At 46.4% G+C, this 72,089-nt stretch overlaps 1 long non-coding RNA gene across 1 annotated transcript; it reads left to right on the top strand.

Annotated features, from left to right (window-relative positions):
* The first annotated feature begins 30,562 nt into the window (after positions 1 to 30,562).
* LOC310837138 lies at positions 30,563 to 55,071 on the top strand. The gene is made up of 3 exons (XR_014560437.1): positions 30,563 to 30,920; positions 53,172 to 53,242; positions 54,738 to 55,071. It is a non-coding gene; the product is annotated as an uncharacterized lncRNA (long non-coding RNA).
* The last annotated feature ends 17,018 nt before the right edge of the window (positions 55,072 to 72,089 follow it).

A 72,089-nucleotide genomic window follows, 5' to 3' on the forward strand; every position in this document is an offset into this window, starting at 1 on the left:
TACGGGTTGTACCATTGTATTGCACAAGTGTGGCAACATCCATGGAGTGTGCACGTGGCATCACTTGCAGACTCAGCACGCATGGCATTCCGTATGGACTGTGCACGCTCACCATTTCATAAGGACTGTGGACGTGCGGACTCCTGTGCGGATTGTGCATACGCAGCATCCTGTATGGACTGTGCAGGAGCGGCATACTGTCCAACTGCGCACACGCGTTATACCATGTAATTGCACAAGCACAGCATTGTCTATGGAATGTGCACACGTGGCATCACTTTGGGACTCAGCACGCGTGGCAAACCGTACAGACTGCACTCGCTCGCCATTTCATAAAGACTGTGTACGTGCGGAATCCTGTGCGGACTGCACACACACGTTATACCATCGAATTGCACAAGTGCGGCATCGTCCATGAGGTGTACACACTGGCATCACTTGCGGACTCAGCACGCTTGGCATACCGTATGGACTGCGCAGGCTTGCCATTTCATAAGGACTGTGTACGTGCGGAATCCTGTACAAACTGTGCGCACACCGCATCCCGTATAGAATGTGCAGGCGCAGCATACTCTCCAACTGGGCACACGCGATATATCGTGGAACTGCACGAGAGGAGACTGTGTACGTGCGGAATCTGGTACGGACTGCGCATACGGTTATACCATTGTATTGCACAAGCGTGGCAGCATCCATGGAGTGTGCACACATGGCATCATTTTAGGACTCAGCACTTTAGGACTGTGCACACGCAGCATCCCGTACGGACTGCGCAGGAGCGGCATACCGCCCAACTGCGCACAGGCGTTATACTGTGGAATTGCACCAGCACGGCCTCGTCCATGGAGTGTGCACACGTGGCATCACTTGCGGACTCAGAACGTGTGGCATACCGTACGGACTGTGCACGCTCGCCATTTCACAAGGACTGTGAACGTGCGGAATCCTCTGCGGACTATGCACATGCTTTATACCATCGAATTACACAAGCGCGGCATCCTCTATGGAGTGTGCACACATGGCATCACTTTAGGACTCAGCACGCATTGCATACCGTACGGACTGTGCACGCTCACCATTTCACAAGGACTGAACGTGCAGAATCCTGTATGGACTGCGTACACACGTTATACTGTGGAATTGCACAAGCGTGACATCGTCCATGGTGTGTACACACGTGGCATCAATTGCAGACTCAGAACGCATTGCATACCGAACGGACTGTGCACGCTCGCCATTTCATAAGGACTGTGAACATGCAAAATCCTGTGCGGACTGTGCTCGCGCGTTATACCATCGAATTGCAAAAGCGCAACATCGTCCATGAAGTGTACACACATGGCATCACTTGCGGACACGTGGCATACCGTACGGACTGCGCAGGCTCGCCATTTCATAAAGACTGTGTACGTGTGGAATCCTGTGCGGACTGTGCACACCCAGCATCCCGTGCTGACTGCGCAGGAGCGGCATATTGGCCAACTGTGCACACGCATTATACCGTGGAATTCCACAAGCGCAACATCATCCATGGAGTATGCATGTGGCATGACTTGCATACTCCACACGCGTGGCATTCTGTACGGACTGCGCACGCTCGCCATTTTATAAGGACTGTGTACGTGCAGAATCCTGTACGGACTGTGCACATGCAGCATCCTGTACGGACTGTACACTGGAGTGTGCACACGTGGCATCACTTTTGGACTCAGCATGTGTGGCATACCATACGGACTGCGCACACTCGCCATTTCATAAGGACTGTGAACATGCGGACTCCTATGCGGACTGTGAACGCGCGTTATACCATCGTATTGCACAAGCGCGACATCGTCCATGGAGTGTACACACGTGGCGTCACTTGCGGACTCAGCACACGTGGCATACTGTGTGGACTGTGCAGGCTCGCCATTTCATAAGGACTGTTTACGTGCGGAATCCTGTGCGGACTGTGCACACGCAGCATCCCGTGCTGACTGCACAGGGGCGGCATACTGTCCAACTGCACACAGGTATTATACCGTGGAATTGCACAAGCGTGGCATCGTCCATGGAGTGTGCATGTGGCATCACTTGCATACTCCGCACGTGTGGCATACTGTACCGATTGTGCACACTCGCCATTTTATAAGGACTGTGTATGTGCAGAATCCTGTACGGACTGTGCACATGCAGCATCCCGTATGGACTGTACACTGGAGTGTGCACATGTGCATCCAGTACGGACTGTACACATCCCGTATGGACAGTACACTAGAGTGTGCACACGTGGCATCACTTTTGGACAAAGCACGCATGGCATACCGTATGGATTGCGCACGCTCGCCATTTCATAAGGAATGTGAACGTGCAGAATCCTGTACGGACTGTGCACATGCAGCATCCCGTACGGACTGTACACTGGAGTTTGCACACGTGCATCCAGTATGGACTGTACACATCCAGTACAGACTGTACACTGGACCGTATGGACTGCGCACGCTTGCCATTTCATAAGGAATGTGAACGTGCGGAATCCTGTGCGGACTGTGCACGCGCATTATCGACTTGCACATGCACGACATCGTCCATGAAGTGTACACATGTGGCATCACTTTCGGACTCAGCACTTTTGGACTCAGCACGCATGGCATACTATATGGACTGCGCACACAAGTTATACCTTGTAATTGTACAAGTGCGACATGGTGGTGTACATGGAGTGTACACACGTGGCATGAGTTGCGGACTCAGCATGCATGAAATACTGTACCGACTGTGCACGCTTGCCATTTTATAAGGACTGTGTAAGTGCAGAATCCTGTACGGACTGTGCACGTGCTCCACCCCGTACGGACTGTACACTGGAGTGTGCACACGTGCATCCAGTACGGACTGTACACATCCCATACGGACTGTACACGTGGCATCACTTGCGGACTCAGCACGCATGGCATACAGTATGGACCGCGCACGCTCGCCATTTCATAAGGACTGTGAACGTGCGGACTCCTGTGCGGACAGTGCGCACGCAGCATCCCGTACGGACTGTGCAGGAGCGGCATACTGTCCAACTGTGCACACGCGTTATACCGTGTAATTGCGCAAGCGCGGCATCGTCCATGGAGTGTGCACACGAGGCATCACTTTCGGTCTCAGCACACATGGCATACTGTACGGACTGCACACGCTCCCCATTTCATAAAAATGTGTAAATGTGGAATCCTGTATGGACTGCGTACACGTGTTATTCTGTGGAATTGCACAAGCGCGACATTGTCCATGCTGTGTACACACGTGGCATCACTTGTGGACTCAGCACGCGTGGCATACCGCGCAGACTGCACACGCTCGCCATTTCATAAGCATTGTCCATTACACGACTGTACACTGGAGTGTGCACACATGTATCCAGTACGGACTGTACACATCCCATACGGACTGTACACTGGAGTGCGCACATGTGGCATCACTTTGGGACTCAGCATGCGTGGCACACCATACGGACTGCGCACGCCCACCATTTCATAGCGACTGTGTACGTGCGGAATCCTATACGGACCGCGCACGCGCGTTATACCATCGAATTGCACAAGGGCGGCAACGTCCATGGAGTGTGCACACGTGGCATCACTTTGGGATCCAGCATGCATGGCATACCGTATGGACTGCGCACACTCGCCATTTCATAAGGACTGTGAATGTGCGGACTGTGCACACGCAGCGTCCGGTACAGACTGCACAGGTACGGCATACTATCCAACTGCGCACACGCGTTATACCGTGGAATTCCACAAGCACAACATCATCCATGGAGTGTGCATGTGGCATGATTTGCATACTCTGCACGAGTGGCATTCCGTACGGACTGTGCATGCTAACCATTTCATAAGGACTCTGTACGTGCAGAATCCTGTGCGGACTGTGCACACAAGTTATACCTTGTAATTGTACAAGCGCGACATCGTTCATGGAGTGTACACACGTGGCATCAATTGCGGACTCAGCACGCGTGGCATACTGTACTGACTGCGTGCAGAATACTGTACAGACTGTGCACATGAAGCATCCCGTACGGACTGTACACTGGAGTGTGCACACGTGCATCCAGTACGGACTGTACCCATCCAGTACGGACTGTACACTGGAGTGTGCACACATGGCATCACTTTCGGACTCAGCATGCGTGGCATACCATACGGACTGCGCATGCTCAGCATTTCATTGTGACTGTGTACGTGCGGAATCTTGTACGGACTGCGCAGGCGCGGCATACTGTCCAACTGTGCACAGGTGTTATACCGTGGAATTCCACAAATGCGGCATCGTCCATGGAGTGTGTATGTGGCATGACTTGTGTACTCAGCACGCCTGGCATTCCGTACAGAGTGTGCACGCTCACCATTTCATATGGACTGTGTACGTGCGGAATCCTGTGCGGACTGTGCACACACAGCATCCGGTAAGGACTGCACAGGGGCGGCATACTGTCCAACTGCACACAGGTATTATACCGTGGAATTGCACAAGCGTGGCATTGTCCATGGAGTGTGCATGTGGCATCACTTGCATACTCCGCACGCGTGGCATTCCGTACGGACTGCCCACGCTCACCATTTCATAAGGACTCTGTACGTGCAGAATCCTGTGCGGACTGTGCACACAAGTTATACCTTGTAATTGTACAAGCGCAACATCGTTCATGGAGTGTACACACGTGGCATCAATTGCGGACTCAGCACGCATGGCATACCGTATGGACTGCGCAGGCTCGCCATTTCATAAGGACTGTGTACGTGGACTCAGCACGCGTGGCATACTGTACTGACTGCGCATGCTCGCCATTTTATAAGGACTCTGTACGTGCAGAATCCTGTACGGACTGTGCACATGAAGCATCCCGTACGGACTGTACACTGGACTGTGCTCACGTGCATCCATTACGGACTGTACCCATCCAGTACGGACTGTACACTGGAGTGTGCACACATGGCATCACTTTCGGACTCAGCATGCGTGGCATACCATACGGACTGCGCATGCTCAGCATTTCATTGTGACTGTTTACGTGCGGAATCTTGTACGGACTGCGCAGGCGCGGCATACTGTCCAACTGTGCACAGGTGTTATACCGTGGAATTCCACAAATGCGGCATCGTCCATGGAGTGTGTATGTGGCATGACTTGTGTACTCAGCACGCCTGGCATTCCGTACAGAGTGTGCACGCTCACCATTTCATATGGACTGTGTACGTGCGGAATCCTGTGCGGACTGTGCACACACAGCATCCGGTAAGGACTGCACAGGGGCGGCATACTGTCCAACTGCACACAGGTATTATACCGTGGAATTGCACAAGCGTGGCATTGTCCATGGAGTGTGCATGTGGCATCACTTGCATACTCCGCACGCGTGGCATTCCGTACGGACTGCCCACGCTCACCATTTCATAAGGACTCTGTACGTGCAGAATCCTGTGCGGACTGTGCACACAAGTTATACCTTGTAATTGTACAAGCGCAACATCGTTCATGGAGTGTACACACGTGGCATCAATTGCGGACTCAGCACGCGTGGCATACTGTACCGACTGCGCACGCTCGCCATTTTATAAGGACTGTGCACATGCAGCATGCCGTACGGACTGTACACTGGAGTGTACACATGCATCCAGTATGGACTGTACACATCCCGTACGGACTGTACACTGGAGTGTGCACACGTGGAATCACTTTCAGACTCAGCATGCATGGCATACCATACGGACTGCGCACACTCGCCATTTTATAAGGACTGTGAATGTGCGGACTCCTGTGCGCACTGTGCACACGCAGCATCCCGGACTGCGCAGGAGCGGCATACTGCCCAACTATGCACACGTGGTATACCGTATAATTGCACAAGCGCGGCATGGATTGTGCACACGTGGCATCACTTTGGGACACGCCTGGCATACCGTACGGACTGTGCACGCTCGCCATTTCATAAGGACTGTGAACATGCGGAATCCTGTACGGACTGCGTACATGCGTTATACCTTGGAATTGCAAAAGCGCAAAACAGTCCATGGAGTGTACACACGTGGCATCACTTGCGGACTCAGCACTCATGGCATACCGTACCGAATGCGCACGCTCGCCATTACATAAGGACTGTGAACGTGCGGAATCCTGTGCGGACTGTGCACATGCAGCATCCCGTACGGACTGTGCAGGAGCAGCATACTGTCCAACTGTGCACACGCATTATACCGTGTAATTGCACAAGCGCGGCATCGTCCATGGAGTGTGCACACGTGGCATCACTTTCGGTCTCAGCACACATGGCATATTGTACGGACTGTGCACGCTCTCCATTTCATAAAAACTGTGTAGATGTGGAATCCTGTATGGACTGCGTACACGCGTTATTCTGTGGAATTGCACAAGCGCGACATTGTCCATGCTGTGTACACACGTGGCATCACTTGTGGACTCAGCACGTGTGGCATACTGCGCAGACTGCACACGCTCGCCATTTCATAAGGACTGTGTACGTGCGGAATCCTGTACGGACTGTGCACATGCAGCATCCCGTACGGACTGTACACTGGAGTGTGCACACATGCATCCAGTACGGACTGTACACATCCCGTACGGACTGTAGACTGGAGTGTGCACACGTGGCATCACTTTCGGACTCAGCATTTGTGGCATACCATACGGACTGCGCACGCTTTATACCATCGAATTGCATAAGCGCGACACCGTCCATGAAGTGTATACATGTGGCATCCCTTACGGATGGCATGGCATACCGTACGGACTGTGCAATCTCACCATTTCATAAGGACTGTGAGCGTGCGGAATCCTGTACGGACTGCACACACGCGTTATACCATCGAATTGCACAAGCGCGACATTGTCCATGAAGTGTATACATGTGGCATCCCTTGCGGACTCAGCACGCATGGCATACCGTATGGACTGCGCAGGCTCGCCATTTCATAAGAAATCCTGTGTGGACTGCGGACTCGCAGCATCCCGTACGGACTGCGCAGGCGCGGCATATTGTCCAACTGTGCACACGCGTTATACCGTGTAATTGCACAAGCATGGCATCGTCCATGGAGCGTGCACACGTGGACTTGCAGCATCCCGTACGGACTGCGCAGGTGTGGCATATTGTCCAATTGTTCACACCCGTTATACCATGTAATTGCACAAACGTGGCATTTTCCATGGAGTGTGCACACGTGGCATCACTTTGGCATACTCTACAGCCTGCGCACGCTCACCATTTCATAAGGACTGTTACGCGCGGAATCCTGTACGGACTGCGCACACGCAGCATCCCGTGGGGACTGCGCAGGCGCAGCGTACTCTCCAACAGCGCACACACGATATACCGTGGAACTGCACCGGAGGGGACTGTGTACGTGCAGTATCCGGTACGGACTGCGCATACGGGTTATACCATTGTATTGCACAAGCGCAGCATTGTCTATGGAGTGTACACACGTGGCATGACTTTCGGACTCAGCACACGTGGCATACCATAGGGACTGCACATGCTCACCGTTTTGTAGGGACAGTGTACGTGCGGAATCCTGTACGGACCTGACACACGCATTATAACTTGGAATTGCAGAAGCGCGGCATCGTCCATGGAGTGTGCACACATGGCATCACTTTCGGACTCAGTACGTATGGTATATCGTACTGACAGCGCACGTTCGCCATTTCATAAGGACTGTGTATGAGCGGAATCATGTGCAGACTGTGCATACGGAGCATCGCGTACAGACAGCCCAGGCGCAGCGTACTGTCCAACTGCGCACATGCGATAAACCGTGGAAATGCGCTAGAGCGGCATAGTGCATGGACTGTGCACACGCTGCATCACTTTGGGACTCAGCACGCATAGCATTCCGTATGGACTGTGCACACTCACCATTTCATAAGGACTGTGTACGTGTGGAATCCTCTGCGGACTGTTCACACGCAGCATCCTGTACGGACTGTGCAGGAACGGCACACTGTCCAACTGCGCACACGCGTTATACCCATGTAATTGCACAAGCACAGCATTGTCTATGGAGTGTGCACACGTGGCATCACTTTGGGAATCAGCACGCGTGGCAAACCGTACAGACTGCACACGTTCGCCATTTCATAAAGACTGTGTACGTTCGGAATCCTGATCGGACTGCGCACACGCGTTATACCTTCGAATTGCACAAGTTCAAAATAGCCCATGGAGTGTACACATGTGGCATCACTTGCAGACTCAGCACGAATGACATACCGTATGGACTGCGCACGTGAGCCATTTTATAAGGACTGTGAACGTGCGGAATTCTATTCACAGTCCATTTTATAAATTCTGTGAACGTGCGGTCTTTGGACTCGCAGCATCCTGTGCAGACTGTGCAGGAGCGGCATACTGTCCAACTGTGCACAGGTGTTATACCGTGGAATTGCACAAGTGCGGCATCGTCCATGGAGTGTGGCACATGGCATCACTTGCGCATGCTCACCATTTCATAATGGTGAGCGGAATCATGTGCAGACTGTGCATACGCAGCATCGCGTACAGACTGCCCAGGCGCAGCGTACTGTCCAACTGCGCACATGCGATAAACCGTGGAAATGCGCTAGAGCGGCATAGTGCATGGACTGTGCACACGCTGCATCACTTTGGGACTCAGCACGCATGGCATACCGTACGGAGTGTGCAATCTCGCCATTTCATAAGGACTGTGAACATGCGGTATCCTGTACAGACTGCGCACACGCAGCATCCCGTATAGACTGTGCAGGCGCAGCATACTCTCCAACTGGGCACACGCGATATATCGTGGAACTGCACTAGAGGAGACTGTGTACGTGCGGAATCTGGTACGGACTGCGCATACGGGTTCTACCATTGTATTGCACAAGCGTGGCAACATGCATGGAGTGTGCACGTGGCATCACTTGCGGACTCAGCACGCATGGCATTCCGTATGGACTGTTACGCTCACCATTTCATAAGGACTGTTGACGTGCGGAATCCTGTGCGGACTGCACACACACGTTATACCATCGAATTGCACAAGCGCAGCATCGTCCATGAAGTGTACACACGTGGCATCACTTGCGGACTCAGCACACTTGGCATACCATATGGACTGCGCAGGCTCACCATTTCATAAGGACTGTGTACGTGCGGAATCCTGTACAGACTGCGCACACGCAACATCCCGTATAGACTGTGCAGGCGCAGCATACTCTCCAACTGGGCACACGCGATATATCGTGGAACTGCACTAGAGGAGACTGTGTACGTGCGGAATCTGGTACGGACAGCGCATACGGGTTATACCATTGTATTGCACAAGCGTGGCAGCATCCATGGAGTGTGCACACATGGCATCACTTTAGGACTCAGCACTTTAGGACTGTGCACACGCAGCATCCCGTACGGACTGCGCAGGAGCGGCATACCGCCCAACTGCGCACTGGCGTTATACTGTGGAATTGCACCAGCACGGCCTTGTCCATGGAGTGTGCACACGTGGCATCACTTGCGGACTCAGAACGTGTGGCATACCGTACGGACTGTGCACGCTCGCCATTTCATAAGGACTGTGAACATGCGAAATCCTGTGCAGACTATGCTCGCGCGTTATACCATCGAATTGCAAAAGCGCGACATCGTCCATGAAGTGTACACACATGGCATCACTTGCGGACTCAGCACACGTGGCATACCGTACGGACTGCGCAGGCTCGCCATTTCATAAAGACTGTGTACGTGTGGAATCCTGTGCGGACTGTGCACACCCAGCATCCCGTGCTGACTGCGCAGGAGCGGCATATTGTCCAACTGTGCACACGCATTATACCGTGGAATTCCACAAGCGCAACATCATCCATGGAGTATGCATGTGGCATGACTTGCATACTCCACACGCGTGGCATTCTGTACGGATTGCGCACGCTCGCCATTTTATAAGGACGGTGTACGTGCGGAATCCTGTACGGACTGTGCACATGCAGCATCCTGTACGGACTGTACACTGGAGTGTGCACACGTGGCATCACTTTTGGACTCAGCATGTGTGGCATACCATACGGACTGCGCACACTCGCCATTTCATAAGGACTGTGAACATGCGGACTCCTATGCGGACTGTGAACGCGCGTTATACCATCGTATTGCACAAGCGCGACATCGTCCATGGAGTGTACACACGTGGCGTCACTTGCGGACTCAGCACACGTGGCATACTGTGTGGACTGTGCAGGCTCGCCATTTCATAAGGACTGTTTACGTGCGGAATCCTGTGCGGACTGTGCACACGCAGCATCCCGTGCTGACTGCACAGGGGCGGCATACTGTCCAACTGCACACAGGTATTATACCGTGGAATTGCACAAGCGTGGCATCGTCCATGGAGTGTGCATGTGGCATCACTTGCATACTCCGCACGTGTGGCATACTGTACCGATTGTGCACACTCGCCATTTTATAAGGACTGTGTATGTGCAGAATCCTGTACGGACTGTGCACATGCAGCATCCCGTATGGACTGTACACTGGAGTGTGCACATGTGCATCCAGTACGGACTGTACACATCCCGTATGGACAGTACACTAGAGTGTGCACACGTGGCATCACTTTTGGACAAAGCACGCATGGCATACCGTATGGATTGCGCACGCTCGCCATTTCATAAGGAATGTGAACGTGCAGAATCCTGTACGGACTGTGCACATGCAGCATCCCGTACGGACTGTACACTGGAGTTTGCACACGTGCATCCAGTATGGACTGTACACATCCAGTACAGACTGTACACTGGACCGTATGGACTGCGCACGCTTGCCATTTCATAAGGAATGTGAACGTGCGGAATCCTGTGCGGACTGTGCACGCGCATTATCGACTTGCACATGCACGACATCGTCCATGAAGTGTACACATGTGGCATCACTTTCGGACTCAGCACTTTTGGACTCAGCACGCATGGCTTACTATATGGACTGCGCACACAAGTTATACCTTGTAATTGTACAAGTGCGACATCGTGGTGTACATGGAGTGTACACACGTGGCATGAGTTGCGGACTCAGCATGCATGGAATACTGTACCGACTGTGCACGCTTGCCATTTTATAAGGACTGTGTAAGTGCAGAATCCTGTACGGACTGTGCACGTGCACCATCCCGTACGGACTGTACACTGGAGTGTGCACACATGCATCCAGTACGGACTGTACACATCCCATACGGACTGTACACGTGGCATCACTTACGGACTCAGCACGCATGGCATACAGTGTGGACTGCGCACGCTCGCCATTTCATAAGGACTGTAAACGTGCGGACTCCTGTGCGGACAGTGCGCACGCAGCATCCCGTACGGACTGTGCAGGAGCGGCATACTGTCCAACTGTGCACACGCGTTATACCGTGTAATCACACAAGCGCGGCATCGTCCATGGAGTGTGCACATGTGGCATCACTTTGGGAATCAGCACATGTGGCATACTGTATGGACTGCACACGCTCTCCATTTCATAAAAATGTGTAAATGTGGAATCCTGTATGGACTGCGTACACGCGTTATACTGTGGAATTGCACAAGCTTGACATCGTCCATGGTGTGTACACACGTGGCATCCTGTGCGGTCTTTGCACTCGCAGCATCTGGTGCAGACTGTGCAGGCGCTGCATACTGTCCAACTGCGCACAGGTGTTACACCGTGGAGTTGCACAAGCGCAGCATCATCTATCGAGTGTGCACACATGGCATCACTTTGGGACTCTGCATGCGTGACATACTGTACAGACTGCGCACGCTCGCCATTTCATAAGGACTGTGTATGTGTGGCATCCTGTATGGACTGCGTACACATGTTATACTGTGGAATTGCACAAGTGCGACATCGTCAATTGGGTGTACAAACGTGGCATCACTTTGGGACTCAGCATACGTGGCATACTGTACAGACTGCGCACGCTCGCCATTTCATAAGGACTGTGTACGCGCGAATCCTGTACAGACTGGGCATATGTGTTATACCGTTGTATTGCACAAGCGCGACAACGTCCATGGAGTGTACACACGTGGAATCACTTGCAGATTAGCACCTGTGACATTCTGTACAGACTGCACAGGCTCGCAATTTCACATGTATTGTGTATGTGCGGAATCCTGTGCGGACTGTGCAAAGGCATCATCCCGTACGGACTGCGCAGGAGCGGCATACTGTCCAACTGTGCACACGTGGTATACCGTGTAAGTGCACAAGCGCGGCATCGCCCACAGAGTGTGCACACGTGGCATCGGTTTGGGACTCAGCACGCATGGCATACCGTGCGGACTGCGCACACTTGCCATTTCATAAGCATTGTCCATTACACAACTGTACATTGGAGTGTGCACACATGCATCCAGTACGGACTGTACACATCCCGTACGGACTGTACACTGGACTGTGCACATGTGGCATGACTTTGGGACTCAGCATGCGTGGCACACCATACGGACTGCGCACGCCCACCATTTCATAGTGACTGTGTACGTGCGGAATCCTGTACGGACCGCGCACGCGCGTTATACCATCGAATTGCACAAGGGCGGCAACGTCCATGGAGTGTGCACACGTGGCATCACTTTGGGATCCAGCACGCATGGCATACCGTATGGACTGCGCACACTCGCCATTTCATAAGGACTGTGAATGTGCGGACTGTGCACACGCAGCGTCCGGTACAGACTGCACAGGTACGGCATACTATCCAACTGCGCACACGCGTTATACCGTGGAATTCCACAAGCACAACATCATCCATGGAGTGTGCATGTGGCATGATTTGCATACTCTGCACGAGTGGCATTCCGTACGGACTGTGCACGCTAACCATTTCATAAGGACTCTGTACGTGCAGAATCCTGTGCGGACTGTGCACACAAGTTATACCTTGTAATTGTACAAGCGCGACATCGTTCATGGAGTGTACACACGTGGCATCAATTGCGGACTCAGCACGCATGGCATACCGTATGGACTGCGCAGGCTCGCCATTTCATAAGGACTGTGTACGTGGACTCAGCACGCGTGGCATACTGTACTGACTGCGCATGCTCGCCATTTTATAAGGACTCTGTACGTGCAGAATCCTGTACGGACTGTGCACATGAAGCATCCCGTACGGACTGTACACTGGACTGTGCTCACGTGCATCCATTACGGACTGTACCCATCCAGTACGGACTGTACACTGGAGTGTGCACACATGGCATCACTTTCGGACTCAGCATGCGTGGCATACCATACGGACTGCGCATGCTCAGCATTTCATTGTGACTGTTTACGTGCGGAATCTTGTACGGACTGCGCAGGCGCGGCATACTGTCCAACTGTGCACAGGTGTTATACCGTGGAATTCCACAAATGCGGCATCGTCCATGGAGTGTGTATGTGGCATGACTTGTGTACTCAGCACGCCTGGCATTCCGTACAGAGTGTGCACGCTCACCATTTCATATGGACTGTGTACGTGCGGAATCCTGTGCGGACTGTGCACACACAGCATCCGGTAAGGACTGCACAGGGGCGGCATACTGTCCAACTGCACACAGGTATTATACCGTGGAATTGCACAAGCGTGGCATTGTCCATGGAGTGTGCATGTGGCATCACTTGCATACTCCGCACGCGTGGCATTCCGTACGGACTGCCCACGCTCAGCATTTCATAAGAACTCTGTATGTGCAGAATCCTGTGCGGACTGTGCACACGAGTTATACCTTGTAATTGTACAAGGGCGACATCGTTCATGGAGTGTACACACGTGGCATCAATTGAGGACTCAGCACGCGTGGCATACCGTACCGACGGCGCATTTTATAAGGTCTGTGTACGTGTGGTATCCTGTACGGACTGTGCACATGCAGCATCCCGTACGGACTGTGCAGGAGCGGCATACTGTCCAACTGTGCACACACATTATACCGTGTAATTGCACAAGCGCGGCATCGCCCATGGAGTGTGCACACGCGGCATCACTTTCGGTCTCAGCACACATGGCATACTGTACGGACTGTGCACGCTCTCCATTTCATAAAAACTGTGTACATGTGGAATCCTGTATGGACTTTGTACACGCGTTATACTGTGGAATTGCACAAGGGCGACATTGTCCATGCTGTGTACACACGTGGCATCACTTGTGGACTCAGCATGCGTGGCATACTGCGCAGACTGCACATGCTCGCCTTTTCATAAGGACTGTGTACGTGCGGAATCCTGTGCACATGCAGCATCCCGTACCGACTGTACACTGGAGTGTGCACACGTGCATCCAGTATGGACTGTACACATCCCGTACGGACTGTAGACTGGAGTGTGCACACGTGGCATCACATTCGGACTCAGCATGCGTGGCATACCATACGGACTGCGCACGCTCACCATTTCATAGTGACTGTGTACGTGCAGAATCCTGTACAGACCGCGCACATGCAGCATCCCGTACGGACTGTACACTGGAGTGTGCACACGTGCATCCAGTACGGACTGTACACATCCCGTACGGACTGTACACTGGAGTGTGCACACGTGACATCACTTTCGGAATCAGTATGCGTGGCATACCATACAGACTGTGCACACTCGCCATTTCATAAGGACTGTGAATGTGTGGACTCCTGTGCGGACTGTGCAAACGCAGCATCCCGTATGGACTGCGCAGGAGCGGCATACTGCCCAACTATGCACACGCGGTATACCATGAAATTTCACTAGCGCGGCATCGTCCATGGATTGTGCACACGTGGCATCACTTTGAGACTCAGCATGCGTGGCATACTGTACGGACTGTGCACGCTCTCCATTTCATAAAAACTGTCTACATGTGGAATCCTGTATGGGCTGCGTACACACGTTATACCGTGGAATTACACAAGCGCGGCATCGTGCCTGGCGTGTGCACACGTGGCATGACTTGCTTACTCAGCATGCGTGGCAAACCGTGCCATACGGTCTGCGCACACTTGCCATTTCATAAGGACTGTGTACGTGTGGAATCCTGTACGGACAGCACACACGCGTTATACCATCGAATTGCACAAGTGCGACATCGTCCATGAAGTGTATACATGTGGCATCCCTTGCGGACTCAGCACACGTGGCATACCATACGGACTGCACATGCTCACCATTTTGTAGGGACTGTGTACGTGCAGAATCCTGTACGGACTGGGCACACGCGTTACAACTTGGAATTGCAGAAGCGCGGCATCGTCCATGGAGTGTGCACACATGGCGTCACTTTCACACTCAGTACGTATGGTATACCGTATTGACAGCGCACGTTCGCCATTTCATAAGGTCTGTGTATGAGCGGAATCATGTGCAGACTGCGCATACGCAGCATCGCGTACAGATTGCGCAGGCGCAGCGTACTGTCCAACTACGCACACACGATATACCGTGGAAATGCGCTAGAGCGGCATAGTGCATGGACTGTGCACACGCGGTATCACTTTGGGACTCAGCACGCATGGCATACCGTACGGACTGTGCAAACTCACCATTTCATAAGGACTGTGAGCGTGCGGAATCCTGTACAGGCTGCACACATGCGTTATACCATCGAATTGCACAAGCGTGACATCGTCCATGAAGTGTATATATGTGGCATCCCTTGCGGACTCAGCACGCATCGCATACTGTATGGACTGCGCAGACTCGCCATTTCATAAGAAATCCTGTGCAGACTGTGGAGTCGCAGCATCCCGTATGGACTGCGCATGCGCGGCATATTGTCCAACTGTGCACACGCGGCATCACTTTGGGACTCAGCACGCGTGGCATACTGTACAGCCTGCGCACACTCACCATTTCATAAAGACTGTTACGCGCGGAATCCTGTACGGACTGCGCACACGCAGCATCCCATAGGGACTGCGCAGGCGCAGCGTACTCTCCAACAGCGCACACGCGATATACCGTGGAACTGCACTAGAGGGGACTGTGTACGTGCAGTATCCGGTACGGACTGCGCATACGGGTTATACCATTGTATTGCACAAGCGCAGCATTGTCTATGGAGTGTACACACGTGGCATGACTTTCGGACTCAGCACACGTGGCATACCATACGGACTGCACATGCTCACCGTTTTGTAGGGACAGTGTACGTGCGGAATCCTGTACGGACCTGGCACACGCGTTATAACTTGGAATTGCAGAAGCGCAGCATCGTCCATGGAGTGTGCACACATGGCATCACTTTCAGACTCAGTACGTATGGTATATCGTACTGACAGCGCAGGTTCGCCATTTCATAAGGACTGTGTATGAGCGGAATCATGTGCAGACTGTGCATACGCAGCATCGCGTACAGACTGCCCCGGCGCAGCGTACTGTCCAACTGCGCACATGCGATAAACTGTGGAAAGGCGCCAGAGTGGCATAGTGCATGGACTGTGCACACGCTGCATCACTTTGGGACTCAGCACGCATGGCATACCGTACGGACTGTGCAATCTCGCCATTTCATAAGGACTGTGTACATGTGGAATCCTGCACAGACTGCACACACGTGTTGTACCGTGGAATTGCACAAGCACGGCATCGTACATGGAGTGTACACACGTGGCATCACTTGCGGACTCAGCACGCATGGCATACCGTACGGACTGCGCACGCTCACCATTTCATAAGGACTGTGAACGTGCGGACTCCTGTCCGGACTGTTCACACGCAGCATTCTGTACGGACTGTGCAGGAGTGGCACACTGTCCAACTGCGCACACGCGTTATACCATGTAATTGCACAAGCGCAGCATCGTCTATGGAGTGTGCACACGTGGCATCACTTTGGGACTCAGCACACGTGGCAAACCGTACAGACTGCACACGCTCGCCATTTCATAAAGACTGTGTACGTGCGGAATCCTGTACGGACTGCGCACACCCGTTATACCTTCGGATGGCACAAGTTCAGAATAGCCCATGGAGTGTGCACATGTGGCATCACTTGCAGACTCAGCACGAATGGCATACCGTACGGACTGCGCACGTGAGCCATTTAATAAGGACTGTGAACGTGCGGAATCCTATGCGGTCTTTGGACTCGCAGCATCCTGTGCAGACTGTGCAGGCGCTGCATACTGTCCAACTGTGCACAGGTGTTATACCTTGGAATTGCACAAGCGCGGCATCGTCCTTGGAGTGTGGCACGTGGCATCACTTGCGTACTCAGCACGCGTGGCATTCAGTACGGAGTGCACATGCTCACCATTTCCTAGGGACTCTGTACGTGCGGAATCCTGTACGGGCTGTGTACCCACGTTATACCGTGGAATTACACAAGCGCTGCATCGTGCATGGAGTGTGCACACGTGCCATGACTTGCGGACTCAGCATGCGTGGCAAACCGTGGCATACGGTCTGCACACGCTCGCCATTTCATAAGGACTGTGAGCGTGCGGAATCCTGTACAGACTGCACACACGCGTTATACCATCGAATTGCACAAGCGCGACATCGTCCACGAAGTGTACACACGTGGCATCACTTGCGGACTCAGCACGCATGGCATTCCGTATGGACTGCGCAGGCTCGCCATTTCATAAGGACTGTGTACATGCAGAATCCTGTGCGGACTGTGCACACGCAGCATCCCATACTGACTGCGCAGGCGCGGCATACTGTCCAACTGTGCACACGCGTTATACCGTGTAATTGCACAAGCGCGACATTGTCCATGGAGTGTGCACGTGGCATCACTTGCGTACTCAGCACGCATGGCATTCCGTACGGAGTGCGCACGCTCACCATTTCATAGGGACTCTGTACGTGCGGAATCCTGTATGCACTGCGTACACAAGTTATACTATGGAATTTCACAGGCGTGGCATCGTGCATGGAGTGTGCACACGGGGCATGACTTGCGGACTCAGCATGCGTGTCAAACCGTGGCATACGGTCTGCACACGCTCGCCATTTCATAAGGACTGTGTACGTGCGGAATCCTGTACAGACTGTGCACCCGCTGCATCCCGTATAGACTGCGCAGGCGCAGCGTACTCTCCAACTGCGCACACGCGATATACCGTGGAACTGCACTAGAGGAGACTGTGTACGTTCGGAATCTGGTACGGACTGCGCATACAGGTTATACCATTGTATTGCACAAGTGTGACAACGTCCATGGACTGTACACACGTGGCATCACTTGCATACTCAGCACACGTGGCATTCTGTACGGAGTGAGCACGCTCACCATTTCATAGGGACTGTGTACATGCGGAATCCTGTATGGACTGCGTACACACGTTATACCGTGGAATTTCACAGGCGTGGCATCGTGCATGGAGTGTCACACGTGGCATGACTTGCGGACTCAGCATGCATGGCAAACCATGGCATACGGTCTGCGCACGCTCACCATTTCATAAGGACTGTGAGCGTGTGGAATCCTGTACGGACTGCACACATGCGTTATACCATCGAATTGCAAAAGCGCGACATCGTCCATGAGGTGTACACACGTGGCATCACTTGCGGACTCAGCACACGTGGCATACTGTATGGACTGCGCAGGTTCGCCATTTCATAAGGACTGTGTACGTGCGGAATCTTGTGCGGACTGTGCACATGCAGCATCCTGTACTGACTGCGCAGGAGCGGCATACTTTCTAACTGTGCACATGCGTTATACTGTTTAATTGCACAAGCGTGGCATTGTCCATGGAGTGTGCACACGTGGCATCACTTTGGGACTCAGCACGCCTGGCATACTGTGCGGAGTGCGCACACTCACCATTTCATAAAGACTGCGTACATGCGGAATCCTGTACGTACTGGGCACACGCAGCATTCCGTACGGACTGCGCAGGAGCGGCATACTTTATAACTGTGTGTTATACTGTTTAATTGCACAAACGCGGCATCATCCATGGAGTGTGCACATGTGGCATTACTTTGTGACACAGCACGCATGGCATACCGTACGGACTGCGCACGCTCGCCATTTCATAAGGACTGTGAACGTGCGGAATCCTGTGCGGACTGTGCACACGCGTTATACCATCAAATTGCACAAGCGCGGCATCCTCTATGGAGTGTGCACACGTGGCATCACTTTAGGACTCAGCACGCATGGCATTCCGTACGGAGTGCGCACGCTCGCCATTTCATAGGGACTCTGTACGTGCGAAATACTGTACGGACTGCATACACACATTATACCGTGGAATTGCACAAGTGTGGCATCGTGCATGCATTGTGCACACATGGCATTACTTGCGGACTCAGCACGCATAGCATACCGTACAGTTTGCGCACGCTCACCATTTCATAAGGACTGTGAACGTGCGGAATCCTGTGCGGACTGTGCACACGCAGCATCCTGTACGGACTGTGCAGGCGCGGCATACTGTCCAACTGCAAACATGTGTTATACCGTGAAATTGCAGAAGCGCGGCATCGTCCATGGAGTGTGCACGTGGCCACGTGTGCACACTCCATCCACGATGCCATGCTTGTGCAATTCCACAGTATAACACGTGTGTGCAGTCCGTGCAGTATTCTGCACGTACACAGTCCTTATGAAATGGTAAGCGTGCACAGTCCATATGGTATGCCACGTGTACTGTGTGGAATTAATGCCACGTGTGCACACTCCATGCACTATGCTGCACATGCACAGTTCCACAGTATACCACGTGTGCACAGTTGCGCAGTATGCTGCGCCTGCACTGTCCGTCAGGGATGCACTTGTGCACACTCCATACAGGATTCCGCAGTTGCGCAGTTCAACGGTATACCTCGTGTGTGCAATTAGACAGTATGCCACGCCTGCACAGTCCGTACGGGATGCTGCATGTGTGCAGTCCGTATAGGATTCCACACGTATGCAGTCCTTACGAAATGGCAAGTGTGAGCAGTCCGTACGGTATGCCACGCGTGCTGAGTCCCTAAGTGATGCCACGTGTGCACACTCCATGCACGATGCCGCGCTTGTGAAGTTCCATGGTATACCGTGTGTGAGTTGGACGGTATGCCGTACTTGTGCAGTCTGTACAGAATGCAGCGTGTGCAGGGCTGCAAGGTATGCCGTGCGTGTGCAGTCTATGCGGGATGCTGCGTTTGTCCAGTCCGTACAATATTCCACAATTACACAGTCCTTATGAAATGCTGAGTGAGAGCAGTCTGTACGGTATACCACGCGTCCTCAGTCCGGAAGTGATGCCAAGCGTGCACTCTCCATACAGAATGCCATGCTTGTGCAGTTCCACAGTATACTGTGTGTGTGTGCAGTTGGACGGTATGCCGCACATGCGCAGTCCGTACCGAATGCCATTCGTGCACTTTTGTAAGGTATACCACCCTTGCACAGTCCGTACGGGATGCTGCGTGTCCGCAGTCCATACAGGATTGCGCACATACGCAGTCCTTATGAAATAGTGAGCGTGAGCAGTCCGTATGGTATGCCATGCATGCTGAGTCCGGAAGTGATACGGAAGTGTGCACCCTCCATACAGGATGCCGCGCTTGCATCCTCCATACGTGATGCAGCCCGTGCAGCCTTCATATGGGATGGCACGTGTGCACCTCTGCAAGATATGCCGTGCGTGTGTAGTCCATACGGGATGCCACATGTGCAGAATAATAGAACTATAGAGCTCAAAGGGACCGCAAGTGTCATCTAATTCAACCACCTGCAGTTCAATGCAATAAGTGAACACAAGCTCATCTCCCATTTCCACTTCCATTGGAATTCTCCAACCTCCAACTTTCACTATGTTTTTTGGGTGAAGGAATCCCATAGTCTAACTATGCATTCTGTGAAGTTGTTTCTTTTTTCTTTCCTGAATCTTTCAGCATTCAGAATTGCTATTAGTTCTATTACGGGGTGGGCGGGGGACGACGAAAGCTTCAGGTAAGAAAAATATTCACTTTGCGTTCTTGCAGTACACATATATCACATTAAGCCTAGGATAAGTTATATCCAGAGTTGCAGATGTGGTTTCTGTGGCTGCCATAGGTTTGCTCAGGTTTTGGAAAGCAAGGCATGTTCGTGCTATTTCTCTCCTTCTGTCTCTGGGGTAGGGTGATCCAGGTGAGAGAAATGACCTGAAGGAGTGCAAAGCAGGGTCAGTGAGTGGTGTCAGGGCTGCACAGAAAGACTGGAGGACTACACTGGCACTTAAGTCTGAGGTCACCCACTCCCACAAGGCAACTAGGATGAATTTGCTTTGAATGTAACATGGCTTGCTGCTGCCCTGTTAGTGAAGGAACAGCCTTTCAAGGGTTACTTCAAAGGAGAACCCAAAACGGTGTTCATGTGGAATCAATTGCCTCTTTCCGCTGCCAGAATAAACAGGCTGCATGTTGGAAAAGGGGGTTGCCCAGCACTAACAGTAAATCAGTCACAGTAGTTTCCAGGGAGGAGTCAGGATGTTACTTATTCAAAGATATTTTTATATGGAACAGACTTTAATGGTTCTTTTGTAGAGTGGGGCTCCGCAACCCAACCCACTTCTTCTACCATTCGACAGATTAGTGTACCTGTGTGAGACAGTGTCTTTGGCCTTTCTTGATTAGACAAGTGAACCTAGACATGTGCTCTTGTTATGTGCATACATTATTTTAAAACTGCTTTTATAAAAACACACAAATATTTAACATAGTAACAAACAGAAACAATACCCCCACAATTTAAAAGTAAGGATTGTTTATTTACCCAAAGGCCTAGGAGAAGAGGAATGTTTTTGCCTGTGCCTAAAGATATGTAATGAAAGTACAAGTAGAGCCTCTCTCAGGAGAGCATTACACAAATGGGGAGCCACCACAGAAAAGGCCCATTCTCATGTGGCTACCCTCTGGACCAGGGGTCAGCAACCTAAGGCCCATGGGCCACAAGCAGCCCATGGGGGTCATTAAACTGGCCCATGGACCTCTGCTGCCCGCTCAGGGAACTCCACTGCCTGCTCAGTTGGCTCCCGTGCGCTGTGTTAAACTGGCGCGGAACAGAGCAGGGACCGCCTTCCACGATGCTGGCCGGTTTCCCATTGGCTGCAGGAAGCTCCTGCAGCCAATAGGAAGCTGCGCACACCTCCTTCACACTGGAAGGAGCGCCGAAAATAGCATTTGTGCATGCATGCATGCATGCATGCGCATGCACACACACACTCCGGCCCACCGTGCCATCTGCAGGACCATGAACTGGCCCAAGCCACAAAAACTTTGCCAACCCCTGCTCTGGACCATTCATAGCAGAGGCACACATCATCTGAAGGCCTCAGGAAGATTCATATGGGAAAAGGTCCCTGAGGTATTGTGGTCTTGAGCCTTGTAAGACTTTGAAGTGGTACCTCAGGTTACATACGCTTCAAGTTACATGCGCTTCAGGTTACAGACTCCGCTAACCCAGAAATAGTACCTCGGGTTAAGAACTTTGCTTCAGGATGAGAACAGAAATCGTGCTCCTGCGGCGCAGCGGCTTCAGGTTAAGAACAGTTTCAGGTTAAGAACGGACCTCCGGAATGAATTAAGGACTTAACCCAAGGTACTACTGTATGGGGCAAAACCAGCACTTTGAATTGGGCCCAGAAACTGCTTGGCAGCCATTGCAGTCGGACCAGGATTGGTGCAATATCTTGTGCCAGTAAGCCACCTACTCATTGAATTCTGCACCAGCTGAAGTTTCACAACCATACAGTTCGACTTCCAAAACGTTCAAAAACCAAATCGCTCCTGTAGCCAATCAGAAGCTGCGGAAGCCCCGTCAGACATTTGAGTTCCAAAATAATGTTTGCAAACCAGAACAATCACTTCTGGATTTGCAGTGTCCGGGAGCCAAAACGTCCGAGTTCCTGGGCGTTCGACAACCAAGGTATGACTGTAATCAGAGGCAGCCCCACATACAACACATTACAGAAATCTGTCCTTGAAATTATCATAAGTAGGTTAGAGTACTGGACTAGGATCTAATAAAACTCATTAGGTGACCTGGGACAGCCATGGTATCTCAGCCAATCCTACCTCACAATCCTACTTGTGGAGGAAAGGTGGGATTTAAATGCAACACTTCAATATCAAATGACCTCCCATGGTCACCGACAAGAATAATTTAGCCAAACTTGCTCCACAGAGCAGGCAGAAAATGACTTCACCCAAAAGAGTGAAACATTTAGGAGCTGTTTGTTGTGTGAGAAATTGAACCACAAACACCACAAAGGAAAACCCACAGGCTGTTTTGCTGCCACTTCCTGTACAAAGGTAGCCAGACCACAAGTTTTCAAACCTGGGTTTGGCAGAAAATAATGTAGCATGCAGCATTCTGGAATAATGAGAAAAGCAAAGCCACCATCTATTGTGATGCCAAACCCAGAGCACCATTCTGTTCACAGAAAGGTGACAAGGGTAGCAAATAAAGGATGAAACATATAATTTTTTAATGAGGAAGAGGGACATAGCTTGAGAGGTTGCCTCCTACCCCAATCACATAAATGGGAGTCCTGTTGCTGCTGTTGCTGTTGTTAGGGGGAGGTGAAATTAACAGATCCTGCAGTCTTTAGAACCTCTGCAGGCTTTAGCTTCAGTTGGCTATACATTAGTCCTTTGTAGCCATTGGCTTGGTTACTGAGGCGTTATGGAATGTTTATAAATATTTCAACTGTTCTGAGTGCAAAGAGAATGCATATTAAATATTAGATATATATAATTTAAGCCGGTCTTCCAATCAAAAAGCCAAACACGATTCAACATTCTGTAAAGATGGCTGAGAACACAAGCTATCTGGAACTCCCATTTTCTGTCAAAGGCCAAATTCCAGGCTCTGCAGCTACTCCCTCTTTTCTTGGGAATCCTGGCATAGCTCTGACCTGCGTGGCCTGTTGAAAACACTTGTCCTCCAAACCTGCCAAGCATCCACCTCTCACTTGACCACTTCCCCCCCTTTTTACTCCTCCTTGCAACGTGACTCCCACTTCCAGCCTTTTATATATATAACTAATGGCTCTGCAGGTTGGGCAGAATCCCCACACTTTGCCTCTGTGATCTTGATCGTGGAGCACTGGGTGAAGTAAACTTTCCCTTCAGAATATGGCATTTCTCTCCTATTGATTTCATTAGTAGAGGATCAATCTAGATGGTGATGGTGGTGATGTTTCCTCTGACAATTTCATCAGCAATGTTCACTGCATGTACAGTGAAATCCTGTTCATATTTACTCAGATATAAGCCAAAATAGAATTCAAAGGGACTGACTTGGAATATAGGATTGCACCCTCCATAATCTAAATTGTCTAGGATATTAAACCCTGCAGAATAGGGATGGGGGACAAAAGATGAGATTAGAAAACCCTTAAACCCTTTTTGGCAATTATCTGTGAAGTGTCCCTCAAAATGTTGCTCTATATAGAACCTTGACCCAGTTATATTTTCTGTCAGTTGTTACTTCTGGAGAGGGTGCAATATTATGCGGACATACTTTTTTTCCACCTTTGGTGGGATTGCGCTGGTGCAGAAATACTGGACCTTAGTTCATCAATAATTACTTAAAATTACTGAGAAAACCATATTACATACCTGTATTTTTACTTTCCTTGTTTTGTGAAACAGACATTGCATCCAACAACTTACTGTTATTTCTTTTAGTTGCTGCTCATCAAATTGTTATTCAACGGTGGAAATCTGTGGACAATTTTTCTATACAAACTTTGTTCACGAACATTTGAGCAATTGGAAAATCAGGAAAGTTAACACACAAAATACACTTGATACAATGAAATTTAGTCATCTGTTTATCAAGAACAAGAGCTTTAACTCTGGTTATGCTCTTCTTCTGTTTCAGTTCTCTCTTATGCCTTTTTTCTTGTTCCACTTTCTATCTTCCCCATCTAAGTCTCACACTTCCTTCAATTTCCTTGTTTCTGGGTCCTGTCTTGCCAAGATCTGATGCTTTCTCCCTCAGTTTGATGCTGTGATATCTTTATCCCAGCCAAACTGACAACTTTCATATCCCTTACAGAACCTATAAACCATTCCAATCTCTCCACATGTGAAATTCTATGCCATTGATAACTTCAGTTCAATGAACTGTGATTATATGACCAGTAACCTGCACTGTGAAAAGGTTGAATGGCAAACCAAACCAGCCAATGACGGATCCCTCCATCTTGAATTCACCACTTCCACCAAGTGAATCTTTTTTCTTCTTTAGCCCTTCAACTTTCTGAACCTTAACTTGTTCAGTCTACTCTACTCCCTATACCAGGGGTTGGCAAGGCTTACCGGCCATGGTCGGGATCACTCTTGTGGAGATCCTCCGTGGGCCAAACCAGCGCAGCACGATGCCAGAAATCATGTCTGCGCATGTCCATGGTGCTGGAAATCACTTCTGTGCATGTACAGATGCCAAAAATCATACCTGTGCAGAAGCAATTTTCAGCATCTGGGCATGTGCAGAAGCGATTTCTGGAGCTGCAGAAGAGAGTCCCTGTGCCACACCGCACCAGGACTCTCCAAACGGATGGCTCAGTTTGGGGGTGGCTGGTGGGCCAGTTAAATGGTCTCCATGGGCCACTTCCAGCCCATGAGCTTTAGGTTGCCGACCCCTGCCCTATACTGAATATAGTGGTACTGCATTTAGATGGGGTGAACAATAAGGTCACAGACACAATTTTCCCCGAAGCAAATAATGCTTTTAGTGCTTAGAAAGCCAACAAGTTAAAACAGTTTTTTGGGATTTTTATTTTTATTTAAATATCCGGTTTAAGAAATTACCATTAAAAGCAAATTAAAATTAAATAAACCTCTCCAGTTATACCTATTGTACATTGGTTTCCTGTTGTCTTTGCCCATGGAGTTTTCTTGGCAGGGATACTGGAGTGGCTTGCTGGTTTCTGCTCCAGGTGGATCATATTTGGTCAAAACTCTCCGCTATGACCTGTCCATCTTGGGTGGCCCTGCATGGCATAGCTCATAGCTTCTCTGAGTTATTCAAGCCCCTTCACCATGGCAAGGCAGTGATCCATGAAGGGGCTCCAATACTTTGGCCACCTCATGAGAAGAGAAGACTCCCTGGAAAAGACCCTGATGTTGGGAAAGATGGAGGGCACAAGGAGAAAGGGAAGACAGAGGACGAGATGGTTGGACAGTGTTCTCAAAGCAACCAGCATGAGTCTGACCAAACTGCGGGAGGCAGTGGAAGACAGGAGTGCCTGGCGTGCTCTGGTCCAGGGGGTCACGAAGAGTCGGACACGACTAAACGACTAAACAACAACACATTGGTTTCCTAATGAATTTATACCATTTCAGTTTCTGGGCTTCTGCTAGTGCCTCTCTCAACATTTCCTAGTGCTGCAGTTCAAGTGTTTTCAGACCCCTTTCTCTCCTGTTGTCCTTGGCTCCAGCACTCTCTGAATCCACACCTAACAAGACTTCCATGCCGCTTCTTAACTTTTTAGCAGGTTAGAAGGAGAGTAGGGTCCATTCTTCATTAGCAGGTTCCTTGGATATCATAGAATCATACAACTGTAGTTGGAAGAAACCATGAGGCTCATCTAGTCCAACTCTCTACAATGCAGGTTTCTTTTGCCCAATGTTGGACTCAAACGATAACCTTGGGACTAAAGAGTCTCATGCTCTACTGACTGAGCCACTGTACTCATGCTCTACTGACTGAGCCACTGTGCAAAACTTATTGAGCAATATATGCCCTTTTAAGCTTTGGATCCACCTGCGCAGAGCTTCCTGAGGAAAACAACCTCTAATTATTTTAACCTTCCTGTGAGCCTATGCAGGAGAACCTTTAAAACAAAAGCAAGCATTTCAAGCTCAGGTCCAAAATCCAAAAACTAAACACAATAATGGCTGGAAGTTCCATTCCTTCACAATTTCAGTGCAGCTTTATCACCAGAATGTTAGAGATGGCTTCCAATCAGGAAATGAAGGTGGTTCCTTGTTTTGCTTGGCATCACTGTTGTTACTTGAGTTGCTCCATGTCATTAATGATTCCCTTCCAAACAGCCTTTTCAAACAGGGTGCCCTCCTGGTGTTTTGGACTGCAACTCCCATCATCCCTGAACATTTGGCATACTGGCTCATGGGACTCCCCAAAACTGAAAGAAGAAAGATAAAGAAATCCAAATGGCTGGGAATGGAAACAGTTTATACAGGCAACCTCCGGGATACAAGAGAGAGAGAGAGAGAGAGAGAGAGAGAGAGAGAGAGAGAGAGAGAATAGACAGATTGGTAGCTGGCTCTGGGAAACTGCAGCATTTTTGCCATACTGTGCTGGCTGCCTGAGGATATTGGCACAGATTGTTCTGGGACAGCTGTAAATCAGGCACTGATTCTCACTCCTCCTGGAAACGTACTCAAGAAGATAAATGCCTCAGCTTTCCCCCTTTCTCTGGGAAACTATTTCAGCAGCCAGTTCCATGATTTCCTCTTACTGAGAGAGAGGAAAACAGACATTTGCTTGCATTAGAGCAGTGTTCCAATTTTGTTTTTTGAAAGGCACTTGTTTAAGTCCTTGTTTCCATTCAAACAGAGGAAGGTTACCCCTTCTTGAGATGCAAATTCTCGGGGAACCATTTTTCTTGGTATCAGAAGGCCATTGGCTATCAATATAGGACTTCAGACCCTTTCTTCATTACTCCATCTGATGAGGCCTGAACATCAGTAGAGTATTTGTCTGTGCCTCAATTTATTTATTTATCCATTTTAAATGGATATGGATCAGTGCTTTCAGCAGGCTGTCATATACAAAAACTCCCATGTGCACTGCAAAGCTGTCATCAATCAATCTTTCTTTCCAGAGGACATCAGTAAAGCAAAGTTTCCGTATATTTGAGCTGAATCATGTTGGCAATCTAAAGATTTGCATTCAACTGCAGACAGTAATCTTGGCATGTTTTTGTGTGCGCTAGTTTCCACAGTTCTTGCACTTTCAGAGGCAATGTAGCGGCAGAGGCTCTTCCTCACATGATTGAACATTGTTCCATTTTCCAGATGGCTAATTCTGCACATCTTCCCTCTCCCACGTGTTTTCAATTAGAGGTTAACTGATTGGACAATTTTACTGTTGTGCCAAAATCGTTACAGAAAGAGCATCCTAGCCTGTGATCAGCTTCCTTTGTCTCTTTCTTCAACTCTCATGATATCCTCTCTATCAGCATAATCCCATGATGTCTATTTAGAAGCAAGTGCCACTCTTTTCCAGGCTAAACATACCCAGCTCCTTCAAGTGTTCCTCATAATGCTTGATTTCCAGACCCTTGATCATTTTGGTTGCCCTCCTCTGCACACATTCCAGCTTGTCACGAACCTGCTTAAACTGTGGTGACCAGAATCGGATACAGTATTCCAGGTGTAGTCTGATCAAGGCAGAATAGAATACTATTACTTTCCTTGATCTGGACACTATATTTCTGTTCATAGGAGCCAACTCCTAGGGTCTCTGGGATCTTCACCCCCCCATAAAATATTTAAGGGGCCGGGCCCCTCCAAAGTTGACGTGCATTGTCATTCAAATGTCATTTTGAATGTCATCTGATCGATTATGAAGTTCAGGGCTTACTTCAGCCATAGAAGGGGGTAAGGGAAGTTGATGCTTGGCAGGGGCTGGCCAGTGTTGGATGTCAGAGACTGGTCTGACTCTGACTAGGAAGGAAGACAGTCCCAGACAGAGCAGCCTTTAACAGAGGACAAAGAGGATAATGGCCGCCGTCCCCTTCCTTCAATGTTCTCAATAACACTGAGAATAGTAGATTCAGAAGCCTCACAGTTGGAGGAGGAGGAAACAGGCGGTCCTGATAATGTTGCTAGGCAACCAGAAGGAACTGTTTGGAAGGCTCTTCCATTGAGAGCTGCAGTGATGCTCCTCCCTCCCTTTGGACTAGAAGGCAGGAAAGGGTTAAGGAGCAACGGAAGCACAGGGGGCGGGAGGACTGGGAGCTGGCACCCTTCTTGCTGCAGAAGGGGAGGAGATTAAAAGTAAGGATTATTTATTTACCAGGAAATCTTGTTTGCTCTGCACATTGCACCTATCACCACCACTCATCTCCTCTGTTAGGGGCAGGAATCATTCGATGCACTGTGCCTTCCAAAGCCTGCTTGCCGTGCTCTAAGGTCTGCATCTGCTGCTCTTGAGTCTTCCCCTCTTGTCTATTGGAACTTATTTTGATATCATGGGGATAAGTTACAAAGGCAAGAAACATATGGTTTGAGTTCTTCCAATAATAATAATAATAATAATAATAATAATAATAATAATAATAATAATTTATTATTTGTACCCTGCCCATCTGGCTGGGTTTCCCCAGCCACTCTGGGCGGCTTCCACAGAAACCAAAAATACAGTAAAATCACACCTTAAAAACTTCCCTGAACAGGGCTGCCTTAAGATGTCTTCTGAATGTCAGGTAGTTGTTTATCGCTTTGACATCTGATGGGAGGGCACTCCACAGGGCAGGTGCCACTATCGAGAAGGCCCTCTGCCTGGTTCCCTGTAGCTTTGCTTCTTGCAATGAGGGAACTGCCAGAAGGCCCTCGGCACTGGATCTCAGCGTCCGGGCAGAATGATGGGGGTGGAGACGCTCCTTCAGGTATACTGGGCCGAGGCCGTTTAGTTCTTTAAAGGGCAACACCATCACTTTGAAGTGTGCTCGGAAACGTACTGGGAGCCAATGTAGGTCTTTCAAGACTGGTGTTATGTGGTCTCGGTGGCCACCCCCAGTCACCAGTCTAGCTGCCGCATTCTGGATTAGTTGTAGTTTCCAGGTCACCTTCAAAGGTAGCCCCACGTAGAGCGCATTGCAGTAGTCCAAGCGGGAGATAACTAGAGCATAACCACTCTGGCGAGACAGTCCGCAGGCAGGTAGGGTCTCAGCCTGCGTACCAGGTGGAGTTGGTAGACAGCTGCCCTGGATACAGAATTGACCTGTGCCTCCATGGACAGCTGTGAGTCCAAAATGACTCCCAGGCTGCGCACCTGGTCCTTCAGGGGCACAGTTACCCCATTCAGGACCCTGGAGTCCTCCACACCAGCCCGCCCCCTGTCGCCCAAAAACATTACTTCTGTCTTGTCAGAATACAACCTCAATCTGTTAGCTGCCATCCAACCTCCAACTGCCTCCAGGCACTCACACAGGACCTTCACCGCCTTCACTGGTTCTGATTTGAAAGAGAGGTAGAGCTGGGTATCATCTGCATATTGATGGACACCCAGTCCAAACCCCCTGATGATCTCTCCCAGCGGCTTCATATAGATGTTAAAAAGCATGGGGGAGAGGACGGAACCCTGAGGCACCCCACAAGTGAGAGCCCAGGTGTCTGAACACTCATCCCCCACCACCACTTTCTGAACACGGCCCAGGAGGAAGGAGCGAAACCACTGTATGACATTGCCCCCAGCTCCCAGCCCCTCTAGACGGTCCAGAAGGATGTTATGGTCGATTGTATCAAAGGCCACTGAGAGATCCAGCAGAACTAGGAAACAGCTCTCACCTTTGTCCTTAGCTCACCGGAGATCATCCTACAAATTCCTCTCAGCTGGCCATCTCTAGAGTGCAATTCTCTTTCTCCAACATCGTCTCCATGGAAGATAGTAACAAAATCCAAAGGAAAATTCAAATGACTATGTTTAAAAATGTGTAGGGAGCATTTGTGAAGATAATGGTCAACCAGGGTGAACTGATCACCCTTTTCTCACCCCTGGGCTGCTCTTCCACCTTCCATGATGACATCATCTGATTCTGATATTCTCCTCGCCCCTTCCTCACATTTTGCAGGGTTACCATAGAGACAGCAAGAAACAACTTTGCATCATCACTATTCTGTTGCCCACTTCTTACCGGACATCGTTCAGTAAGCAGTGTGAAGCGTTCTCTCAGATTAGATATTTGTGTTTTTTGTGTCAGCATTCCTATCAACATGGCAGGTAGGAAATTGTGCCATCTAGATGTTCACCTGTTCTGCTTCATTGTCCCATGAAGCAGACAGAGAAGCCAGCTGAGAAGTTAAGGATTTATAGCTGGGGAATGGATGCAATCTTTGGACAACTTGAGAGACAATAACATACATGCAAGTGGATGCTGTGATAGACAGCAAGAGAAAAGGGAGAAAGGCAGATTCCCTTAAAAAGCCACCCCAGTTAGTCAAGGTCCCAGTACCCTCCATGGGGCTTAGATAAGCCATGACTAAGGCCCATTCAGTTGCCTTCAGTGGGACTTAGTCTTGAATATATCTTTCACTAGATGTGCCGATAAAGTCTGAAGCTCCTTCAAAATCACATATGTATTTTTGGAACTCCTGTCCATCTACATTGCATTTTGTAGAACAATGTACATTGCACTTGTCCAAAGCAGCTTATGAACCAAGAGTTTCCAGGGAGCAACAACACAAAACATCCAGGGAGCAACACACAAAATTATAGAAACAGGTGAGCTCAACAGGTATAAGATTTCTTTTCTTCACCTTTTCCAGGTCTCAAAGACCTGTTTTGACATAGAGAGACCTGGACTGTGCACTGTACAGTATTCCAAATGTAGAATACTCCTTCCCGCAGAGAACAAGAGTTGAAATGCTCAAATGGTTCTGTGACCAAAACAGTTCATTGACCGCTGCTGGTCAATTTTAAGAGGGCCACAGAGTCATGTTACTTCCAACTTCTTCATATTCTTTTGGCATAATGACATTTCTTATATCGCTGGGGATGGCAGTTTTATAATCCCAGCAGTACTCAGGGCATAAACACCTCGGTTGGTTTGTTGAGGGGCTAATATTTGTTCAGGTGGCTTTTGTCATGCCACACTGCCTCAAAGTTGTGCTCCTTGTCCTCCTGGATTTCTTTATAGCATTGGTGAGTGAGGTTCGGGACATGCAGTGGGTGCCTCACAGCACGGCCCCTCTCTCTTCCTGGGCCACGACCTTCAACAGGAAGGAGTGGTGAAAAGACCACCACCCAAGGCTCTTCAGCTCCGTGCCCAGAGTCTCATAGTCCCTTGCTGCAGGGACTGTTAAAGGCTGTGCGGGACAGTATCATTTGTACCCATATGAATCTGAAGGAAGAGGTAGTGTTCAGTGGGCTTGATAACACTTGGCAGCTTTTCCGCCACATCGTCAATCTTTGCACCTGGAAGACAGCACATCTCCCGGGACATCCTGTTTCCTCCACACACTGCTGCCTCTCTTACCCTCAGTAGGGAGTCAGCTATCACCTCCACATGTCTCTTCCTCCTCTGGGGAGGGGCAGGAATCATTCTATGTGCTGTGTCTTCCAATGGCTGTTTGGAGTGTTCTAAGGTCTACAAGTGCTGTTCTTGAGTCTTCCCCTCTTGCCTATTGGAGCTTATCTGGATATTGTTAGGGTAGGTTTCAAAGGCAGGAACTTTATGGTTTTACTTCCTACTTCTTCCTCTCAGCTTGCCTTCTCCAGACTGCAATTCCCTTTCTCCACTAGTGTCTCCATGGAAGGTAGCATTCTTAGTTTCTTTTTATTTATGTTTTTAAAGTGTCCATCTAGACCAGCATCCTGTTCTCAAAGTGGCCAACCAGATGCTACAGCTCCCTCCCCATTTATGATATCCAGCAACTGGCATTTAGAGACATGTTGCCTCCCACAGTGAAGGTAAAATATATGCATCCTGGCTAGGAGCCATTATACTCAAAAAATTAATCTAATCTTTTTTTTTAAAAAAAAAAAAAAAAGCTTTGCATTGGGGCATGAGGTTGGCCACTATGAGAACAGGATGCTGCCCTAGATGAGCATTTGGCCTGATCCAGCAGGACCCTTTTTATGTTCACTGAAAGGATTACATACTTATATATATGTATTATATTAAGAAAGGAGGAGCAAAGAATGCAATTCTAAGCCAATGGCCACAGCACAAGACATTTGTTAGTTACCAAGAGCATCAGAACCCCTTTTTTCTAGTTGGCATTCACTTACAAACCATAATTCCATGTCTTCTAATGTTTTCCATGGAACAGGATATGGGTCCCACAACCCACATTTTATTGGGCAGAAGCTACAAGCCAGCGGCACCATGACAGTGAACTTCCCTTCAAAAGAAGTAATCAGCAGAGGCTTGCCGAGGGAAACCAAGACCCCAAAAAGGCCTTGGAATATTAAATTAATCTAGTATGTAGCTCTTAGTCATAGATTCTGATTTAGCCAAGGAGTGTCCATGACTGATTTATGCAGATCTGTGCTGAGGCTACTCTTTGAATACAGTATGCAGTTCTGGTCATCTCAACTCTGTAAATGGTATTGTGGAGTTGGAAAAGATTCAGAAATGGGCCACCAAAATGATCGAGGAAAGGTTAGTGCATGATGTCACACACATTATACCCTCCCAACCTGGCCAGACCCACTCAGCCCGCCATCCACCAAGCACATTTTCTGGAGGAGCACGACCAAGGCCCCACCAACAGGCTCCCATCGGCACCTGGCTCTGGCCAAGGCACCTTCCTCAGAGTGGAGAGTTGGCAGCAGAGAGCTGCCACCGCTCTCCTCAACTGGGTTGCACCACATGAAGCTCTGCTGCAGTGGAGAGTGGCTGCAGTGTGCAAGACGCCCAATCGTGGCTGCTCCATCTCCAGGTGACTCGAGGGGCTGCTGTGTGTGAGGGATGGGGTGCACAGAGGGTGATGTTCACCCTTGCACATCCCACCAGACAATAAATAGCCCCAACTGTTTTAAACAGTGGGGAAAAGATGTAACAAACTTCATTTCACAGGGGGAAAAAATCCTACATTAAATACAAAAACCTGACAGATCAAGAGAAATAGGGGGATTTGCCTTACCTGATCTTAGACTTTACTATGAGGCAGCATGCATTTGCTGGATGAAAGAATGGATGGAGCTAAGAGATACCAATATTTTAGATACTATGCTTTGGATGGCATGCCTATTTGCATTATGACAAAGCAAGGGTACACAAAGGATTTCAAAACCATGCTATGAGAAGAAGCATATGCGCTGTCTGGCAGAGACATAAAGAACTCAGAGGGGGGAAAAACTCAAGGTTGAATATGGAAAACCGATGGGCTACTTACAGTGATTTTACAGAGTTTAAAGAGGGAAAGGTTTATCTGAAAAAAAGAGAAGAGGTATCAGATTATACTATAGATTGGTTTCAGTACTTCCATGTGAACGAGTTATTTAAAAGAGATAAAGAAAAGGTTTTGGGGAAACGTTTTCAGAATTTGAAAAAAGGATCATAAACTAATTTATAATATTTATAAACTGTTATAAGAGTGGGAGACTAAAGAGGAAATGGTGAAGGCGACAATGATTAAATAGGCTATAGATATAGGTTATAATATAGAAATGTCAGTGTGGGACAAAATGTGGGGGGGAAACTGAATTTCTCTGCCTGCTACCTTATTAAGGGAAATTTACAAAATATGATGTACTGGTGGTGCTTGACACCCAGCAAACTGCTGAAAATGGCATACAGTAATAGTCAACTTAACCTACAAGTAGGAATGAACATATGAGCAGCAAACATTAAATAAAGGAATACTTGAGATGAAAATGGGTGGAATAATAGAATATGCAGCTGACAAAAGATTACCTAGAATGTCATGGAGAGATGGGCTGGGAAGTCTGAGGATGAGAGGTAATGATGAACATTCTATGATGTATATATGTTTTTAAAATGCATAAATAAAATAACATTAAAAAGGAACCTCTAAGTTCCCACAAAATATCAGAATTCTATGGAACTGTCCCTAAAGCCACCCCACTCCTGCTGCCCATGCTATTCTATAAATCAGGGATATCCAACAGGTCGATCACGATCTACTGGTAGATGCCCGGGATGTTTTGGTCAATCTCTGGGTCCCTTCCCTTAGCATTGGTAAAATAGAATCCAGCCCGTCCCCTCACCCCACCCTCCATTCTTGCACGATCTGCAGAACAGAAGACAGAGTTTACTCAGTGAGGCTGTTCAATTCCCTAGCGATCTGTTGGCAAGTGTCTGTTCCCCTTTCTCCCAAAAAATGGGCAACAGCTTAGACTTGAACTCCTCCAAAAGGGGTAGATCTGAGTGGGACTTCCGGAGGCGGCGCGAAACAGCAATGGCGGTCCTCTTCGCGCTGTGAAGAGGGGCTCCGCGAAAAAGGGTCGTCCGCTGCGGCAAAGCGGAGACCCATCAAGAAAAACCGCAGGCAGAGCGAGCCTGCGGCCGTGGGACTCGGCGGGCGCCTGGAGCCCCCCCAGAAGCGGGGAAGGAGCCTCGTAAGAGGCTCCGGAACGTGAAAGGGGGAGCGGCGCTGTGAGTTCATCGCTCTTTTCGTGGAAGCAAAGCCGCGCTGCTGCTGCTGATGAGCGCTGACCTTTCTTCTTGAAATTATCGGAATTGGAGCAACATACCCGTGAGTAAGGGGCTTAAATTTTTAATTTAAATTGAAGAAATTCGGCTGAAAACGGGAGGCGAGTAACAGGAAGTCCGCCTCCCGACTCTGCTAATCAGATCAAAGCAAGGGCTCGGAAATGAGCTGAAGTATTTAAAAGGGACTGTAAAAGGGGAAGAAAGAGTGCATTGATAGACTCTGCATTTTGAAGATAAAAGGGAAAGAACTGTGTGATTTATGGACTTTTATTCTTTGGAACTATCCTCCTATCTTCGAGCTAAACGGGGTTGAAAGGGATAACCCCGTCATCGGGCTGCCAGTGTATAGAAAAAGAACTGTCAAACTGCTGTCAAATTGATGACATTGTTGCAGAGATTGAAATTGTTGCATAGACTGAGACATTAATATTTAACATTGTTGCATGGACCTATTTTGATACCTTGTGGCTGGATTTTAAGAGATCAGAAGCTCTGGAAACCTTCCTTTTGTGTTTGGGAACTACAAAATTTAACATGGGGAATAGAGGAACTTCAATGGCGGAAAACAGTTCCTTTCTTCTTTGAAACTTTGAAATACTCCCCCTATAGGACTGTGGAAGTATAGTGGCATGGGAATTGAGCTTTATTGAAACTTTTTGTGGTTTAATTTGTTTATACTTGGGACTTGTCTTTCCCATGGGACAAAAGATCATCTGACCTTGAACAGAGGCAGGTGTGGAATGAGCGGCACAGGGAGAACAAGAGCAGCTAAAGCCAAAGATAAAGAAAAAGAGAAAAAATCTGGGCAACTTTTGCAAACAACTTTAACTCATCACCGCAGATCATCTGTCCCAACTGTGCTGACAGCACAGGAGGTGGAACTTGTGCAGCCTGCTGCAGAAGATATGGCAACTGGAGGATCTGAAACAGTTTTGAAACAAATTTTGGAACAATTGGCAGTTTTAAATCAAAAAGTGGACAATCAAACATCAAAAATTGATCAAGCTACATCCTCTATTGGCAAATTAACTGAACAGGTTTCGCAGCACACTCAGGCAATTGAGAAATTGCAAGGAGCTACGGCAGAAAACTACAAATTAGCTGTGGAAGCCAATCAAAAAGCAGAACAGGCGAATTTAAAGGTTGATGAAATTAAAGGAGAAGTAAGACCTCTGAAAAGGCAGGTAGGGGAACAACAAGCCTACCTGTCATTGGTTGAACTGAAAAGTAAAGAAAGTAATCTCAGGATAAGGGCTATCCCGGAACTGGAGCAAAATAATTTAGAGGGATTTTTGACACTTTTGTTCTCCAAATTCTGGGGAATTGAGGAAGAAAAGGACTTTAAAATTGTGACAGCCTTTAGACTGGGAAAATCAGTAAAGAAAGACAAGTCCAGAGACTGCTTAGTTGCTCTGAGATCAAGAGAAGAAAGGGATAAGATATTAGGCCTACATTTTAAGAAATCTTTGGAGATAGAAGGCAAAAGGGCCGAAATTTACAGAGATATACCCAAATATCTCTTGGAACTTAGGACCACCTATATAGATCTGACTAAATTGTTGAGACACAACGGAATTCCTTATAGGTGGGAGTTTCCACAAGGACTTTCATTTACTTACAAAGGAAGGAAAATAAAAATTAAATCACCTGAAGACCAGCAGAAGTTCCTACACGACCACGAGGAGGACCTGCAAAAAGGAGCTGCAGCTTCTTGGCCTCCACCACCACCGGGACCACCTCCAAGAGTTATACCACCTGGATCAGGACCAGCACTACCACCTCCGGGATCGGATGGAAACTTAGATACCCCATTGTAGAACCCGTCAATTGATTCAGGATGTCTCTGCAGCTTCTTAGTTGGAACATAAATGGCGGAAATTCCCCGGAAAAAAAGAAGAAAAGTTTTTCACATCTTGAAAAAGGAACAATTGGACGTTATCTGCCTACAAGAAACACATGTGACAAGGCTCCATAGAAAAGTGTTAACCAATAAAAGACTAGGCCAAGAATTTATTTCTTCGGACAAAGTTAAGAAGAGAGGAGTGGTGATATACGCAAAGGAGAGCCTGTCACCGAAATTATTATTTAAAGATGAACATGGCCGAATTTTGGCGATTGAAATACAGACACAAGGAGAAAAATTTTTGATATTAGGAATATATGCTCCAAATGAGGGAAAGTCGGAATTTTTCAGGAAGCTGCATGAGACTATGCTGGATTACTTGGACTATAGTAACATCATTATGCTGGGTGATATGAATGGGGTTGTGTCTGTAAATATGGATAAGTCACAAAGTGTCAACATATCGAAAGATGGCAGACTACCTAAAACTTTCTTTGAAATGACAGACAATATGGACTTAGTTGACATTTGGAGGGTTAAGAACCCTCTAGGGAAAGAAGGGACTTTCTTTTCTGAAGCTCATCTGACATGGACACGAATCGACCAAATATGGACAACTAGAGGACTGGCACCTAAGACTAGAAAAGTGGAAATCTGCCCAAAAACCTGCTCCGACCATAATGCTTTGAAAGTGGAATTGAGACTTAATACAACCGGTTCCTTTAGATGGAAAATGAATGACACTTTATTAAGAGATCAGGAGATAGTGAAGAAGGCCCAAAAAACTTTAAGGGACTATTTTGAGATAAATTTGAATACCACCGTGGAAAAAAGAACAATCTGGGACGCAAGTAAGGCAGTTATGAGAGGGTTTCTAATACAACAAAACACGATTAAGAAAAGGCTCTGGAATGAAAAGAAGGAGAAGATATTGGAGAAAATAAGAGAAGGAGAGAAAAAACTAAGATCTAGGCCTAAGTCGAAGGATGTGCTAAGAGAAGTGAAATTTTTCCAGGCGCAATATTCAAAATTGATAAATCAGGAGGTGGAATGGAAAATTAAACAAATGAAACAAAGATCCTTCGAATCGGCGAATAAGTGTGGGAAACTGCTAGCTTGGCAGTTGAAAAAGAGACAAAAGCTCAATACAGTTACAAATCTAGAGATTGAAGGGAGAATGGTTCAGAAACCCGAGGAAATTAGAAAGTGCTTCCAGAGGTACTTCAAAGAACTCTATTCACAAGGGCCGCAAAAAGCTTCCGAGGTGGATCAATTTCTTAAAATTAATGGATTACAAAAAATACCCCTGGAAATGAGAACAAACCTGAACTGCAACATTACACAGCAAGAAATTGAAAGTGCCATTCAAAATCTTCAACTTGGCAAGTCTCCAGGCCCTGACGGCCTAACCTCCAAATATTATAAAGTTTTAAAGGACTATTTGATACAACCTTTGATGGAGGTTTGCAACCAGATAATGGAGGGAAGGAAGGCACCGGAAACGTGGAAAGAAGCTTTCATCACATTGATACCTAAATTAGAAACTGAAAAGACTCAACTTAAGAATTACCGCCCCATTTCACTCCTAAATGTGGATTATAAAATTTTTGCAGATATTTTGGCAAGTAGACTCAAAAAAGTACTAAATGAAGTGATTCATAAGGATCAGGCTGGCTTTCTCCCTGGTAGGCATTTGTTTGATAACACAAGAAACATTATTGACATTTTGGAACTTCTACAAACAAATCTTAATACCAGAGCGGTTTTAATTTTTATTGATGCAGAGAAGGCCTTTGATAATATTTCTTGGATGTTTATGAAGAAAAATTTGGAAGGGATGGGAGTGGGGCGGGGGTTCGAAAACGGTATAGAAGCAATCTACACAGAACAAAAAGCCAAATTTATAGTAAACAATGTGGTGACAGAAGAGTTTAAAATTGAAAAAGGGACACGTCAGGGGTGCCCTCTATCCCCCCTATTGTTTATCTCAGTTCTGGAGGTGTTGCTAAACATGATTAGAAAGGACCGGTTGGTTCAGGGAATTGAGGTCGGAGTGAAACAATATAAATTGAAAGCATTTGCAGATGACTTGGTATTAACACTTCAGGAACCAGTCTCCAGTACTAAAAGAGTGCTAGAATTAATTTCTGATTTTGGTCGGGTGGCGGGGTTTAAGTTAAATAAGCAAAAAACCAAGGTTTTAGCAAAAAATTTGACAGTTACAGAAACAGATGAGTTCTCTAAAGAAACGGAGTTGAATGTGGTTAAAAAAGTAAAATACCTAGGGGTGTACCTGACCTCCAAAAATTTGAATTTGTTTAAAGATAACTATGAGAAATGTTGGTCAGAAATCAAAAGAGATTTGGAAACATGGTCAAGATTGAAACTTTCCTTGTTAGGCCGAATAGCTGCTGTAAAGATGAATGTATTGCCGAAAATGTTATTTTTGTTTCAGGCCCTACAGATCGTGGACAAGGTGGAATGTTTTGGAAAGTGGCAGAAGGATATTTCTAAGTTTGTTTGGCAGGGCAAAAAGCCCCGAATAAAGTTTAAAATATTAACTGATGCGAAAGAAAGAGGGGGATTTGCCCTGCCAGACTTGAGGTTATATTATGAGTCTGCAGCCTTCTGCTGGTTGAAAGATTGGATTTTATTGGAGAACACTGACGTCCTAGATCTGGAAGGGTTTGATAATGCGTTTGGGTGGCATGCATATTTGTGGTATGACAAGGTTAAAGTGCACAAATTGTTTAAAAACCATATTGTCAGAAGAGCAATTTGGAGGGTCTGGATAAAATATAAAGACTTATTGGAGAGTAAGACTCCGAGGTGGCTCTCACCGGTGGAGGCCAAGGCACGTAAGAGACTTAACATGGAGGCCCATTGGCCTAAATATTGGGAAATAATTGAAAAAATTGGAGACAATTGGAGGTTGTTAAGCTTGGAGAAATTGAAAACTAAGGTACGAGACTGGCTGCACTATGCGCAAATTCAAGAGGTATTTAAAATAGATAAAAAAGTTGGATTCCAGGTGGAAAAATCGAAACTAGAGACTGAATTGTTAGAGCCAAAAAGTAAACTACTTTCGAGAATGTATAACTTGCTGCTTAAGTGGAATACACAGGACGAGACAGTCAAATCCGCTATGATAAAATGGGCTCAGGATGTGGGGCATAACATTATGTTTGTAGACTGGGAAAGGTTATGGAACACCGGTTTGAAATTTACGGCATGCACTGCCTTGAAGGAAAATATTATGAAAATGGTATACCGGTGGTACATGACCCCAGTCAAGCTAGCTAAGATATATCATCTGTCTGACAACAAATGTTGGAAATGTGGAGAGGCAGAAGGGACATTCTTTCATCTCTGGTGGACCTGCCCGAAAGTGAAGGCCTTCTGGGAAATGATCCATAATGAACTAAAAAAGGTACTGAGATTTACCTTACCTAAGAAACCAGAGGCCTTCCTTCTGGGCATGGTGGACCAGAGAGTGCTTAAGAAGGACAGAATCTTTTTCATGTATGCTACCACAGCAGCAAGGATCCTGATCGCAAAATATTGGAAGACACAAGATTTACCCACGCTGGAGGAATGGCAATCGCAGTTGATGGACTATATGGAATTGGCTGAAATGACTGGCAGAATCCGAGACGTGGGAGAAGAAACAATTGAGGAGGACTGGGAAAAGTTTAAGGACTATTTGAAAAAACACTATAAGCTGTATGAATGTTAAAAAATGCACCTTTCAGGAAACTCTAGCTTCAGCAAATGTAAGTTAATGAAATGAAAATTAAGACACAAGAATTTAGAGGTAAAATAATGAAACAACTTTATTGTGTTTAATACAAAGCATATAAGAATTGGGTTACAGTAAAATTGAAATTAGGGAACATGATAAAATGGAAGATACAACAAGTTTTGAAATAAGTTAACAAATTGCTGATGCTTTATAAGACAGGGAACGTAGGGTTTGGAGGATGTGGGGAAGTCCTTTAGATTGGATGGAAAAAGAATATGGAAATTTGTTATTCTTCTATTCTATTTTTTTATAACTATTCTTTATTCTTTTTTCTGTATTTCTTAAAAGCAATAAAAATATTTTTTAAAAAAACAAAAACAAAAGGGGTAGATCACTGCCAGTTTTCAATTTTGTGAGTTGATCGCAGTCTCTTGGGAGTTGGCCACCTCTGCTATAAATGGTTTCCTCACACATAACAAGGCGCTTGGCTTCTACCCCTTGTTCTGCTCCTGAACTGACAACACAGAGCCAAGTGAGTTATGGCCAAGTGAACATTCTCCTGACACTTTCTTGGTATGCCTATGCAATTGTGACATGGCAGTCTTAGCATGTCTATTATTATGTATTTGAAGAGATCCACTGCACACTTATCAGATGGTTATATTCTGTGTGCCTGTGAAATAACTATCTGTGAGAGAAATCTGGCATCCTTAATGCTCGTTACAGTGTAGTGAGACTAAAAAAATAAAAAAAATAAAGGGACCCCTGACCGTTAAGTCCAGTCATGGATGACTCTGGGTTTGCGCCGCTCATCTCGCTTTACTAGCCGAGGGAGCCGACGTTTGTCCACAGACAGTTTTTCCGGGTCATGTGGCCAGCATGACTAAGCCACTTCTGGCAAAACCAGAGCAGCACACGGAAACGCCGTTCACCATCCCGCTGGAGCAGTACCTATTAATCCACTTGCACTTTTTGGTGTGCTTTCGAATTGCTAGGTTGGCAGGAGCTGGAATCCCCCGTGGCGGGGATTTGAACTGCCGACATTCCGATCGGCAAGCCCTAGGCTCAGTGGTTTAGACCACAGCGCCACCTGCATCCCTGTCCTGAGACTAGTAGCTATTAATTTGTGCATGTTAATTAACAGGTGAAGGACTTCTTATTAACCAAAAGAAAGCATGCATAGAAGTGTATTTGTGTGGAGTGGGGGGAGGTGTCTGTAATATAGTTGTTTGGTGCTGTGCTGTGCTCTCTGGGGTCATCCGCACTTATCCTGCAATTTCTTCTGTTTGGTCTGTGACTCCTAGGCATGAGTCTGAGAGATTTTTCTTTTGTCCCACTGCTTTCCCCAGCAAAACCCACTGTTTACTGCTGAATCAGAACAAATGTCAATCTGCAGAAAACCCAACTGATGTTTGCTTTGATTTACCAGTAAAGAGGGACCCATGCCTAGAAGTCGCAGACCAAATGGAAGCGTGGCTGAGCCTTCTGATTAACAGTCATAGGGACCTTGAAGGTTCTCCAATCCAACCTGTCCGGGGCAGGAACTGCAATGCAGGATGCAACTCCAGTGCAAGTGGGGTGGGTGTATTTGCACTGCTCAGGCAAAGTAGTAAAACATCCCCAATTACATCACTATTCATTTCAGCAAGCAGAGTCCCAAAGCCATTCAGTAACATGAACATTTTTAAACAATTTTATGAGTATTCAAAACCCAAAGTGAAAGGAAACTATCACTAGCTGATCAAGATGAGAAGTGGTGTTTTCTTATGAAAATAAATTATATTCCAATGTTTGTGCAGATGGCAAGGGGGATTCTATGGTTATAAAGAGCTACCTTGTGCTGAGTTAAAAATACCGGTCCATCTTTTGAACCAGTTCTACCTACTTAAAGGCCACCAGTCCTTTCACAGCAGGAACTACCTGATATTCTCTTGTTGGAGTGTGAACCTGAGTTTACCACCGCAAGCAACCTAGCCATCGTGTTCAAGTGGATCTGGCAGTACCTCCTGCCTGAAACTCTGGAAAGCTGCTGCTAGTGACCAATAGCCTCATTCAATATGGAACAAAGGAAGCTGCCTTATACCTGTGGTCCATGTAGCTCACTACTGTCTGAACTGATTGGTAGTGCCTCTCCAGGGTTACAGGCAGGGACTCTCTCCCAGCCATACATGGAGATGATTAAAGCTGAAAGCTGGACCTTCTGCATGGAAGCAGATGCTGTGCCACTGAGCCACAGCCCTTTCCTAAGATTCTTTCCTATGTCCCCAGTGATTCTTGGGGTTCCCTGACCAGTGGAGCCAGAGTGCACACCATTCAAACTCCAAGGGCAAACAAAATGGCCAAATAGAACCTACAAGACAATCCAATCCTACTTTTATGGAGCTTGGCTTTGCACATGCACACACACACCGCAGCCTGGACAAAAGCATGATAATTAGCTGAAGAGATATAGGAGCCCTGAGGCTTGTGGCTTTCTTGTGGAGTGTGTGTAATGTCTCCTCTTTCAGAGATGGCGTGAGTGCTTTGTGCAAATGCACCCTATGGGATCTGATGAAAATCCCTTTCATTCACTGGAAGAAGTTTATTTTCTCTGCCAAAAGCTTGCTTTCTTCTGAATAAATTGCTTGCTTCTTTTTTTGGGGGGGGGGAGCGGAGGAAGAAGGGATTTTATTTTTGCACAAGCCAGGGATTTGAGGCAGAACTGTGAAGCCAGGTTCTCCTTGACTGGTTCTGATTAGAGGCTGAAATGGTAGAATAAAGAATCTGGAAAGGGTCCAACCAGCTTCTATGGTGGCGTCTCGACGTTGACATATTCTCTGGGAAACATATTATTTTGCTCAATCTTCTCCAGAGTTCAGAGCTGTCTTGGCCAGATCATCTGGTTTGGAGAAGCGGGCACTGGAAAGCACCAGAGGATAAATTCACTGTATCAATTAAGGAACTTAAGAACAAACAAAAGGCTCATGGCATTGTTATTCATTCCATTTCAAATCCCAATCGGCCAGAATTCATGGAGATTTAAAATCTACCCTTTGAATTTTTTACATGTTATACCTGCACTTAAATTTCTGTTTTGCATGAATTTCTTTAAAATGTTGTCATCCTCCTTTCCATTTTTCAGTGCTAAAGGTGGCTTATGTAAAATCACTAAGAATAAAATGAACAGCAGCTTGTGTAAATCAGCAAAAGACCTTGGATGTGTTTAACAGTGGTTCTGGGACATTTCCAGTTCCAAGGCAAACTCATAGGATAAATGGACTTGTTTCTAGTTAACCTACTTCCTTGTAGGTTTTTAAGCAGAGGTTGGATGGCCATCTGTCATGGATGCTTTAGCTGAGATTCCTGGTGTTATGTACTGAGTTGAACAGGATCCAAACTGCAGCAGTCTGATTGGTCCTAGAACAATAGGATCCAAAATGCAGCAGTCTGATTGGTCCTACAACAATAGGATTCAGAATGCAGCAGTCTGATTGGTCCTAGAACAATGCAGCAGTCTGATTGGTTGGCAGGAGCCACCCAATCCAGCTCCAGATAGAAGTGAATCCACAACCTGATTAGCCTACAGGAGAATTCCGGAATTAGCCAATCATGTGCAGCCCATTGTGTAAATAATGTATATAAAGCTGATACTTGGAGGGGACTTCGATTCCCTCCTCACCACTTTGAGCTGAATAAAGAGCATGAAATCCACTCTCAACTCTGAGTATATTTCACCTGCATTGCAGGGTTTTGGACTAGATTACTCTTGAGGTTCCTTCCAATTTGACAAGTCTATGTTTTATTGTCCATAAGCTGCTTTGATCACATTGTGAAGGTTTTGATCACCCTACGTCAGTGGCCTCACCCCTGTTCATGTCTCCTTGAGTCAGCCCAGCCAATTACGGATCATACAGTTTTTGTGATAGTATACGGCATGGATAGATCTTTATTACTGGTCAATAGTCCTTTCTGTCCTTTTTACTCATTTGTTTGCTTGAACCTTTTTCAAGAATGAATGCAAATGCATATTTATAAATATTTTTAAAATATATTTTCCTTAAAAAATGCAGATCCCTAAGCATGTCTTCTCACAAAACACGTTGTTAAATTGCCTTATAACATATATTACTTTAGCTGAGAACTGTATATGAACATCCAAGAATAGCAGCAGGAGGTAGTTAAGCAGAGTTAAAATGTGGCTGGATGGGTGCCTGAGAATTACTGTATCACTGGAATGGGAGCTATTAAGGTAGCAACAAAAGTAGCAGTGTGGAACTTTTTGCAGCCTGAAGGCCACATTCCTTCTGAGCAACCTTCCCAGGGCCCGTGTCAGTGGTGGGTAGTGCCAGAGGCAAAAGTAGTGCTAGGATAGCCTTGTGCAAAATGAACACTGACCCCCCAGATTCTTGCATCCTCTCTCTCTTTTTTTAAATATTAATTTTTATTATTTTTTCAACATATCATTTTCAGCTATAATTAAACATACTTTCATGTCTTACACCATTTTTTTTTACTTCCATCAATCACATCTGAAAATTTTCCAATCTATTCACTTAATATACATTTCTTACTTCCACTATTACATGTAAATCTCATAACTAATATCTCTATTCTTTCTATACTTTGCAATATTTTATATATTTTTCCTTACAAAAATTATTGTAATCCTACTAGTGTAATTAGTTGATTACTGTTGCTCTTCAAATAATTTGTATATTTCTTCCAATCTTCTGTGAATCTCTGGTCCTGCAGGTTTTGAATCCTTCCTGTGATTTTATCTAATTCTGCGTAGTCCATTAATTTTGTCTGCCATTCTTTCATCGGAATTTCTTCTTGCTTCCATTTCTGGGCTAACAATACTCTTGCCGCTGTTGTTGCATATAAAAACAATTTAACATCTTGCCTATTAATATCCTCGCCTATAATACCAAGTAAAAATGCTTCTGGTTTTTTTTTTTTTTTAATAAAAATGTATATTTCAACATCTTTTTCATCTCATATATCATTTCCCAGACGTTTTTTACTTTCTTACATTCCCACCACACATGATAAAATGTTCCTTCTTTTTCTTTACATTTCCAACATTTATTACTTGCCTTGTACATTTTAGCTCATTTCACAGGTGTAATATACCATCTATACATCATTTTCATCATATTCTTTTTCAAAGCATTGAAAGCTGTAAATTTTATTCTTTCTCAGATTCTTGCATTCTCAGACAGCACACATGCCCTTCTGTCATATTTCAACAGTGTTAGGTGATGACACAAAATGGTATCAGTAATTTGTACAGTGACAGAAATGACACAGATACCAGCCAATGGGGCCTTGAAACACTAGCACAGATGCCTTTTTTCTGTACCTGGGGAAGATAAGACTCCCTTTACTTTCATCAGTACAATTGTATCACTTCCAGGAACAGCAGTGATGGCCATCTGGTGGGAACATGAGCAGCCAAAATACCTTCTGTTAAAAGAGCAGGAATAATGGGCAGTCACTTCCCTCCATTAAAAGACAGTCCTTTATTACTCAGCTTTAACATCAACCAGAGTTGGGGAGATTGCAGAATGAGAAGGAAATGAATTATTTAACTTAACAGGCCTTTTGGCGGGGTGGGGTGGGGGAGAATGTGTTTGCCTTCCTCACTGCTGGTCAGTACTAGATGAAATGGAAAACTTCAGAAACCCGTCAGTATGGTATAGGAAAATGAGAGAGTCACTGTGTTCCTTCCATTTGTGTTCAGTGCAAAGTTAACTTCTCCTCCCTTCCTAACTGCTGTTGATAATGATCTGATCTGAAAGCCTCAGTGCTTTTTGTTACAGATACTAAAATAAATCCTGGTTCTTCCTGCTGGGAGGAAGCAGTCAAGTTCATTAGGATATCTTGTACCTAAAGCAGAAATGGAGAACCTCTAGGGGCTGTTGGGACTCTCATCATCCTAAACCATTGACTATGCTGCCTGGAACCAACAATACCTGCAGGGTCACAGTTCTCCATCCCTAGTTTAGGAGAATCAATCCATTTCAGACCCAGTTTAGAGGCTGAATTATTCTGCAGTGGCATATTGTGTTTGTGTGTGTGGGGGGGGTGTCCATGGGGTCCATGTCCTTGGCACAATTTTGTGAGGGGGAACAAACAGGTGCCCTCACAGCAGTCCTCTTCATGGAGCCTGGCTCCATCTAAGAAGGAGTTGCGCCTTGGCTGTGGCACTTATGCCTGGCCACAGCTCTGCCCCCAGGTCAGGCCTGACCTGGCAGCAGACAGCAGGAGGAGAATGGGTGGCAGATTTCCCACCCCTCTCCTGCCCTGGACTGTGGTACGCAGGAGGGCATCCTGCTGCCTTGGGGGTGTACCTTGTGTGCTCGCCCCGCACAGTGCAGGCACATGCTCTACCTCTGTTATTCTGTCAAAATAAGGAGACTAATTCAGCCAGATCACCTGGGTCTGCAACTTATTTCAGTGGCACACCATGTGTGTGTCCATTTCAATTCCTAAAGGTAAAGGTAAAGGGACCCCTGACCATTAGGTCCAGTCATGACCGATTCTGGGGTTGCAGTGCTCATCTCGCTTTATTGGCCAAGGGAGCCGGTGTACAGCTTCCGGGTCATGTGGCCAGCATGATTAAACCAGTTCTGGCAAACCAGAGCAGCACACGGAAACACCGTTTACCTTCCCGCTGGAGTGATACCTATTTATCTACTTGCACTTTGATGCGCTTTCAAACTGCTAGGTTGACAGGACCAGGGAGCTCACCCCGTCACGGGGATTCGAACCACCAACTTTCTGATCGGCAAGTCCTAGGCTGTGTGGTTTAACCCTCAGCGCCACCCACGTCCCTAGAATTAGGCAAAATGAGGCAGGTGCTTACATTGTGGATATTGAGGGACAAGGAGTGGTAGCAAGGTATTGGAGGATAAAACCTTGACCCTGCCCCCCCCCCCAAGCTAGCTTGCTTCCCTCATTTGTGTTGGAGAAAACTTTCCTATCCCCAGAGTTGAAGTAAGGTTTCATCTGTAGCATATATTTAAAGCACTATGATGGGATTTGAAACAGTCATTAATTCTCTCAAAGAATCCAGGGAAGTACAGTTTCTAACAGTGCTGCTAGGAGACCCCTATTCCCATCACAGGCCTAGAATTTCCAGAGTGGTTTAACAATCAATCTCTCTTTCTAAGGAACTCAGGGAAATGTAGCTGTGAGGTCTCTAATCCCTCCTCAGCAAACCATAGTTTCCAGGATGCTTAACAAACCATAGTTTCCAGGATGCTTTAGAGAAAGCCATGACTGTTAATTAGCCCTTTAAAAGTACAGTGCAGATGTGGCCTAAGATTAAACTGCTAGTGTAGTCAGCTTGTGTACATTAACCAGTGAGGCGACACCACCTTGCACTTCACTTTAGGCCATGGGTAGGCAAACTAAGGCCCGGGGGCCGGATCCAATCGCCTTCTAAATCTGGCCTGTGGACAGTCCGGGAATCAGTGTGTTTTTACATGAGTAGAATGTGTCCTTTTATTTAATGTGCATCTCTGGGTTATTTGTGGGGCTGGCCTGGTGTTTTTACATAAGCAGAATGTGTGCTTTTATTTAAAATGCATCTCTGGATTATTTGTGGGGCATAGGAATTTGTTCATTCCCCCCCCCAAAAAAATTATAGTCTGGCCCCCCACAAGGTCTGAGGGACAGTGGCCTGGCCCCCTGCTGAAAAAGTTTGCTGACCCCTGCTTGAGTCAGTTGGAATGTTTTTGGTTTGTTTTCTGTTCTGCACATTTTGAGTCTTAGTTGGTTGGTTTAAGATTTGTTTCTATGTTCTGGTCTGATGCTGGAATTCACAGCAAAAGCTGGGAGCAAGACATTATACATGGCCAGCTCTGAGTGATTAACTTGTTCTGACCAAAGCTGGGAGCAGACTGAGGTTGATTTTGCTCCACCCACTTGTGAGAACAGAGCCTTGAAGGGTCAGCCCTCTGGACTGTCAATGGGAGGCATTTGATTCCTCAGACTCTGGTCTTATAGAACAACATTCTCGGATGTTATTGTTCAACCACCTGAAGTGCAATGGTTCCCCTATCTTTTGAAAGCAGCTCTAAGTTCTGACCTAGACCCAGTTTCCCATCTGCTGCCCCTGCAGCTTCTGTGTCCAAAACACTGGTGGATGCAGGAGGCATGACTTTTGTTTAGGCTGAGTATTGTTTTTTCAGCTTTAAACAGGGTTCTATAAGCCATTAAAATGTAATGTGGGTTTTTCACCCATCCCTCTCAAACAACAGGGAAATATCTTAGATCAGAGGTTTTCAACCTTTTTGAGTCCGCAGCTCCCTTGACCAACTCTATTCTTTCTGTGGCACCCCTGTGGGGCTCAGGAGCCCAGTTATGTCACCCTTTGCCTGCAGAGCTGGCAGCCTCTCATTCTTTTTCAAACTCTGAAATAAACTCAGAGTCCTGTGGTGATTTCATGCTCTTTATTGCAGCTTGTAAAAGTGATTGAATTGCCCCCCCCCCAAAAAAAAAGCTCAGGCTTTTATATACATTATTTACACAATGAGTTCCGTCTGATGGCTGATTCTGATTCCCTCCTGGAGCCTGATTGGTCTTCGCCTGCAAGCCAATCAGTTGTTGCATTCTAGGATGCTGCTTGCCTATTGTTCTAGGATCCAAGCTTAGTACATAACATTCTCCCTTGTGGAGTCTTCCCTCAACCTCCTCTCCTCTCCCCTCTGCTTGGGAGTCCTCTGGGCAGCAGCTACTGCTGCTGCTGCTGCCCCTGGTCTCTGAGCTGCCCCCTCCCACCCTAAAGAGAGGTGCCTCCTCACACTGCCCCACAAGTGCCTGGGGAGAGGATGCTCCAGCCTTAGTGACCTGATGGAGACTGGCCGAAGGTGAATGTCAGGCCTGCATCTCACCTTGGGAGGCAGCAGTACTATCAGTGGGTGCTGCTGGGTCTGCATGGTGGAAAGGCTCCCCTTCAGCACTGGGCACTCAGCTTCCAGGCGGGCCTTGCACACAGCAAGCACAGAAAAGGTCAGCACAGTGCCTGCCTGCCTGCCTGTCCGGCCTCCTACTTGTCTGTCCATTCCTAACAGCAAGGGCTGGTGAACTGGCTTGCTGGGCTCCCTCGCCCACTTGCTTGCTTATGCCGGCTGCCTCAGCTCCTGGCAACCACCACCCCCTGGCCAGCCCCAGAGGCACCATTCGCCTGCAGGGCTTGTAGTCATGGCTGCTGCAACAGCCATGCAAGCCTTTTGGAAGCAGAGACGTGAAAGGGCATCAGAGGCAGGAGGGAAGGAAAGAGGGACAGAGGCCAGTGTTGCCCGCAGCACCCCTGACCATCCTTCAAGGCACCCCAGGGAGCCATGGCACACTGGTTGAAAACCACTGTGTTAGATGGTATCTAAGCATTTGGCAAGAATTATGAAAAAGCCCAAGGGGGTGAAGGGTGATAGATTCCCCACTTCTGTTAGTCCTGCTCCGCCATTCCAGAGCATGCATACATGCATGCGTGTGTGTGTGTGCGCGCGTGTGTGTGTGTGTGCGCGCGCGCACACACACACACACACACACACACAGAGCAATCTCAGAGGAAGGGGATTAAACAAATCAATGAATTAACTGGAAGAGAAAGAAAAGAGGTTGTATAAAGCAGGAAGCCCTTCTGGATTAGGGATGAGGGAGAGATTTGGTTAATTTTGCATTTAAATGTGGATCTATCTAACTGGCACTTTCCTGAAATGATACAAGAAACAAAATGCAACCATTCATTGCAACTCCACATTTTTGGTGCAGTTCTCTAGCCTAAGAACGGGTGTGAAAAGTGTACATAAAATGCATTTGCTACTGAAAAGAGCATACACAAATGCATTGCATTAGGAGAAACTGCTTGGGGGGAAAACTCTAAACAAGGCAAAATGCCACACACAAAAATGTGTGATTAGGAGAAATTTGCACTAAAATGCTGATGAATTTTCATGAATACTTTTTGTTTTAAAGCATTCACAGACTGATGTGTAACTGTAGAGGACTAATGAATGGAAAGATGGAAAACCAAGATTGACAGATCTGCTCATTCCTATCCCAAACCTGGATGTGTGCATTCTTCTGTGTGGGAGTGAGCCCTATCCATAACTTCTTACCCTCTTTCCCCTTTAACAACATAGTTATATAATAAGAGCCTGCTGGATCAGGCCAATAGCCTATCTCTTGTTCTCACAATAGTGAGAAACCCACAAGCAGGATTTGAACACAAGAGAACTCCCCACTGTGATTTCCAGCAACTGCTATTCAGAAGCTTTGCTGACTCCATCTGTGGAGGCAGAGCATAGCAATCATGGCTGGTAGCTTTTGATAGCCCTCTCTTCTTCTTATGCATCAGGAAGGTAGGCTGGGGGTGGGGAGAGCTGTATATTAGATGGGACATTCAGAGTCAGGCTTAGTTCAAAAGTGTAAAGACATAACTGAGAATCAGGTCAGACCTTTACAATGATAGAAATCTACATTCAGCACACATACACACTGTTGAAGTACCACAATATACCTGTGTTTTAATTGCATTGGAAGCTCTCTCAAGTGCTATTGGAAGGTTAGTGGGTGGGATGCAAAAGCATTTTAGGTATCTATCAGACAGTGCTTGCAACATCACTGCACAAATATCTCCCCTACGTGACTTTGGTACCACTCGTACACACCACAATGAGATTTCATTAATAGCTCTCCCGTTTTAACATTAAGAAAACCATGCACGTTTCTTCATACCTTCTTCCAGGCTTGCAGCATCCTGGGATATCATTGTTGGAAAAGTCAGTAAAGGTCTATCACAAGCACTATTGTTTCTGTAAATGTTATTCCAGTAGACTGAAGAGATAGAGACTGAGAAACATAGAGCATCCTCTCTAGCATATGCATCCTGAAAGCAACTCACTCATCTGTTGTAAATCTGTTGACTTCTGCTAACATTCCTGGTTCCACGCCCATTTTGTCCAGGTGCACTTTTGGTCCAGATGTGTGTTAGCACCAGTAAAATCAGAACTGATAAAAGGAAGAAGCAGAGCCATTATTTCTCAACCAGCAGAAACTCTGTCAGCTTTTGAGGCTTAGACACTGATCATGTGCATGCTGGAGAGTTAAAAATAATGCCATAGGCAGCCACTTTGCTTGGGGTAAAAGTGACTCTTAATACATTGTTTTGTACACAAACAAAAAAATAAGAAAGGTTCGCACCTCACTTAATGTTTCCTAAATTTTCTTTTCTTTTGTTTACTCCCTATATGAGAAACAGAAAACCTTTCACCTTGCAAACGGCACCTCCCATCAGCCCCAGACACTGTGGCCAATGGCCAGGGATGATGGAAGTTGTAATCCAAGAGCAGTTGGGGGGCCATCTCCATCTTTACAAGCAGAGCTCGTCCAGATGACCTTTTTATTGAGCATTCATGGAACTTAGTCCATGTCCAGTCTTTATTGAGCATTTGCTCACATTTATTGACTGATTTATTTAAATAATTTGTGCCCCACATTTCACATGTGTCTTCTGGCTATTTTCAAGGAGCCACATGCCAGTGGTGGACACAAAAGTGGGTGGAGCAATTGGTGCAAATTTTAGACTTTGTAAAGCAGGGTACTTTCTACATATACTCACACATCCATCTTTATCCTACAACCAAGAACTAAAGACTCATGATCAGAGTTCAATGACACATTCCAGCCAAGCAAAACTGCCCAAGGATGATGCACAGCAGGCTTGTGAAGGCTGTGGCTAGGAAGAGGGTGTGTAGCCTGAGGAGAGTCCTAAGGGCCAGGTGAAAAGGCCGGGTGGCCACCTCTTGTGCCCTGCCTCTGAGGATTCTCTGTCCCTGGAACAGAGTATCCTGGGAGAAGACATGGGTGGCTAGACATGAGAACGCCACACTGAATTGAATTTTGCATTTCTACATTTTGTTGCAGGACCCGCTTGTGAATTTGTAGTTTTCAGATATTCCAGCTGCCTTTGAATTCAGCATTATCATAGTAGAATATCCATCATGCAACTGTTTTGCAGCTGCTTTCTTTCTGTGGCTGCAGGAGCCTAGGCTTGTCAAGGTGTAGGCATGAAGAGCTTGGCAGGTTGTAACACTCATATAATCCAAAACAGATCCATTTGCTGCCTTTGTGCCTTCTTGGTGGTCTAACTATTCCACTATTGATCAAGTTGTAAGGGGGGTGGGTGGGTAGGAGAGAGGACCACAAATGCTGACTTCCTTCCTTCCTTCCTTCCTTCCTTCCTTCCTTCCTTCCTTCCTTCTTTCCCTCCCTTCCCAGCCCACAAAATTCCACTGAAAGAAAGGTCTCAAGAAAAGTGGCCAGGAAAGAACTTTGGTGTGTGGTCCCCAGTAAGCAATTGATTATTGTAACCACTAATAACTACTGTACCTCTATGGACATATGAAATGTCTTAAATCCACAGGAAAAGAAGAGAGAACCCACTTGAATGGTAAAGAATTGGTCATAAGCTGATCTTTCAAATAATGCCATTATGTGCCCTCCAACAAAATCAAACCACAAGACCTTAAGAAGAGCCTCATAAATCAGTCCAAAGCCCATGTAGTTCAGCATCCTGTTTTCATAGTGGCCAACCAGATGCTTCTGTAAAGCCCCCAGTCTGGGAGCAACAGCACACTCCCCACCTGTGATATCCAGCAATTGGCATTCACACTGCCTCCAACTGTAGAAATAGAGCATAGCCATTTTGGAATCTAGAGAAGTCAAATACTGTTTCAGCGGGCACATCTCCTTCAAATATGTCCTTTGAATCCATGGCTTCTTCTCCTGAGGATGGGGAGTCATGACAGTTCCAGGCACAAGCATTTTCTGGTTCATAAGCAAGTCCAGCTACTGGCAAGTTGTGCCAAGGGACCTAATTTGGGTTTATTTCCTGCACCAGCCTGGAGTTAAAACATCAAATATGCAGACTTTTCCTATATTCACCCACCCACTTTCTACCTGATCAGCAAAAGTTACAGAGCTCTGGGTGCAATGAGGTCTCTGCTGTACAATTAAGTCCTACTGCTACCCACAGAAGTTAGGCTTGCTCCCTGGGTTATCTGAAACACCAAACTGGTAAAAAAATCCAGACAATAATAATCTGAAGCACACTTCTACTTGCAATTGTATGGTGAAGTTTAATCATTAATTTGGGGAAAGCACTAAAAGACATAGGAAGCTGCCTTACACCAAATTAGATTGGTCTGTTGAAATCAGCAATGTCTACATTTACTGGAAGTTCATCTCCTGCATTTTAGGAAAAGGCTCTCTCAGCTGTACTGGCAGATGTTGGGGATTGAAACTGGGACATTCTGCATGCAAAGCAGATGCTCTACCACTGAGCTATGGTCCTTCCCCAGGAGGACATAGAAAACTGCTTTATGCAGAGTCAGACCACTGGTCCATCTACAATGACTGCCAGCTATTTAGCAAGCCTTTCAGATATGGGTTTTTCCAACCCCTATGTGGAAGTGCCAAGGATTAAACTTGACTTTCTTCATGCAAAGAAGATGCTCGACCACTGAACTATGGATTCTTCCTGAAATGTGGCAATGGTGGACTGCACTCTTCTTGGAGGAAATATGGCAAGCGGGCTCTTTAAAAAGGAGGTTGGGTATGGGTGGATTTGAGCATTGGAAGAGGAGTAGCAAACTCTGATGCCAATTCTGCAGTTCTTCAGACTCAAATCCAGAGAGCTCAGAAGCTTACAGGAAGCTTCTGCATTAAGCAATTAAGTGCCTTTCATTGGAGGATGAATGGAATGCCCATTATTATGCTCCAGACATGTTTCATTTCAATTGCGTAAACCTCCTTTTTAAAAAGAGCACTTTGCTTTCTCTGCAGAAACGCTTGTTACAGATGTCCCTTTTGAAGCAATGCCAATAAGAAGAGGGAGAATTTAAAGAAGGAAAATTAGAGCTCACTTTGTTAAGTCCATGAGACCATTTAATGATGTCATAGTAAACAGCACACATACACACACCTTCACACTTTATAGAAGGAGTGTGGGGAGGAGAAACCCATCTCTTTCAACTGCAATCTGTATATGTGCCTGAATAATTTGTGTGCCTGCCTGGGTGGCCATAATAAGCAAACCTGCTGCCTTAACATTCCATGTAGACCGAGCTGGGTACGCAACCAGGAAATGTGGAAGACACGACAGGTTTATTACTGGCTTCAGGACAACTAGGCCAGAAGTGGGGGATTTTTAGGATTTTTTTTAAGGGCTACACCTGCCCTGAACAAATTATTTTAGGATGGTGTCATCTACATATTTGCCTCAATAATATTTAAAAATATAAAGAACTGTCTGGCATGTGGATCACATTATTGCTAATAATAATAATAATAATAATAATAATAATAATAATAATGTAAGACAGAAAGAGGTATACATCTATAAAGAGATATAGAAGACACTGGGCTTCAAAATTGAACCTTAGGCTTACTCACTCCAGCCCTTCCTTACTTCTCTGTGGACAATCACCCATGGTTTCAGCACCATAGTACTGAACAGCAACCCTGCTAGGCATGATATGAAATATGAGGGAGAGGGTGAAGTATTAGTACTTCCACATGGCAAAAAACTGGGGCCAGCAATGCAACAACAGCAGCAAGGATACTCGTCGCCAAGCACTGGAAAACCCAAGATTTACCCACACTGGAAGAATGGCAGATGCAACTGATAGACTACATGGAACTGGCCGAGATGACCGGCAGAATCCGAGACCTGGGAGAGGAGACGGTAGAAGAAGATTGGAAGAAATTCAAGACCTACCTACAGAAACATTGTAAATTGTATGAATGTTAAGAAGGATGCTAGATTATAAATAACTTGGCACCATTAAGTTAGGTGAAGTGATATATGAAGATAAGTTAAATTTAAGAAAAGACAAATTTGGATAATTATTAGGCTAAATTTAAACTTTTAAGATTTGAATAAATGATATCGAAAATTTGAGACACAACATTGGAAAATTAGATAATAAGAATGGAAATAAGCTGATAAATTGCTGGTTAGATATTTATAAATTAGGAACGCAGGAGCGGGAGATGCGAGGGAGTCCAAAGAAGTTAAGAAAATATGTCATGATATGTGTTATCTTGTTTTTTATTTGTATTGTAATTTATAAAAAAAATCTTTAATAAATATTTATAAAAAAACAAACAAACCTGGGGCCAGCATTTGAGGTGAAGGGTGAAGTCTGCATTATATTGCACTTGCAGCACAGAAGCCCCTGACACTGAATAACTGAGTTAATGCAAGATCAATGAATATTCACAAACATTCCAATCGCGTGAGTTAACCCTAGGATCAGACTGCAGTTTCCATTAAATAATAATAATTTAAGAGGACACTTTCTCTTTACTCTGTTCTTGAAAGGTGAAAATGCCCACAAAGTTAAGGTGACCAACATGCTTCTGCTTTAAACCATCAGCATCATCTATGCCCATGGTGACATTAGGCCCCAGTATTTGCTTAGCTCCCCTTCATGGATCACTGCCTTGCCATGGTGAAGGGGCTTGAATAACTCAGAGAAGCTATGAGCTATGCCGTGCAGGGCCACCCAAGATGGACAGGTCATAGTGGAGAGTTTTGACCAAACGTGATCCACCTGGAGGAGGAACCGGCAAGCCACTCCAGTATCCCTGCCAAGAAAACTCCATGGACAAAGACAACAGGCATATAAAAGATATGACGCTGGAAGATGAGCCCCTCAGGTCGGAAGGCGTCCAACATGTTACTGGGGAAGAGCGGAGGGCAAGTACAAGTAGATCCAGAGCTGATGAAGCGGCTGGGCCAAAGCCGAAAGGACGCTCAGTTGCGGATATGCCTGGAAGTGAAAGGAAAGTCCAATGCTGTAAAGGAAAATATTGCATAGGAACCTGGAATGTAAGAACCATGAACCTGGGTAAGTTGGAGGTGGTCAAAAATGAGATGGTAAGAATAAATATTGACATCCTGGGCATCAGTGAACTAAAATGGACGGGAATGGGTGAATTCAGTTCGGATGACCATCATATCTACTACTGTGGGCAAGAAACCCGTAAAAGAAATGGAGTGGCCCTCATAGTCAACAAAAGAGTGGCGAAAGCTGTACTGGGATGCAATCTCAAAAATGATAGAATGATCTCGATACGAATCCAAGGCAGACCTTTTAACATCACAGTAATCCAAGTTTATGCACCAACTACTTGTGCTGAAGAAACTGAAATTGACCAATTCTATGAAGACTTACAAGACCTTATAGAAGTGACACCAAAGAAGGATGTTCTTCTCATTATAGGGGATTGGAATGCTAAAGTAGGGAGTCAAGAGATAAAAGGAACAACTGGCAAGTTTGGCCTTGGAGATCAAAACGAAGCAGGGCAAAGGCTAATAGAGTTCTGTCAAGAGAACAAGCTGGTCATCACAAACACGCTTTTCCAACAACACAAGAGACGACTCTACACATGGACATCACCAGATGGGCAGCATCGAAATCAGATTGATTATATTCTGTGCAGCCAAAGATGGAGAAGCTCTATACAGTCAGCAAAAATAAGACCTGGAGCTGACTGTGGCTCAGATCATCAGCTTCTTATAGCAAAATTCAAGCTTAAACTGAAGAAAGTAGGAAAAACCACTGGGCCGGTAAGATACAATCTAAGTCAAATCCCTTATGAATACACAGTGGAAGTGAGGAACAGGTTTAAGGATTTAGATTTGGTGGACAGAGTGCCTGAAGAACTATGGATGGAGGCTCATAACATTATACAGGAGGCAGCAACGAAAACCATCCCAATGAAAAGGAAATGCAAGAAAGCAAAGTGGCTGTCCAATGAGGCCTTACAAATAGCGGGGGAGAGAAGGCAAGCGAAATGCGAGGGAGATGGTGAAAGATACAGGAAATTGAATGCAGATTTCCAAAGAATAGCAAGGAGAGACAAGAAGACCTTCTTAAACGAGCAATGCAAAGAAATAGAGGAAAGCAATAGAATGGGAAGAACCAGAGATCTGTTCAAGAAAATTGGAGATATGAAAGGAACATTTCGTACAAAGATTTCCATAATAAAGGACAAAAGTGGAAAGGACCTAACAGAAGCAGAAGACATCAAGAAGAGGTGGTAAGAATACACAGAGGAATTATATCAGAAAGAAATGGATGTCTCGTATACCCCAGGTAGTGTGGTTGCTGACCTTGAGCCAGACATCCTGGAAAGTGAAGTCAAATGGGCCTTAGAAAGCACTGCAAATAACAAGGCCAGTGGAAGTGATGGTATTCCAGCTGAACTATTTAAAATTTTAAAAGATGATGCTGTTAAGGTGCTACACTCAATATGCCAGCAAGTTTGGAAAACTCAGCAGTGGCCATAAGATTGGAGAAGATCAGTCTACATCCCAATCCCAAAGAAGGGCAGTGCCAAAGAATGCTCCAACTACCGCACAATTGCACTCATTTCGCACGCTAGCAAGGTTATGCTTAAAATTCTACAAGGAAGGCTCAAGCAGTATGTGGACCGAGAACTCCCAGAAGTGCAAGCTGGATTTAGAAGAGGCAGAGGAACCAGAGACCAAATTGCAAACATGCGCTGGATTATGGAGAAAGCTAGAGAGTTCCAGAAAGACATCTACTTCTGCTTCATTGACTATTCAAAAGCCTTTGACTGTGTCGACCACGGCAAACTATGGCAAGTTCTTAAAGAAATGGGAGTGCCAGATCACCTCATCTGTCTCCTGAGAAATCTCTATGTGGGACAAGAAGCTACAGTTAGAACTGGATATGGAACAACTGATTGGTTCAAAATTGGGAAAGGAGTACGACAAGGCTGTATTTTGTCTCCCTGCTTATTTAACTTATATGCAGAATTCATCATGCGAAAGGCTGGGCTGGATGAATCTCTAGCCGGAATTAAGATTGCTGGAAGAAATATCAACAACCTCAGATATGCAGATGACACAACCTTGATGGCAGAAAGTGAGGAGGAATTAAAGAACCTTTTAATGAGGGTGAAAGAGGAGAGCGCAAAATATGGTCTGAAGCTCAACATCAAAAAAACGAAGATCATGGCCACTGGTCCCATCACCTCCTGGCAAATAGAAGGGGAAGAAATGGAGGTAGTGAGAGATTTTACTTTCTTGGGCTCAATGATCACTGCAGATGGTGACAGCAGCCACGAAATTAAAAGACGCCTGCTTCTTGGGAGAAGGGCAATTACAGGCCTAGACAGCATCTTGAGAAGTAGAGATATCACCTTGCCAACAAAGGTTCGTATAGTTAAAGCTATGGTTTTCCCAGTAGTGATGTATGGAAGTGAGAGCTGGACCATAAAGAAGGCTGATCGCCGAAGAATTGATGCTTTTGAATTATGGTGCTGGAGGAGACTCTTGAGAGTCCCATGGACTGCAAGAAGATCAAACCTCTCCATACTGAAGGAAATCAACCCTGAGTGCTCAGTGGAAGGACAGATTGTGAAGCTGAGGCTCCAGTACTTTGGCCACCTCATGAGAAGAGAAGACTCCCTGGAGAAGACCCTGATGTTGGGAAAGATGGAGGGCACAAGGAGAAGGGGACGGCAGAGGACGAGATGGTTGGATAGTGTTTTCGAGGTTACCAGCATGAGTTTGACCAAACTGCGGAAGGCAGTGGAGGACAGAGGTGCCTGGCGTTCTCTGGTCCATGGGGTCACGAAGAGTCGGACACGACTAAACGACTAAACAACAACAACAACATTTGCTTAGCTTGAAGGACCCCCAGTAATAGATGTTGCTGTTCAGCAAAGTTGTGAGAATTGAGGTCTGTTTGACTTTGTATTCAACTAAGTTTTATTAAGAAATCAATGGACCTGTTAGTCATGTCCTTTATTTTCAATAGGTACTCAGAGTAGGACTAACAATAGATACAACCCTGTAACAACAGCCTTAAAGATGTCAGGGAGAAACAAAGGCTTTGCAGAGAGGCCTCCAGCATCACTGCTGTAGAGTTCAGGAGCTTGGCAGGTGGAAGAAGCTCTTGGGCCTTGCTGCAATCTTCGCACTAGGGACACTGCCTTTCAGATTGCAAAACGATCAGAATTTTAGACTTGAAAAATACTGAGATATTTTCTGATGGCAGTAGCCTTATTTCTGAATTGAGTTGAGAGCTTTTCTTCCATTACATATTGTATTTTCATCACTCCCAGGGCACAGTCTAAAGGCACATGGGAGCATTATTCTGCTGACGCTAAACAGGTCTGGGTCTGGCCTGTGCCTGGATGGGTGAACACTTGGGTACCAGCAGCATGTCTGGGTCTACATGGCAGAAGAAAGGTGTGATATAAATGTAAAAAAAAATGTTGTTGTTGTTGTTGTTGTTGTTTTAAAAGCATGCATCTTATTGAATTAAAAACACATTTCTCAAGCAAAATTCAGAGAGTTCATTCCAAATTCTGAGCACTTGGTCTATATTAATTAATAGTGCCCAGGAAAGCTGACTCAACTCTTTTATAGAATGCAATCATTCTGTAATACGAAGATCAGCCTTTCTTGTTCTGGTGATGTGTGATAATAAGCGGCTTTTTGTCATCACAGATGAGACTGGATCATGAAAGGTTTGCAAATGAGCACATCACATCTTTCTTCTAATACCCTTGGAATTTTTTTACCATGAAACGACTTTGAATTTAGCTCCAAATAGAAGTTTCCTCCTGCATAATAGGTTATTTAAATGGGTAGCTGGTAATTATCATACACAGTCCTTTGGCTTAACTGATTCATTGGATTACACAAAACAACCCCTCCTCTCTCAATTAATATTCTGCACATCAATAGGAGCAGGATATGTGTCAGACACACTTTCAATAAAAGCTTCAGCTGATGCAGTTAGAAGGAATGTAATGAACATTTAAGAAGGATTTAGATGCTTCCAAGAATATCCAAGTTGTATGCAAACTCCCTGCATATTTCTGCCTTCCCAAACATTAGTGCAGCATAGAACCCTCAAAGTCTATACAACATTTTACTTGAGAAGGAGCTCCTGGGAATGGCTTTAACACATCGGTAGAGCATCTGCTTTGCATGCAGAAGATCTCCCTTGTACTCCTTTCTGTTTTAGTAATGGTTATTTAACCAGCATATGAATGTTATGGGGTGGCATCAGTTCATATCTGTGCATTTGTGTGGTCCTGGTCTGTGTGTCTGAATGCCAGTGGAGGAGAAAATATAGTTTCTTTAGGATAGGGCCCCACAACATGGTTTAGCACAGGACCCACTTAATACAACCTTGCTTAATGCAGACCAGCTGCCCTGGGGGGGAAAGCCTCTACTCCAGGTCCTGCGGCAACAGCCTTTCCTTCTGTCATTTGGCAAGCAGAGAGTGGAAATCCACTTCGTGTTTTGGGCTCAAGGAGGTTTCCCCTTCATTTCTTTTCTCTGTCTGGATAACTCCAGGCTGTTCGGCAGTGCAGCCGGTGCCATGGCAGGTCGCCAGGTAAGGAGTCTGGCTGGCTCACTGGCTAAGAAGTGATCAGTATTGCCTTGGCTGGTATGGGAAGTGGAGTCACCCTGTTACATCCCTTTGCCAGTTTATCTGCAAATATGAAAAAGAGTCCTTTGTAGCTTTGGCTGCAGCTTTCCTGAAACTCATGGAGTAAATGCAGAATGTGGCCTTTATAACACTTATCAGGACGACTGACCCAAGATGGGTGGAAGGAACATATTGGGTGGAATGGGGTGGGGAACGCCCCCTTTGAAATGCCGCCTCTCCCAATTTCAGTGGTCATTTATGGGATCCATAAATTGGAGTGAAAATCTTTTCCCATTCAGAATGAGGGCAGGAGCACGACTGAGTGTTCCTTCACTGCCACGTCTCTGCCTGCCCCTAAGGTTGCAGGGGCGGAAGAATCTGTCAGTTTTGTTTTTTCTCACTATCGCGCCCAGTCTTAAATTCTCCATATCAGTTTGCATTTAAAAATAAAATAAAGAAGTCGTTACGGAAATTCACCATCATTTTACTGCAAATTTCTCCAGATGCACACATTTGTATGTGCCTAATATCCACATTTTTGCAAAGCAATTCCTCCCATCCCTACCTGGAGAACTGTTGCCAGTAAGTGTGGACAATACTGAAGTAGTGGTTTGACAGTGCAAGGCAGTTGTCTCATGTTTGGGGAAGGACTATAGCACAGAAGAGGAACTTTTGCTTTGAATGCAAGTGCTTCTAAGTTCCATCCTTAGCAACCTGCAGATAGGGCTGGGAATGTCCCTTTCTTAAAACCCAGGATGGCTGTGGTCATTCAGTGTACAGTACTGAACTAGATGGACAAAAGGTCTGGCTCAGCATTACGCAGCTTCCGATTAGGGCTGTGCACCATATTCAGCTGAGACAAATTGGGCATATTCACACGGTCTCTGGAATCAGACAAGTCAGGTACAGCCAGTCAGAATTCCTGAAGCAAAGCAGTGTAGGGCTAGCAGGGTGGATTGAGGAGCCAAATGTGCGCTGTCCCCTAAAAAAATGTATTGGGGCTGTTGCCCTGGCAGCAACCTCCCCCCCCCCATCCCTGTGAAGGAGAGGTGGGTATCAAAGGGCCAAGATCTACCCCAACCTCCAGGAGAAGGTAGGAGTCAACTGCCTGTCCTTCCTGCATGGTGAAAATATGCAGGATTAGCCACTCCACCAAATTACCAATCCTGCCTGATTCAAGTTGCTCCTTTGCAAGGGGGCTTCCCTGCAGAGAAGCCACTGACAAATGAGTACCCAGCAGAATCAACACCCCCTAGTCTCTGTTGGGAGGAAGGACTAGATGACCCTTTGGATTCCTTCCAACTCTGCCATACTATAACCCCATCCCCCACAAATTCCCAGATATTTATGAACCCCAAAAGACCAGCTATAAAGAAGGAAAGAGCTTTCCAGTGCTGAAGATTTTGCCAACCTTGATGGCTTTGAAAGCTCTGATAGATTGAGGGGGGGGGCACAATCTAAGGCCTTACAGTCGAACCCTGCTCTAGAGAGAGAGAGAGAGAGAAGGTGTGTGTGTGTGTGTGTGTAAAATTGCTCTTCCAGCAAGTGTTTTTCTTTTCCTAGGACTGTTTCCCATTTGGGCCTGAACGTGACAGAAACAGATTATAGCTGAGGGCCCCTTTCTAATTACCTTTTGTAAGCTATGGAATTGACCTGTCTCCGTGGCAGTGAACTTTTCCTCCCTCTGCTCAGCTCAATGGCTTATTGTCCCATTGCCTCCCTCACTTGCCTTTCAACTGCTTGTCATTCTACAGGAACCTCAACCAGGAGGTGGGAGTTTGCGCTGGAGAACTGACACTTATTGCTTCAGACAGACAAGGAGCTTAACTTTTTTTCACCTCCCTTGGGAATGGAGATGTTTTGGGAGGAGGAGGGGGAAGGGGGGGACCTAGAGGCCAGCCTGCTGCATGTCAGTGAAAGATGAGTTAAGCTTTTCTCTGGGCACCCTACATTGCTTCATTCCCTTCATAATCTCATCAGTGCCTGGAAACTGCAGGCCAGAGACTAAAGAAGCCAGATAGGTTCACTTTGAAGTCTCTTCTAGAATCACTCCCAAGTTCTGAGGGCCATTCCTGAGCAGGAATGAACAAATCAGGAATTCAGTTTTGCATATCCTACATTACTAGGCTATTCAATCCCCCTTTTTTTGCAAATGAAAAAGTCACAGCTAAGTTCTACTCAGTGTAGACCTATTGAATTTGATAGAGCCATGCTACTCCTGTCCATTAATTTTAATGGGTCTACTCTGAGTAGGACTAACTTTGGATACCAAGCGTTGAGGTGCAGCCAATGCTAGGCCAACTCAGAACAGACCACTGAAATTTATGAGCATGAGTAACTTAGAGCTATTGACTTGAATAGGTCTAATCTCAGTAGAACTTAGCTGGAGAAAACCCAAATTGTACAATTTCCTCTAAAATACACACCTTAAAAGCAGCTTCTATGCATTCTTCCCCTAAATAGACATTTTTATATGCTTTTCAGTGCAAGGCCCCTAAAACACATTTTTTTTGTACTTATTGCCGTGTACATCTAGCTCAGGACTGTTTTCACTGATTGCTACCACATTCTCTAAGGTTTTAAGCAGGGCTCTTCTCCAGCTCTACCTGAAGAGACTCAGGATTGAACCTGAGACCTTCTGCATGCAAAGCAGATGCTTTACTACTGAGCTAAAGCTATCCCCCAAGGGGGAATGCTTCAGTCGTTAAGAATTTGGGAGCCACTGAATATGTCAAATGCATGGAGTGGTCAGAGTTTGCTTTTATTTCAAGGGTGCCCTCCTCTGTGTTTCAGAATGGGATACAAATGCACTTTGGGATGATTCATAGAAAGCAGGTCGTAAACCAAATAAATAAATGAATGGCCTTGATTGCTTATAACCTTGGTTGCTTATAAATCCATAACAAAATAATTAATAAATAATTGCATACAGCATTACAAAATTAAGGGCTGCCACTCCTGCTTGCATTGCTTGCCAACCCAGCATACACTAAGCCCCTGCCAACCCCCACCACTCCTTTTACATCTCACCCACGCACCCCACATCCTCTCACAGCATCACAGAAACTGCAGCCTTACTTTTTCTTTCAAACATTTATTAGAAAAAAAATATTATATAGAAGGACATCTAACAGCTTAAAAGGTGTATTTTCTTGTAGTTCATTGTTCGCAAACAAACACCCTCCAGTTCTCTATGAACAATTATTCTGTTTCCTACCCTCCTAACCATTCCTATAACCATTAATTTAATCAGCTGTATTCTATATCTCAAAAGTTTCACAATCCATTCTACTGTGGTTGGAGTTTTTGGTCCCTCCCCCCCCCCCGCCAGTTCATAAGCTGCACATATACATTATGCTTCAATAAAGAAACTGCTTTTCTCAAATGATGTTGGTTGGCCACGACTCCATATTCCTGCAGGAGCTGAAAAACGTCGAGCCCACCCAGCCGACCCTGCTGATAGTTGCTGGGATCCCTTAGATAATAATCTCTCCATGTCTCATGTCCTCCTCTGGGTAAGCTTTGTTGAGGCTGGTTTCATTGTGAAAGACCAAAGATGAGGGATTTGGTGGGGTGGGGGAAGGGGTGGGATGGATTCCTGCTCTTTGCCGATAACGAAAACGTTAATGGCAGAGGGGGGGAAACCCATTAATTTTTTTTAATACCTAAGTGCCCCTTCTGTTCTCCCCTCTCCCTCACATTCCACCCCCACCCCATTCTGTTCTTCCTGAAATGAGCCTACCTTCAGGAAAGCATTTCAATCCTCTAAACCAGAGAGGGGAAGATAATCTCCGTACTGTGCGCCTGCGTTTTTTTCCTGCCTCGGAGGCCTGGGCAATCTCTCCCAGGCTCCCTCCCCACCCCTCAGACTGTCCCTAGCTTTCATCCAGCCAAGCACAAGAAGAATAGACTATTCAATGCCAATGTACAGCATTTGCCTTTTGGTGTGTAGAACAAAACTGGATGAAAATAGGGATTTCTGCCGCCTGTTCTGTTGCTGGGGAGCCACAATGGTCTTAATGGATGCCATCTTTTGTGCTCAGGCGTCTTTTGTCTGTGTTCAGGATTTTCTTCAGTAAATTCTCCCTAAGGACGGGGTGGGGGGGGAGAGAAAATTGATGTGCATTTCCGGCTCATTCATTTGACCACCCCATCTGCCTTGGTGGAGATAAACTTCATATTTCTTCCTTTCTTCCATTTCTAAATCACTCAGGTTCTTTCCAACTCAGTTGTGCTCAGAGTAGACCCATTTAAATTAATAGATCTCAGTTGGTCTTGTCTATTTATTTTGATGGGCCAGCATGCTGAGTAGGACCTACACTGGATCCAACCTTCTATATGTTTAAAAATGTCTAAGTGGTATATAAAAAAAACAACCACAAAAAACAATAAACTCTTGTCATGAAAAACAGAATCATTAACACCCTTCCCCATAAAAACAGTACAATCAAAACAGATAGTATCTGCCCTATACATCTAAAGTAGAATGGATCAGATCACTTCAAATGGACATGGCTCCCCCGAAACAATTTTGGGAACTGTAGTTTGTTCACAGGTACTGAGAGCTGTTAGGAATCTCCTATTCCACCTGTGGAGCTACAGTTCCCAGAGTTTTCTGGGAGGAGAGTTTGACTGCTAAAGCACTCTGGGAATTATACTAGCTTTCTACATGTACTTGGTCACCTCTCTCTGTCCTCCATCCAGACAAAGAAGAAGCATTATCAGAGATATCAAGACCACATTTCAGCCAGACAGAAACATTCTAGGAAGAGGCAAAGTAGGGCTGAGGAGGAGGAGGAGGAGGAGGAGGAGGAGGAGGAGGAGGAGGAGGAAGTGTCTAATAGCCAGATAGAGAGGTCTGGGGGCACATTTGTCTCTGGGTTTGAGGTTTCCCCATCCCTGCCTTACAAAATCATAGCTACATTCCAGATGGGCATCTGTGCTCCTCTGCTGCTTGTAGCATCCCAATGCCTAACAACTTCACAGTGGCACAAACTTCTTTGAATGGGAGCCCACCTCATCAGATGTGTGTTTACTCACCAGATGACATTGTGAAATCAACCACGGGAATGTGATCCAAACACTCTCATATCTGATTATTATTATGACTAGCCTACAACTGGCATGGAAATGTGCCTGAAACGGTCTGGAAAAGATCTAATTATGGGAGAGATTATTGAAACAATGTGTTTTGGCACCAGCTCAGCTACTCTGAAATGTCAGATCCAATCTGTTATCCAAACTTAGACATGCTACTACTATTATTTGTAAAACCAAGCAATTGTCAGATAATTAGTTATTGTAGTTTTAGGCAAAGTGCTGTAATGCGATCGAGGTTGTAATGTTCACATTCAGCTAGGGTTGCCATATCTTGAAGAACAAAAAAGAGGGCAGTCCGAGCCGCTGCCAGCCCGTATGCCTCTTTCTCTGGCTAGGGTAGCAGCAGCTGGAGTGTGCATAGGCACCTGTGCCAGCACACCTCTTTCTCTGGCTCAGGCTGGCAGTGGTGGCGGCGTGCAGAGTAGCCCAAGCCACCCACGTCACCTGCGCCACCTACACCTGCGCCTGAGCTGTCTGAGCCCGAACCATTGCCAGCCTGAGTGGAAGCAGGACCCAAGCTCCTATCTGATCGCTCTGCTGCAGCACTTCCGCTTCTGGGGCACAGCACCGTCCTGAGCCTGTACATGCCCCCCCAATAAAAAACACCTCCCCAACCCAGACATTCCTTTAAAATGAAAAATCCCCCCGGATGGGCATGTTGGCCCCCAAAATAAATGTCCATGTTTTCCTGGACAAATGGCAACCCTAATTCAGCTCAAGGGAACACAAAAGAAATCAGAACAACCAACTCCGGATTATAACTTGACATGTCATCAACTGTCTGGGATTTACCCATGGGCATAGCTAAGAGGGGGCAAGCCCATGAATTTACCCCAGCGCTTGCTAAGGCCAACCTCAGCTCTTCCTTTTATGTCTTTACTGGTTGGCTTATGTTTCATTGTGATTTCATTGTGAATGTTAGTTTGTACTATAGAACACATGCAGAGACCTCAGGGTGAAGGGTGGGTAATCATAAACCTCAATATTAAATAAATAAGAGGGACTTCTGGCGAGGCAAGATGGTAAGCGCCATGGCCACACTGAGCTCCTGAGGACTGCCAGCACCAACTGTGCTGCCTGGCTGGTCCCTGTGCAGCCACTGCCTCCACCACTACAATTGGGAGGGAACCTGGGGTGCCCAACACCACAACCGGGGAGGCTGCGCAGAGCCCCCAGCAGCCTCGAACTCACCAGGACCAGGAGCACCCTACCGAAGGCCCAGCGGAGCTTCAAGGTCCAGAGGTCTCCAGAGCCGAACAGAAAACAAAAAGCAAAATGGAGGAGGCCCCAGCCAAGCACTAGCTTACTGTCGCCACTGCCACAGCCACTGCTGCCACTACCACCAAGGGAGAGAGGTAGGAGCAAGGAATCGCGCAGCCTTGCCCAGGCCCAACCCCATGCCTACCTCCCACGCAGCTAGCACGAAAAGTGAAGGCTGGGCGCCAGGGGGGAACCATGTGCCAGAGACCACCCCAGGAAAAAACAAGTGCATCATGGACCCTCCATGCTGGAAATGTATTATTATTATTTCTCATAATTCTTATTATTTTCTTTTTTCTTTGAAGAACTGTAATGGCATCCATGCAGGAGGCCTAAACCATTGAAGGCCGCTCCCTGGGACTGCCACTGTAGCCCTAACCCAGGGATGCAACATCCAGGCCCTCTGGACCCCGCAGTGAAATTAAAACAGCTGTGAGTCAAAATTAACACCAAAACATTTTTTTTAATTATATACACAAGCCCCTTTTTCATTAATATCATTAGTTTTCTTCCCTTCTTTCATTTCCACATGTTTTCTAGTATTACTCACTTATATTTTTACCATTTTTTTATATTTTGCCATGGGATGCTTCCATGATGTTTTTTTTTTAACAAGGGGTGCCTCAACAGTTTTCTTTAAAATCAAGATCAGTCAGTGCACCAACCTGAGACACTTAGTAACCAGCCTCTCTGCCTTCCTGCACTTAGACCAGTGGCGTAGCGTGGGTTGTCAGCACCCGGGGCAAGGCAAGTAATTTGCATCCCCTAACCCTAACCCCCAGATGTTGCACCCGGTGCGGCCAGCCCCCCTGCACCCCCCACGCTACGCCACTGCTTAGACCTCATGTGCACTATATTTTTAAAGCAGCATCGTGCAACTTTAAAAAGCTGTGGCTTCTGCAAAGGGTCTTGGGGACTGTACTTATTTAAGGCAGCTCAAAGATGTCAGGAGGCCCCTCACAGAGTCTCAATTCCCAGCTGGGAAGAGGGACTGACTGCTAAGCTGCTCTTATCTTTGAAGCAGTGATTGTTTAATGTGGTATGATGCTGCTTTAAATGTGTAGAGCAGTTGAGGCCTTAAATTAAAAACTGGCGAAGGCAGCTTGAAGAAACTGCTCCTCCTCCTCCTCCTCCTCCTCCTAGAATCATAGAATCATAGAGTTGGAAGAGACCACAAGGGCCATCGAGTCCAACCCCCTGCCAAGCAGGAAACACCATCAGAGCACTCCTGACATATGGTTGTCAAGCCTCTGCTTAAAGACCTCCAAAGAAGGAGACTCCACCACACTCCTTGGCAGCAAATTCCACTGCAGAACAGCTCTTACTGTCAGGAAGTTCTTCCTAATGTTTAGGTGGAATCTTCTTCTCATATCATGAAGTGTGGATAGCCAGGGAGACTGCAGAGCATTGGAATAAATGTTTTTGGTTGTGTGTGGTTTTTAAGCCACACCACTTTTGGCCTTCTTGCAAGGTAAGCTCAACCCCTCACCCACTGAAATGCTAAAAAAAATAAAAATAAACCTTGAGCACCCTGCAAACAAAGCAGAAAAATGGAAGCCTTTTTATTGAGGGAAGAAAACTCTTTTTAAAACAAAAAAGAGGAGGCTAGGTTTTTGGCATAGCATTGTTGTGCAATCATTCTATTTACAGAATTCTGTGAGCTGCTTGCCATAGCATTCAGCCTCTTCGTGTCATTTCTGCCTCTTCCCCTTCATGCCGCTGATAAAAAGCAGTGATAAAAAGACCTCCCAGAGTCATCTTCAGAAGTGGGATTGTTACACAGAACTTATATAAATAAATATAAAGTCATAAAATAGTCCTCTTATTTTTGAATATGGGCCAATTTCAACAACAACAATTTTATTAGATTTCTTTTTTAATCCACTCTTTATCATAAAGTTCCAGAATGGGTTCCAAGTATTTAAAAATGCATGATTAATTCAGCACAATATTAAAATCAGTTAAAGTGATCTACAATCAACAGAAAAGTGGGGGTTCCCCCACTAAAATACATGTCACTGTTGCCAAAATTCGTGGTGCATGTTTAGCATATAGATAAAGGGTATACAATGAAGCTGTCTGGTGCACCTCTACGGAGAAAGAACACATCATCCTAAGAATTCATCTTCTGAAGGCAGTGGAATTACTTGAGAGCTCTGCTTAACACCTGGGAAAGTATACAGCAAGGAGATTTGAGTGTAGGAATATTTGAAGTTGCATCCCTAGATTTACACGAAATGCTGCATCTCATGGCCTTATTCATTGTCTTTAAAAATAAAGAAGTTAAATATTGTTTATTTAAAGTTTAACTTTTTTGTTTTTATTAAAGATTTCCTTGGCTTACAAAAGTACATGCCTTGTCTCCTTTTTTCAGGTTGTACAATCTTACAAATCAGTTACATTTGTTGTGAGACATTAGTGTTGAGTACAGTATAAGGTTGGGGATGAAGGGGGGGAGAGAAGAGGGGTGGGGGGTGAGGCTTATATTCTTTTGTATAGTGTATGTGTGGGGTTTCGTGTCATCATCAACTGCGTAGGTTCTCTTTCTATTCGTTTATTACATTTCCTTGGTAGTGAGAGGTATTGGGGGGGCAGGGTGTGGTTGGTTTTCTGCTGTTGTCTGCAGTGGGGTTTGTTTGCATTTGTGAGGGGGGTAGGGCTTGTTGGGTCAGGTAAGGCAGACTGATTTGTATGCTGTCGGAGGATTCTTGTTGTTGTCTTGTTTGGCTGTGTATGTGATAAAGGGGAGCCATACTGGGATGAAGGTGTCCTTTTCTATTCGTCCCCATGTCAGTTTCAGTTTATCGGTTAGCTTTCCTAGTAAAGTCATTTTCCATACAATTTGATACCATTGGTCCATGTTTACTCCTGACAAGTCTCTCCAGTGCCTGGCTATGAGGCTTCTGGCTGCTGAGAGTAGGTGGGTTATAAGCTCTGTATAATGTGAGTGGTCATTATGATCATGGAAGATGTTCAGTAGGGCCATTTCTGGGGTGACTTCTAATACCTGTTTAATTATTTTGCATATGTCTTGTAGGACTGCTGTCCATAAGGGTTGGATTTTAGGACATTCCCACTACATGTGGAGGTATGTGCCTGTGGAGGTGCAGCCTTCGACCTATCAGCACCAGTTTCTGTGGTGTTAAGTACCATCTATATTGGGACGCAGGTGGCACTGTGGGTTAAAGCCTCAGCGCCTAGGACTTGCCGATTGAAAGGTCGGCGGTTCGAATCCCTGCAGCGGGGTGCGCTCCCGTTGCTCGGTCCCAGCGCCTGCCAACCTAGCAGTTCGAAAGCACCTCCGGGTGCAAGTAGATAAATAGGGACCGCTTACCAGCGGGAAGGTAAACGGCATTTCCGTGTGCGGCTCTGGCTCGCCAGATGCAGCTTTGTCACGCTGGCCACGTGACCCGGAAGTGTCTCCGGACAGCGCTGGCCCCTGGCCTCTTGAGTGAGATGGGCGCACAACCCCAGAGTCTGTCAAGACTGGCCCGTATGGGCAGGGGTACCTTTACCTTTTACCTTTAAGTACCATCTATGGGTGAGTTTCAGAGTGAGTTCCCTACTTTTGGCTGATATGGAGCTAAAGGGAGGTTTAGACCACATTCTAGTCCATTGGGTGGGGTTAATTTCATAGCCTATGTCGTGCTCCCATGGTTCTTTCATTGTGTCAAGGGGGGTTGTGGGATTTTGGAACAGTATTTTGTATATTGTGGATACCATCCCTTTGCCATGTCAGGAGGTTTTCAAGCATGGTCAAGGGCATTACATCTCTCCATTTTATGTACCTCAACATCTCTCCATTTTATGTACCTTTTGGGTCCCATGACCAACACCCAGGGTTCCACAGTTGTTTTGTTCATTTTCTTTCTACCAGCCTCTATTCTCCATGCATTTCAGTGATGAAGGAAATCCTTAAAAAGAGAATGTTGTGCTGCTTTTTGACTGCAACCTGGATTTTTACTACTACTACTACTACTACTCATCATCATCATCATCATCTATTGGGAGACTTGGTCTCCAAACAGAGAAGCCACAAGGCAGAAAGAAGGGATAATTAAGTGGTTGGGTTTCATTTCCTGCCAGCTCACCAAAACCCTTTTGCTTTTTTCTCTTTGGTCTTTGGAGAAAAGATGTTGAAATGGCAAAATCAGAGTAAAAAAAATGCTTTTCAGATGTGGAATGTGTGTGGAGGAGCAATTGCCAGTCCTGTGCCCTTCCCAAAGAATCTAAGTTCCATGCAGCACAGATTGGCATTTCCCAGGACAAGCTGAAGCGTTGCACATTCTTCCTCCAACCCTCCTTTCCACCCCCAGAAAACCTTCATCAAGAAAGAAGCTTGAGGCAACCC

The sequence above is a fragment of the Podarcis gaigeae genome, assembly GCF_964106915.1.
Source record: "Podarcis gaigeae genome assembly, chromosome: Z".
In the NCBI taxonomy this organism is placed as follows: domain Eukaryota; kingdom Metazoa; phylum Chordata; class Lepidosauria; order Squamata; family Lacertidae; genus Podarcis; species Podarcis gaigeae.